The 72,089-nt window shown below is 40.6% G+C and overlaps 1 protein-coding gene and 2 non-coding genes across 3 annotated transcripts; all 3 read left to right on the forward strand.

The window, feature by feature from the left end:
• Positions 1–45,710: 45,710 nt before the first annotated feature.
• On the forward strand, positions 45,711–53,152 carry COX7C (cytochrome c oxidase subunit 7C). Its single transcript, XM_089679627.1, has 3 exons — positions 45,711–45,852; positions 52,011–52,148; positions 53,079–53,152. The coding sequence occupies exons 1-2, from the start codon at positions 45,778–45,780 to the stop codon at positions 52,125–52,127; spliced, it is 192 nt and encodes a 63-aa protein (XP_089535753.1). The 5' UTR covers positions 45,711–45,777; the 3' UTR covers positions 52,128–52,148; positions 53,079–53,152.
• LOC149460462 (small nucleolar RNA Z39) lies at positions 51,855–51,918 on the forward strand. The gene has a single exon (XR_016313071.1). It is a non-coding gene; the product is annotated as a small nucleolar RNA Z39 (small nucleolar RNA).
• Positions 52,899–52,960, forward strand: LOC149460463 (small nucleolar RNA Z39). The gene has a single exon (XR_016313069.1). It is a non-coding gene; the product is annotated as a small nucleolar RNA Z39 (small nucleolar RNA).
• Positions 53,153–72,089: the final 18,937 nt, after the last annotated feature.

The following is a 72,089-nucleotide window of genomic DNA, read 5'->3' on the forward strand; positions in this document are numbered from 1 at the left end:
TGGTATTTGATCATCACTGGGTTTTTTATTTTTTATTATATAAAAGAAATAAGACTGAACATTTTGGAAAAAAAACCCAATGTTTTCTAATTTCTGTTATAAAAATATATCCAATAAAAATTAAAAAAATTAATTTCTTCATAAATTTAGGCCAAAATGTAATCTGCTGCATGTTTTGGGGAAAAAATACTAATAAGTGTTTATTAATTGGTTTGTGTGAAAGTTATAGCATCTGAAAACTATGGTATATATCCTGGAAGTTATGCACCTATGACGCTATACTGGTAATGGAAGTGATCAGTGACCTATTGGGACTGTGATAGTGTGTGGGCAATCTGGCACCAGCTGACACTGGCTGGGAGGTGCACTAACTGACTGACACTGACATCAATAGTGACACTAATACAGTGATCAGTACTAATACTGTACACTGTTACTCTAATAATAACACTGGATGGGAAGGGGTTAACATCCAGGGGCAATCAAAGTGTTAACTGTGGCCTAACAAGTGTAATGTGTGCAATACCTGCTACTTTTAATTAAGGATACAAAAGACAATTCCTTTTGTAGTGACATTCAGCAGCACAAGCAGGTAAAGGTAAATGTTCACTATCTTCTTTTACAGGTAACAGATAATTTGCTTTATTTTTCACAAGGTCACTTTAAAAAAATGTTAGCATTTCCTGTTGAGACTATTATCCCTTTTTGACAGTAGAATTTCAAGACGTCAGTGTCTATTAAAAAATATCTTGAACATTTTAAAAGAGTATAATTCAAAGTGCAAAATTCAATTACCCTGGCATATTGAGCTTGGTAAACATTCTCTACTCCTTTGGTAAATCAACCCACTTACATCTTTCTATTCCGTGATTCAACAACACAGTACAAAGAGTTGTGTTCATTTAAATATTCCCAAAATTGAGGCAAGATATCGCTGTTTGTGGGAAAAAGGACTCATGGGTGATATAGTTGTCAAGTGTAATGCTAATGCTATTGCTATAAAATGTTTGAAATAGTTCTGTAGGGTAAAAAAGCACAACCAATATTAAATATGCTTTTATGTTTGCTGTTTAAATTGTAACTCATTGTTATATTTTACAAGTTTGATCATTTCTCAGCTTTATTGTTTAGTGGCTGCTTAAAATCATTAAACATTTCACATGAAGGCTTTAAAATATTATTTTTCATCATCATAAAAATGCAATTTTTGCAATGCCTATCAAAAGGTCTCATTTACTAAATTGAATTAAAGCAACATGTTAAATGTCAAGCGAGTGTTGCTATGGCAATTTTGTACACAATCTGCCATCTAAATCATTCATTTTTTCTGCTTTCATGAAGCAATATGATTTTAAATTTAGGCCTTACCCCTCAGCTACCTCTATATCACTTCTGACATTCCACAGATTTCATTTTTGTGAGTCCGTGGCAGAGTCATTTTCTAATTTATCACTGTCTGCTCACAAAGCGGCATTCACCTTATTCAGCTCATAAATGTACATTACTCTTTACAATCCTTTATAGCATGTAGGGAGCACTCCAATAAAAACTGGCAAATTTGAGAAACAGTAAAATATGTGTAGGAAGTGTAGATCCACAGACAGGGCCAGTGCTAGAGCAACTACAGGCAAGCGCCCCCCCCCCCCCCAAAAAAAAAACAGCAGAAAATATTAAATCAAGAAAACATGAAACTGATACATTTTTAACCACTTCAAGTCTGGACACTTTTACCCCCTTCCTGTCCAGGCCAATTTTCAGCTTTCAGTACTATCACACTTTGAATGACAATTGCGCGGTCATGCAACACTGTACCCATATGCATTTTTTTGCATTTTTTTGAGACAGATAAAGCTTTATTTTGGGTGTATTTATTCACCACTATGATTTTTTTTTTATTTTGCTATGTAAATGAAAATATCCAAAAAAATTTTAAAAAAGTGTTTTTCTTATAAAATTTTGCAAATAAATAATATTTCATCATAAATCTTGGCCAAAATTTATTCCGTTATCTTTTTAGTAAAAACAATAACCCAAATTAGTTTATAACCAAAAATTATACTTTTTAAACATTTTTTTACATTTTTCTTTTCTTTTTTTATATTATTATTTATGTGTTTTTTTTACATACTGTCACCCTAGCAGTACAGTGTCACCATGATTACACTGTACTACTTGTGGTGGGTGATAAAGATTTTTTTTTTTTTACACTGATTGCTTTTACACCCATAAAGGCTGAAAAAGCAATAATTTCTCCTTCTCTCTGGCTGCATTCTTGCAGCCATTGAGAACTACTGTGTGAGCTGTGATTGGTCACAGCTTGTCACATGGTACAAGGCTGTTGTGAATAGCCTTGTACCATGTGACCTCTGTGATCATTCACAGATTTCACACGTAGTAAGCAATGATGTCAGAAGTGACATCTAGCTTACTACTCTGCATGTGATCACTGATTGGCCAATGAGTGATCACATGATCGGGACCTCGCACAGAGGTCCCGTACGACGGTGTTCCGTTCCACTGTGTCCGGAGGACACAGCGGGCACCAGATCGCGGTGCTGCACGCTCCCTGGGAGTACGCACAAGCTGGGAGCGGGGAGGCCGTTTATAAATGGCCACCCGACCCTGCACTACCACCGTCTGGCCATTTATATACAACGGCCGGACGGGAGGTGGTTAATTTGAAAAAAAGTGCCATAAGATGCAACCAGCACCAATATTAAAGACGAAATCAGTGTCACGGATGGACTGTATCTGTGGCTGGAAGTGACAGGGTGACAGTTGCAATGAATGACAGATCCCTGGCTGGAATTCCCTCCAACAATGGGGGGAGATAAAACACTGTGACAGCAGGCAGCTGAACTAAGCGATCCCACACAGTGACAGATCCGACACAACACACCATCACCAACACTGACAAAGATCAGCAGGCACTAGAAGAGCAGGCTGTGGGATTGTTATGATGTCATCACTCACTGACACATTGCACATGTGATGGGTGTCACATTTCGGGTCACAATCACACCAACATGGGACATCAGGGTCAGACATTCCCTTCCTCCGGAGGTGCAACTCCACCTCTGCTGGTGAATGGGAAGAGAAGGGCTGGAATTCCACAGTAATCAGCAGCGGCCAACCAGCTTGCAGTAAGGGACTGAATCTGAGAGGAACACTGGAAGAAGTGGCAGCTCAGCTGCATTACTGGCCCCACACACCCAGCATCTTCCTCTGTCCTTTTTACCTCCCCTCTGCCATACCTCCTCTCAGCTGAAGAGTCATTCATGACATGGCGGCATCCCACACAGGAAGGATGCTAGCCTGTGCTGTGCCTAGGCACTCCTAGGTGGCAGTGCGCCCTAGGCGGCCACCTAGTTTGCCTAGTGGAAGCACCGGCCCTGTTCACAGAATTAATGAAAAAGAATCAGGAAGACGTATAGGGGACAAATTCCTCTCCAGTAAGCAGCACGATAGTGGCATTACCAAATCTTACAAAATTAGCAGTCAAAGGTAGCAGTGTTTATCACACAGCAGATGTACAGCTATGGGGTCATAAGCACAGGATCGGCCAGGCGCCATCACATGTCAGAAAGTTCACTGCTATTCTCAGGAGAAATACAAGAAAAAAATGTAGATTTTCCATGCTACTGCTTAAGCTTAATTACTTTTTTCTATATCCACTATTTTCACTTGTTAATTTAGTTCCACTTTGAAATGCTAGTAACCTGATTGCTTATTAGTTACTAACCCAGAACAAATTTGCAGATTAAGTTTGTTTATTTAATTTCAACCTAGTCTTTTGCCTGTTTGTTCTAGGCCAGTGACTCAGCCAGTATTACATTCAGAGAAAGCCAATCAACTAGCATTTTAACAATAGCAACCCTAATGGAAAGGGGGTGTGACAATTTATTTGTTCCCACCTTTATCAGCTGGTGTTGGTCCCTTTTTTGTTTCCCTGTTTTTTTCTGTTCTTTCCCTCTCCCCCTTTTTTGTATATGCTGTTCTTCTTATTTCATAGCTCATGCTGTCAGCAAAATAATGAAGAGCCTTGTGCCATTGGCAGGAAGGATAAGGGACTTCTACAACTTGTGCCTCTGCCTATTAAAGGTTGGATTGATGGCTCTGCATCATTTGACTGTACCATACAACCAGTGAGCTGCTCATCTATAATACTAGCTATAATATATTGCTCACTGTGTTCTGAGATTGCCAGTCATGAATATGCTGTTCTGCCAGGATCTGAAGTGGGAAGAGCAACCTAGAGAAAAGCTTGGCTGGGGAAGTGCCTGGAAGCCAGCAACAACACCACAACAGAAGTGTTCCAGCATAGAGAAGAAGACTCATGAAGTGATTTACAAAGCTAAAAGAGGAGTGGCTAGTTGTCTTGTAACACTATCAGTAAGACTGAACCATCCAGAGGACAGAAACAACACCTTCTGTGCTCTAGGACCCAGAGCAAGGCTGGATAGATGGAAAAGGAACTTGTTGAAATTCATCCACCAATGCATAAAGGTTGTGCGGCTTTAAATAAGGCTGGGGAAGCCCAACCAGTACTGCAAAGTGAAACAAAAAGAAAGTGCACCAACCTTGCGCATTACCTCAGTAAACTGTGATTTTATTAAATTGAGATATTTACTCACAAACAAGCATATAGGATCCTCAAAGGAACATTTGTAGTGTAAAACCAGTGCAAGTCACATCATGAGGGTAGACTCTCAAAGTTCGACTGACGTGTTTCAAAGGGGGTTCCTTCTTCATCAGAGCTCTGGGCAACAATGAGATGACCCCCAAAACAGGAATGGTTTTACAAGTGGAGGCCTTTGACAATATTTTCTCTACACATCTTTTCTGACTGTTTTTCACTAGTTTTGCTTTTGGCTAGGGACAGTGTCACTACTGGTAGCATGGGGCAATACCTGGACCTTACAGAGATTCCACAGGCAGTCCAACTCCTCCAGGAAGGCACATCAATACGAGCCATTGCTAGAAGGTTTGCTGTGTCTCCCAGCACAGTATCAAGAGGATGGAGGAGATTCCAGGAGACAAGCAGTTACTCTGGGAGAGCTGTACAGGGCCGTAGAAGGTCCTTAACTCATCAACAGGACCGGTATCTGCTCCTTTCTGCAAGGAGGAACAGGATAAGCACTACCAGAGCCCTACAAAATGACCTCCAGCAGTCCACTGGTGTGAATGTCTCTGACCAAACAATCAGAAACAGACTTCGTGAGGGTGGTCTGAGGGCCCGATGTTCTCTAGCGGGCCCTGTGCTAACTGTCCAGCACCATAGAGTTCTATTGGCATTTGCCATTGAACACCAGAATTGGCAGGTCCACCACTGGCGCCCTGTGCTTTTTACAGATGAGAGCAGGTAAACCCTGAGCACATGTGACAGCCGTGAAAGGGTCTGGAGAAGCCATGGAGAATGTTATACTGCCTGTAACACCATTCAGCATGACCATTTTGGTGGTGGGTCAGTAATGGTCTGGGGAGGCATATCCATGGAGGGACGCACAGACCTCTACAGGCTAGACAATGGCACCCTGACTGCCATTAGCTGTCAGGATGAAATCCTTGGACCCATTGTCATACCGTACACTGGTGCAGTGGGTCCTGGGTTCCTCCTGGTGCACAACAATGCCCGGCCTCATGTGGCGAGTATGCAGGCAATTCCTGGAGGTTGAAGGAATTGGTACAATTGAATGTCCCCCACGCTCGCCTGACCCAAATCAAATAGAACACCTCTGTGATATCATGTTTCGGTCCATCCGACACCACCAGGTTGCACCTCAGACTGTCCAGGAGCTCAGTGATGCCTTGGTCCAGATCTGGGAGGAAATACTCCAGAACACCCTCCGTTGTCCTATTAGGTGCATGCCCTAAAGTTGTCAGGCATGCATATAAGCATGTGGGGCCATACAAACTACTGAGTACCATTTTGAGTTGCTGCAATTAAAATTCAGCAAAATAGACTAGCCTGCTGCATAATTTTTTCACTTTATTGTCAGGGCATCTTTGAATTAAGGCCTCTGTAGGTTGATCATTTTAATTTCCATCAAACATCCTTACATTCCTAACACATTACTCTGTCCATATCAGTATAGATATCCAGCCTGATATTTTTTCCCATTGAGATCTGATTTGTTTTCAAAGTGTTCCTTTAATTTTTTTGAGCAGTGCATGTACCGTATATCAGCAATGGACAGATGAGTGTGACATCCAAATGCACATATTCAATGCATCACAACACACCTGTTTTTTTCGTGCACCACAATTCACAGATGTGAACCATCTGTGCATTGCAGATGCACTGCACTGAAAATGATGGTGCAAGTTTGTTTTTTGCATTAACACAGGGCAGCCCTTTGACATTACATAGACAGTACTTGAGGCCCTTTATATGTAGAGAGATAGATAGATAGATAGATAGATAGATAGATAGATAGATAGATAGATAGATAGATAGATAGATACAGTTTTCTTATACTTTTTTTGTCTTGGGGACAACACTGTTGAGTTTATTTATTCATTCCATTGAGTTTGAAATTAAGTGCTGAATTTCATGGTTTACTGAAGATATCAAATTATGTTGGAAAATACATTTTTAGGATTACATTAGGACCTTGGGCAGATACATGGCAGATGAGGATTAATATTAGGAAATGTAAAGTTATGCACTTGGGTGCCAAAAATACACATGTAAAATGCACATTAGGTGGGGCTATTCTAAGAGAATCTGTGCTGGAAAATGATATGGGAATGCTTGTAGATCACAGAATTATCAATTGCATTCCAAGCCAAGCTGCAGTTAACAAAGCTACGAAAATACTCCCGTGCATTTTAAACATTCATTATTTAAATCAGTACTTAACCCCCTTTACAAAACACTGGCTAAAAATCATCTGGATTACACTGTTGAGTTTTGGTCGCCAATCCTCAGCAAAGACATTGTTGAATTAGTAAGAGTTCAGCAAGGGCAAAAACAAAATTAACAGGGGGTGGAGGCTATGGAGATAGCTTTGAGTGTTTTCAAAGTGTTCCTTCACTTTTTTTGAGCAGTGTGCATGTGTATATATATATATATATATATATATATATATATATATATCATAGTTTTCAGTTGCTATAACTTTCACACAAACCAATTAATATACATGTATTAAGATTTTTTTTTACCAAATGCATGTACCAGAATACATTTTGGTCTAAATGTATGACTAACTTTGAGTTTGCTGGATATTTTTTATACCCGACAGTAGAAATATGTTTGCTTTTTTTTTCAAAACTTTTGGTCTTTCTTTGTTTATATCATAAAAGATAAAACACACAGTGGTGCTCAAATACCACCAAAAGAAAGCACTATTTGTGTGAAAAAAGGACACAAATTGGATCGAGCAATTTCCAGTTGAAATAACATTACCGAATAGCAAAAAATGGACTAGTTATTAAGGGGAGTAAATCTTCTGGAGGGTAAGTGGTTAAATAGTTTAGGTATTTCATTGTCCAAGATTACTGACAGTTTTTTTTTACTCTATTCTCTATTTGTCTGTCTATCAAAGCTAGTATCTGGTCCCATGCTGGTAATATTTTGCTACTCTTGTAGGCAGCATTGCTACTCCTGCTGCTTCATCATTAGTTGGAATAGATTGACATAGATATTACTAGAGCACAAAGCATTTCTGAAACATGCCTTAAAGAAGACCTTGCAACATTTCACTTCCATTGGTATATCTCTTAGAAAGAACTTATATCTCTCTAAAAGAAAAAAACGTATATCTCGTTAAATAAAAGAAAATTGTAATGGAGAGTTCATAGATATCGTATCACTATCATCTCTATCATATTCAAGTGATTTTTCTTTGAAAAGCAATAAAAAGGATAAGGATGTTGATTGGCTTAGACCTGTGGCCAGTTCTTTTAATAATTGGCTACAATCCTTTTGCATTTTTGCTGGTGTCCTTGGTAAAAGGCACCTGGAAAACTACAGCATTTTGAAATAATCATCAAGCCTATAAAAATTTGGATGTTTTAATACGATTAAACATTTAGACAAAAATGACAGTTTATCCTCATCTTAAATGGGATATGAAAGATGTAGGTCTATGGTTGCATTTTATCTTGCCTCACAGATATGTATCTTTAAGGCAATCTCCTGTTCGCACTAAGCCCTCTTTACTTAGAAAAGGCATTTGTTACACTTTTAAAGGAAAAACAGTGCAAATGGGCAACAGCTTGCAAGTATTAGACATTCATTTTATGCTGAAGCCCATCTTTTAAATAGGTGTTTAACCACTTCAATTCCGGGCACTTTTACCCCCTTCCTGCCCAGGCCAATTTTCAGGTTTCAGCGCTCTCACACTTTGAATGACAATTGCGCGGTCATGCAACACTGTACCCAAACTAAAATTTCATCATTTTGTTCACACAACTAGAGCTTCCTTTTGGTGGTATTTAATCCCCACTAGGGTTTTTATTTTTTGCTAACAAAAAAAAGACCGAAAATTTTGAAAAAAAAACACGTTTTTCTTTGTTTCTGTTATAAAGGTTTGCAAATAAATAATTGTTCTTCATAAATTTAGGCCAAGATGTATTCTGCTACATTTCTTTGGTGAAAATAACATAAATCAGTATTTATTATTTAGTCTGTAGAAAAGTTATAGAGTTCACAAACTATGGTATAGATCTGAAAATTGATCAATCCTGAAGTACTGACAGCCAATCTAATTTCTTGAGGCCAAAAAATGTCAGAACAATACAGACACCCCCCAAATGACCCCTTTTTGCAAAGTAGACAGTCCAACGTATTTCATAAGAGGCATGGCAAGTTTTTTGAAGTTGTAATTGTTTTGTCATTTTTCGGAAAATTAAGAAATTAAAAAAAATATTTTTGCAAATTTTTTTACATGCTGTCACCAGTGCAGTAGTGTCACTGACTGGTGACAGTAAGAAAAAAAAACATAATTTTTATTTTCAATTTATTTATTGATTTTATTACATTTTTTCTTTTTTTAAGATTTTTTTTTTCATATTGCACTATGTCCAAATTAGTATAATGTTACCATAGTAACATTGTACTACTTTGGGGAAGTGATCAGTATTTTTTTTTTTTTTTACACAATTTGATTGCTTATAGCAAAGAATTTCTTTACTATAAGCAAGCATTTAACTGAATGAAATTGATTCATTCAGGGTTTTTTTTGTTGTGATTAGCTTTGATTGGCCATGGCTAATTACATGACACAGATAGACTGTGATTTGCCCAGCCTGTGCATGTGATCACTGTGACCATTCACAGCTAGACACAGTTGTATACAATGGATGGCATGAAAGTAAGCCAACCATTGTATACAACTGTCATGTGACCTGCTGTTATTGGTCAGAGCAGGTCACTTGATACTGGCAACGGGGCTGGTACAAAGATCTGTCATCGGCCGTGTCCAAGGTACATGGCCGGCGACCGATCTCGCCAAAGCGCGGCCCTGCGGGCACATGCAAAGTGCAATTCGGAAAGGACGTCATATGATGCCCTCCCGGAGGGATGAGGTGTTCGCCCGGCCGTCTTTTGACTATAGGCTGGGTGGCAAGTGGTTAAAAAAAAGCTAATATTTCTGCTCAATCACAGAAAGGTACTATATTCTTCCAAAAAGCCTGCATACAAGTGAAGGTGAAAAGAGTTGATTGGAGTTGTATCCAGACAAGGACAAATACCAACTTAAGGGTTCAAGTAAGGTTTTAAGATCCCTGTATTTAGTGGTTCATGGTGTAAGGTAGTAAAAAATTTAAAGGCAGTGGGTGAGTTGTAGCTTATTGCTAGGGAAAAAATTATATGAAATGGCTTTAGTTAGAGTTCGAATATGAGGCCATTTATTAACAGTCTGCTGAAAAACTTCCATATTTTCCCAGTTAGGTATTGTTCTTAAAAAGAATATTAATTCCTTTAGGCTCATCCATAATTTGTTTTCACTTAATGATAAGATTGATAATTTGTTAATGCTTCTTTTGATTTATCAATTTCTAAAATCAGACAGTTTGGTAAAAAAAATCACTTTTAGCTAAAGCTGACATTAAATTGACTCTCAGGCTTCTCCCTATTGTTACAGTACCAATTCAATTCTTTACTTTTTTTATTTTGATCAATTCCACATTTTTTGACATGTGCTTACCTATGGGAAGCTCCCTATCTTGCTTTTATTTTAAAACCTTTTCCAGTTTTCTAGAACAGGTAATAATCTAAGAGTCAGGCTTTGATTCAGTAGTCCACTATATGATGATTTTCTTTCCATTGGTTTTTCTAATTCTTCACTCTGTTGTTATACAATAAAGCTTTTTTTCCATAAATGCAAATTTGTGGAATCCCTTTGACATCTAAAAAATTGTTGCTAACAATTTTAGGTTTTAATATAAATACATTAGGTCTGATATGATATTTGAACTTCCTGTTGAAAAAGTACTTTCAATTTCTGCTAAAATAATTGTAGTTTTTATTAGGGTTACTAGCATTTGCATCTAGAATTATGCCCCCATGATAATTATGTTTAGCCATGTCAAGTTTTAAATACCTGTTCTTTCATGGTAAGCCAGGTTAACCAATGAGCTAAAAGATAACCTATTAGTATGGTTTCAATTATTTAATATTTACATTGGTCGGTCTTTCTGGAAAGACAATTTTCTTTCAGGTGATGATTTTCATCTGTTCAAAAACACAGTTGGTTCAAAAGGCTTTGCAGCTGTTTGGTATATCCACTGGCACTGTGGCACTTGGCCAGGTATTTGGATTCAAAAGGGAGTGACAAAAACTATGTTTTATTAGAATTATTTCCAGTTGTACCTACTCTGGAACCATGGAGAGAATTTTTCTCTAATAAACTAATCTTAATTCAATCTTAATCTTAATTTTGACAATAGGGAAATTTTTTACCCCATCAATCAATGTAACATCTGGGTTAAAGCCAAATACATCCCTGGTAAGAGTAATAATATTGTAGTCTCTCTGTCTCTTAGAGTGTTTCAGAGAGTTTTTGCCATGGGCGGATCAGAAGGGCTTTGTCTGTCTGGACTATTTTTGCAGATTAATTTGAACTTCACCCATGAGGCAATGAAAGATTCTTATGCCGTGAGTACTTGGGCTGAACAGCCTGGTATGAATAGATTATGTTCAATAGAGATTTTGGTTCAGTGCAAGACAGGGTGGATTTGATTTAAATCAAACTGATTTAAATCACGATTTAAATCACTAGTCAGTAAGGCTTGATTTAAATCATAGTTTTCTACATAGACTAATTCTTGCTGGTATAACTTTAATATGCAAGTAGATGAAGATTTTTGGAATAACAACTTTTCATATTAGTTTTTTTATCCCCAGTTTAATAGGTTAATAATTCATATTTGGACAACTTTTCTGTTGTACTTAGGAAGGAGAAAAATAATCATTACCTTAATAATAACAATTTAAATAGATTTATTCAACTGAAACAATAACATTACAGCATATGTTATTTGCTTAAACAAACATCCATGTTTGTTAACAAATTTGGCTAAACAAAATATATATATTTTAAGAAACTTAGACTGTCAGCCCCTTCCTCCTCACACTTAGTTTCACTTTCTTCTTGTGCAGATCTATTCCACTCCAAACAATCAGAAAAATATTGTTTCTATTCTATTCACTGAACTTCTTGAAACTTAGCACTGAAGGGGTTGATTCTGTATTCATAGGTTTGTAGAAGTTAGGATTAAGGTCTTTTTCTTAACTCTGTTCATGTTATAACATTTTTGCTGTGAAGAAGAGGCATGTGATCTCCGCTGAGTCAAATTCAGTTTTGAGAACTGCAAAAGTAAACCAAGCATTTGTGATAATATCTTGTAGGCAGAGAAACTGCCCAATAATGTTACAAAAACCTCTGGAAGAGCATGACATTGTGAATGGATTAATGGAATTTATTTACCAAAAAAATTAAAAATATACAGCCTTATTCTACATAATTAAAAAACTAATCTTTATTTCATGATGGAATAACCTTTGGATGGTAATATATTTTCCTCAAAAAGCATTTTATTCCAAAAAATCTGATTTAAATAAAAAAAATCCGATTTAAATAAAAAAAATCCGATTTTTTTAAATCATTGATTTTTATCCACCCTGGTGCAAGATTAGCCACCTGAACAAACTGTGTTGGTGTTTGTTTATGTTCTAATTCAAAATAAGACCTCATACAGCCATTTGGTAAAACCTTTAGTACGAGTTTCTTTTTTCATAAAGCTGTACAGGCTTCTTCCATGCAATAGCTATTTCTCTGTTCAGACAAGCATTAAAGGGCTACAAAAAGTTAATCATATTCCTGACACTGGACACCTGCTTTCTGTAGATTTATGAAACATAATTTCCACAGCAAATTCCAATGTTTGTTTCTCTGGTTATGAAGCCTTGTTATGTAAACGATTGCCGACCAGTGGTGTACCGGTACAGCTGCAACGATGACCAGAATCTCATTTTTTGACAGGCGATTCCCTTCAATGTAAAAGTAATCCTAGCAGCAAAGAATCCATTGGGTTCTGCTGTGATCTCTCCTTGGAAAATCTGAATGTGTCCTATATTAAATACATGTGATAAAAAAACTGTTATATACAAATTAAAAACAGTTGTAAAGTAATAGATTAACAATGTCTAACTTTAAAGCTGAACTCCAGGAAACTTAAAAATTCTCAATTGCAGTGGGGCTGCACCTGCACTGCAAGGGTTAACTGCTCATTTACATCTAGGGGATAGCATCTTCTCACCCATGCTACAGCATTCTAAGGTCTCGACTACATCAAAACTAGTACAGGGTCCATAGCTCTGCATGGAACGTGGTGACGTGAAAGGATAGTTCACCGCTGAAGCAAAGGGGAGTGCCATCTGCCAGGAAGTGGAGGATCAGGAAAGTAAACATGTTTTTAATCTCCCCTAATAAGAAAGCAGTTAACATTAAGCAGTGGGCACACAGATATCAGATTTCCTGGACTTTGGCTTTAAAAACATGCTTTTAATCTCCCCTAATAAGAAAGCAGTTAACATTAAGCAGTGGGCACACAGATATCAGATTTCCTGGACTTGGGCTTTAAAAATGTAAAATAAAACCCAAGCAATTATAGATTAATTTGCAAATGTATTTAAACTATGAAAAGGCATTTGAAAATCCAATATAATTTGTTCTTAAATTTGACATAATACAATATCTTTTTTTCTGATTTCAAGTGTAAATCCGCATCTCGTAAAACAATTTGCTGTTGGAGCAAGTGCACATTTTAGGCCTGAAGATTACCAACCCAATATTACATATCTCCTGAAAGTAGAAGACCTGTAGAAATAAAGATGGTCTCTGTAAAGTTATATGCTGCATAATACAACTTTTTTTTATCAAATAATAGTGCATCGATTTGAAGGAAACTGGAAATAGTGGCCTTAGAATAATTCCTCACTCCAATAAGCATGAAGTTACCAATCATCACCTGCTAGAAATTAGCAAAATGGAACAGACAGATGAATACAATGAAACTGTCTGTAGTACATTGCCTTGCAGAAACAAAAAATAAAAAAATATGACAATTGATTGACAGAGGTGACTGTATTGGCTACAAGGAACACCACCTTGTAGGTGAGCAAAGAAAATAAGGAACGCCTCTAAAAGGGTTACAAAGCTATTTCTGAAGAGCAGAGAGAACCAGATTGCCATTTTTGAATTGGATAGAGGACCCTGCCATTAGATGAATTCCAGGATGGTTATACTTCCCATTCCTGGAACAAAGCAGGCTGTAGCATGGAAGGAGATGCCGCATGCTAGTAGAACCACAAGTAGCAGATCTGTTTTGCTGCTGATCTGTGATACAGGTAAAGATCACAGATCCTGAATTAAAAGCAAGACAGCTTTTTTCTGCTGCCACAGACATGAATACCTATGGAATGTTCTAGTTATCGCACTACATAATATACTAACAAAGACACAAAACCAGATGGAACACCTGTTCTAGAGGATTGATCTGGATGCCAAAGCAAAGGCCCCAGTTAACAGAAAAAGCAGCTAAACTGAAAATTGAAGGGCTAGCTATTAATTTGTTGTGGACAAACATTGGTCTCTAAAGGGATTTTTGGGTGTACATATCTGTGCACACAGGCGTAGCACATAAGACAATGTACCTCAGCACTGCAGTTCAAAAACTCAAGCATAGATTGTTAAAGTAAAGTAGAAACCCAAACACCGAAATGTCATATAAGCTTTAACAGGTGGTGATACTAATAAAAAAGATCCTTGTTTGGGTTCTTTGTGTTATGGGGTGACAATGCTCTACCCTTGTCTCCAATGATCTCCTGCTTGCACATCTCACTTTCACATGATTTTCCAAAGGCAAAATATAAACTTCTATGCTCATGCAGAGTGACCGGGAATATAACATTGTTTTGTTTTAAAAGGCATTTTAAAATGTAGTCAATTAGAAATTATGCACAGTGAAAAAACACATGCAGTGAAGTCTGTGTGTTGACCACATGCGGATTCAGAGACTCAGGGAAAAATTATGAAAAAGAACTGCAGCCAACAAAAAACAGAAAATATGCACTGTAAGAAAACACACGCAGGAAATCTTGCCTTTTTATAGTGAAAAGCTGGCACAAAATACAGTTCCCATTATTGACTATTCTAAGCCACCTGACCTAATTTCGGAGCCCAGAAAGTGCATTATTGCTAATGGCAGTGAGGCTCTTCCGTAGCCTTTACATATGGTATAAATGATTTGCAGCAAAAAGGGTTAAGTAAATCAACAAGGCATAAGAGACAATGTCCCAGTCTCTAACCGTAGCTTATTTCAGCAAATATTTAACACTATAATGTATTTTTCATTATTTAAATGTAATTAAAAGTGGAGATAAATTACTTTACAAATTAATTTCTATTTTATGTAAGGTAAATATGGTAAACATACTTAAACAGTGCAATAAAACCACACTACACATGTAATGCACAAAAATATAATTTACACATTTCAGCTAGTTTACTTAAAGTGAATTATATATGTTTTTAAAAAGAAAATATATGTGATTGCCTCAAAGGTTAACTGAAAAAAGAATGATCTAAAAGCAAATAGCAGTTAAAATTACATGTTGGTCTTTTTGTCATTGCCCAAGGTGTTTTCAAACTGTGACTGATGACAGATGATTAGTCACAGCTCAGAAAAATCTATAACAGAGTAATGGGGTTTTTAGAAGATTGGAGGAGAGAACATTTTACTTCTTTCCTTTGTAGCATAGTAATATTGTTGATAATTACACTGCCCTTAGCACTGTTTATAAAATGCATAAATATTACTTTTTTGAATGACTATCACAAAAGAATCACATATCCATGAAGGAGGAAACAAGATAGCATGAATTATCTTAATGTTAATGCAAATTATAATTGACTGCTTTGTATCCATTATTGTTTTTTTAATGTAGGTGTTTTTGTTTAGTGTTCTATTTTGTTATGCATTGTTATTTATCCAAAGATAAACTGTTCATTCTACAATGGCAAAACATTACTCATTGATATCAAAAAACAAACAGCAAAATAATATCAATATCTACCCTTGCACTGGGAAAAACTAAACAGTGGATACAAAAACATAAAACATAGGGGTTGGTTTACTAAAACTGGGGAGTGCAAAATTTGGTGCAGCTCTGCATAGAAACCAATCAGCTTCCAGATTTTATTTTAGCTTTATTAAAGCTTAATTGAACAAGCTGAAGTTAGAAGCTGATTGGCTACTATGCACACCTGCACCAGATTTTGAATTCTCCAGTTTTAGCAAATCATCCTTATTATCTTTGTAATATAGACAACATTCATAGAAAGTATAAAGTTCAGGATCTATCTCCCTCTAGCTACAAATGGTTATAAAGAGAATAAAAATATTTCCTGACTTATCTAAGTTGTAAATTACCATCATGGAAATAAAACAGATTCATTGATAATGCCTGTTGCTGTTATCTTTTTCTTTAGTTTTTTTGTTGTTTTTTTGTGGGTCTTCTTCAAATTTATGTGTGCTTTTTATTTTCTCCCGGCAAAACACGTTGTCGCCATGCTATTAAGGACAAGAGCCTCTTCCTCACAACATTGGTTTGATGGTTTTGAGGGTCTGTAGGTGGGGGCTTATTGGAATCCCACTTTAAAATATGGGGGGGCACAAGATAACCAGCCCCACGTGAATGAATAAGGGGCACAAAAATGTAATGTATTGTAAATAAACACACAGACACAGAAACATTTAAAAATAAATGCTCCATTATGTAAATCCATCATCAGCCATTTTCTCCAGCAATGTAGATTCATGCCAATAAAAATAAATTATGCTCACTGACCTGCCAAAGGAAAAAAGTGTGCTTGCGCAATCTACTCCCAATGACTGCTTGATGTATATCAAAGCATCCTAGCTGGAAGCTGAATGTAAACAAAGTTGCAGAGTATCCCAGGTGGCATCATTGACCAGATATGGACATAACCAAATTTGGTCAATGACATCATCTGGGATCCCATGACATCATTTACCAAGTATGGCCAAGTCCATATTGGTTAATGTCGTCACCCAAGCTACCCCATCCCTTTATTTACAATCCACTGCAAGGCCCAGGAGCTGTCAGTTGTGATGAGCAGTTATCGACATTGGACTTGTAGTTGGGTTGGAATGTTTTTTTTCTTGAGCAGGTTGGCAGACATCATTCATGGTAATTGATGAGGAGCTGCACCGCTGGCTGGAAAATGCAAATGCTGATAGGTTTCCATCGCAGAACTTTTTTGTTAAAGTGTTTCAGTATGTCTAAATTACTGTATGTTTAATTGCTTTATTTTTTTTTTGTGAATGAGTAGGGGTACTATGTGGGGGTGGTATCTAGGGGGCCATCTTATTTTAAAGGAGGCCTCCAGATTACGATGACCCTCTATAACCACCAACCCAGGGATGTGGGCAAGAGGCCATTATCTTCAATATTATGGGGAAAAGGTGCTTTGCCAGGGGTCATTCCTGGCAAGGTACCCTGCCCATGTTAGTGGCATAGGTCTCTTTCTTGGTCAACCAGGCTGCATGCTCGGATATTGGTCTGATATGGAATTGGGGGGGGGGCTGAGCGGTAAGCTGTCACATTTACCAGTAGTAGTAATACCACTACTAAATATTTACCTTCCTGCTGCAGCCAGACTGAAGGAGGCTGAATGCAGTGTTTGTCAAGAACACAGTATATAAGCAATTGAGAGAGAGATGGAGAATAGCCCAAAGTTTAATTATGACTTATCTGTGCTCAAAGTGAAATGTCAAAAAATAGACACCTGTGGGACTCCTGCTGGCTCCGTTTGTGGACGGTCGGCGGGTGCTCATGCGCGAATGTGCGTGGGTGCACATGAGTGACGGAACCTTGGCACCAGGCAGGCTAATTAAACTGAGATGGGACTCTGCTTCAATGCCGTTTGGTATTTACCCTGTTTTCCTGTGTATTCTGCTATCTGTTTTGCCTTGTTGATCCGACCTGTCAATTGACCTCGCTAGAACGCCGCCTGCCTCGACCTCTGCCTGCCCACCGACTATTCTTCTGCCGGCCGATTCTGCCTGGCCTTGCCCACTTGTTGCTGAACTGGACCGCCTGACCTTGCCTACACTGATCCTGCTTCCTACCAGCTACCCTGCAAGTATCCTGCACCCGCACATCTGCCTGAGCACTGGCTGCCTGACTACTCTGCACCACTGCCAGTGTGCCTTCCCCCAGCCGCTCCTGCCTTTCCTGACGCACATCTGTCCACGGAATTCCCATCAGACACTCGTGCTCCTCTGTGCTCCAGTGCTCCCTGTTACCCTTTCAGGGCCCCTGAGCCAGAGCCGCAAGGTAGGCCCTCCTCTACATTTCAGGTTCCACCATCAGGTACATGACACCTGGGGAAAACGTCTCAGGAAAAAAGGTTGTTTGCTTTAAAACAATGTATTGCGAATTCTTGAATAGCAATGACTCCTTGTTGGAACTGCAGCAGTCTCATCTCAAGCTGAATCACAACTGACTTAAAGGCAGCAGTATATATGGCAGATGATTCAGGAGCGCATATGGTCACCCATACTACAGCGCTCAATGTCAATTACATACAGGGTGATGAAGCCACTGGAACAGCTTGACAGCTAGGCAGCTGGTATTTTGTAGAATGAGAACAACAATGGTGGCATCCATATTGCGCTCAGTACAGGAATCCTTTAATTGCACTATGAATTACTCTCTTTGAAAAAGCATGTTGTTTCCATAGAACACATCCAAACATTGCACTGAATTTTGTAATTACTAGACCTCACAGCAAGTGCTATTTATATTTCCCATACTTTATAGCATTGGGCCAGTCACATAAGTTTCTTGTCTGAACAAATGCTTATGCTGTTATGTGTCTATTCTTGCTCTTAGAGATACAGCACCCCCCTGATCTACAGGAGGCATGACATTACACAAAAAGACATCTTCCTCTCCAGCTCCCTCATCACCTCCAGGACTTCTCCAGAGCCTCTCCCATCCTCTGGAACTCCCTACCACAGTATGTCCGGTCAACCCCCACCTTGTTTGCCTTTAAGCAATCTTTGAAAACTCACTTATTCATGGAAGCCTACCCCACCTGCACCTAAGACCTGTACTTAGCTATCACCTTTTGTATCACCTCCCCCTTCCTTTAGATTGTAAGCTCCACGAGCAGGGCCCTCCTATATCTTCTGTACTAAAATGTATTGTAATTGTACTGTCTCCCTTGTATTGTAAAGTGCTGCGCAAACTGTTGGCGCTATATAAATCCTGTATAATAGTAATATTAAAGACAGTGTGGGCTGACATTTCACCTCAGGGTGTAGATATCTTATGCAACATGGCGATCTCTTAGGTGAAAATAGGTGAAGAGATGCATGCCAGTCAATTTAAGATGCAAACAAAAAGAAGTTTATTAGCTTATACTCATATCTCCAGGGAGAGAGGGCTAGGGAATTCAGAACACCCATTACTGGCCTGCAGACTCAATGGCACAGCAATAGATCATTACAGGAAAATAGCCTTTAAGCTGAATCCAGCAACTTGTACCTTTGTAGTAGCAGTCAACTAAGTTAGCAACCACATCTTCTCCAGCAGCAGCAGCCTTGATGATTGCCCTATGCTTTCCCAACCTCTTCATAAGTTCCTCCTCTATAGAACCTCAAGTGATACAATCAACTAATTCATCTTAGACAACATTTTATCCTCTCCTGTCCTCTGTCAAGCTCCTTGAACTCAGGGCTTAAAACATCGGGAATTCCGCTCCATGAGGACGTCAAATGATGAAATGCGTAGGGCGGGGCTTAATGGATGTGACGTCAGGACGTTCCTCGGGACTGTCGGCTGGACTATGGCAGTGAGCGAGGCTCATCCGTGTTGTTTTGCAGAGGCTGTCATTGCTGGTGTCGCCTCAGACACCTTCCTTGTAAGTGTACATCGGTATATAATAAAGTTTATGTTTTTAAAAAAAAACGAATTGCACCATTATATATCTTCTTGATTTCCCGAGCATTGCCGTTATTTATGGAGAGAGAGAGGATGACCCTTTGACATCAGAGTTTTTTCCATCCATGCTGATTGGCTGTTTGCAGTATATTGCTCCCAAACTTTGGAAACCTCAACAGATCATCGCTCCCAGAGCAATAGCAATTATGCTGATTTATAATTTAATCAGCATATAGCTCTGGTGAGTTTATTTAATATATTCGGTGGTGGATTTTCTTCACGGTGTCAATTGTTTACAAGAGATTTCAGTATTGATTGTCACTTTATGGTGGTTGGACTTTAAAGTTGTGGACATTATTTTTGCACTTATTAAGTTGCATATATTATTGTTTGAGATTATTTGATGCTTTGTTATTAGCGCATTCCTTTATTTAATTTTAATGCTTATACGTGATTTGGGTTAAGGTTTGCAGCTGATTTTAAAAATGTTTTTGGCGCTTTTCTTTTTATTATTACTATATATTAGGGGGAACTGGTCTCTAAGGTCTTACCCATGCATCTACCCCTATTGCCAGTGGGACTCTTGTCCTTGACACAACACGCAGGGACCACTTTCCCAGTGTTAGCCGCTAACCCCTGCAAGTTTTCTATACTTGGAATATGTACTCCTGATAGAGACAACACATGCCAGAAACAACGTTGTTCACCTTTTCCTGAACCGCATGATTCCTGGTGCCGCCCTGGTGGTTGATATACACCACTGCCATGGCATTGTCGGATCAAACCATGACCACAACCTGGGCAACTGGTTCATCCAATAAACCGGAGCAAGGCATACTGCCTGATGTTCCAGGATATTGATGAGCAATATTCTCTCCTGTGGAGACCAAGTCCCATGAACTGGAGCCACCTCCAAACCAGCCCCTCAACCCCATACTGGCACCAGTGGTTACTTTATTCCATATCACTGGTAGGAACATTGCTCCTTCTCCAGGTTGCAAACAAACCACCAATTCAGACTCTGCAATACACCGAGGACCAAGCCCTCCAGAAATCCAATGGTTGGACCTTCACGATATAGAAAAACAGGATGGTCCTCTAAAACCGCTTCAATGTATCATTTCCTTATGCAGAGAAGTATTGAAAGGTACCTTTCACTTCTTATATTCTGCTTTAAACTTGGAACTGATTTCTTCCTGAGGAAAGGATCTGTGAGTTATCCTGAGATTGAAACCCCCCTGTGTCCTCAGCAAGCCCATCACCAGGGTCAGGAGCTAAGATAGACCTTACATCAAACCAGTCAAGCATCTTACAATAATGAGCCCATAACTTCTGCTCCAAGCAAAAATGCAAGGCAAAAGCCAGATAACTCTGTGGCAAACCCAGAAGGTACCAAAAAGGTGTACTTAACCTATTAGGTTTCTTTTGTAAAGAAGGAGTGAACCACCTTAGAGAATGCCCTAGCATCCTCTGGCCCAAGATGCTTCTTAAACACAGCAGCCTCAGACTCTGGAGGGTAAATGCTTACAGCAACTGGTATTAGCAGGCAGTCTCCCATCCAAGTACTAACCAAGCCTGACTCTGCTTAGTTTCCAAGTTCAGACGAAATCAGGTGCATTCAGGGTGATGCAGCCTCAGTCCATTGCAATTCCACTACCAGGAATTCTTTTAATTCCAGACAAACGCAGTGGCCCAGATATAACTGACACTACTGGTCTATCGAGAAATGAGAAACACCACAGATTACCCCCCCCCGAGTCCACTGGACCTGAGGGCAGTGCACCTGCCTCCCAGCTGCCCCCCCTTCTGGGACCCTTTAAATCGTATAACAGGTAAATAATGTAATTTCTAAAATATTAGTGCAGCGCTAAAAAATGCATGTCATAAATTCCATAAACACAGGTGACTTAAATGCATATGTGAGTAAAGTGCTGAAAGTGCAATATTAAAATAACTAGTTCAAGATGACATAAAATGCTATAAAATAAGTTCATCAGAGCATTCGTGAATTTAAAACGTCTCTTGTGCAAAGATATCAGCTGAAGAAATGCCTACGATTGGCACGTGAAGTTATCCATGAAGAGTAACTGTGCAAAAGCTTGTAAAAGGAAATCCACCCTTGGAACGGATGTACACTCACCAGACCATAAATTATAATGCGCATTGATTATAATACATCGCACATCTGGGGGTGCAGCAGTATGCTGACAACTACGAGGTAATCCGTCCATCCATCAGGGTGGGTGCCTGGTGGTCCTGGGGGGAATTAGCTCAGCCACAGGAGCCAGAAAGGTGAAGTTATCCATGAAGAGTAACTGTGCAAAAGCTTGTAAAAGGAAATCCACCCTTGGAACGGATGTACACTCACCAGACCATAAATTATAATGCGCATTGATTATAATACATCGCACATCTGGGGGTGCAGCAGTATGCTGACAACTATGAGGTAATCCGTCCATCCGTCAGGGTGGGTGCCTGGTGGTACTGGGGGGAATTAGCTCAGCCACAGGAGCCAGAAAGGTGCTTATAGTGTAGTATTTTATTTAAGGTAATAATAGCAAGTAACATAAAAACGTATCCACGTGGAGTAATAAAATAAATGAATAAAGTACCAAAATGGCCACCACTCATGTATTATAATCAATGCGCATTATAATTTATGGTCTGGTGAGTGTACATCCGTGTACCTGCGCTATATATGATTTTTTTTTTACAGTGTATGGGTGATGGGTAGACTTCACTTGGTTTTTCATATTGGCTGGCTTTAGCATGACATCATTCTGACAATTATAAGTGATATACATTATTTATTATATCTTTTACAATCTTGGATACACTGTGATTGTATTTGTTTGTTTATATGTATAGATATCTCCTTAATCTCCTGAGGAAGTAGCAATACATGCCTATGAAATACATCAAGAAAAATGCATAACACAGGAGGTCAACTAGGGGGATTTAATATATGAGCAACTCCTTTAAGAAAAGTCTTGATAGGGGCTTGCTAGGCAAGAGGTTTCTGGAAGTGGATGGATACGGCGGAAAACTATTAATTAATGGTAGTCGGGCCAGATGCTGGTCAAAACCAGACCAAAGAAAGGCCAAAATGCACATGTCTTCACATCAGGCAAAGTAAGCCTTCCATGGATTTTCTTGTTCTGAGAAAGGTAGGAATAACAGAGTCAGAAATACCACTTTGCTTTTTATGATTTGGTTTTCAACAGCCATGCCATGCAAGTTACTGAGAAGCAGGATGGACCAGCGGTCTTTGTGCCAGTAAGCCTCTATTTTAAAAAGGCCAAGGCTCAACCACCAGATGTCTGACTATGTACCACTTTCTTCTGGGCCAGTTTGTTGGGATGAGAACAGGGGTGGACTGACAACTCATGGAGCCCCCGGGCAATAGGGGATAATGGGGCCCCTGTATCCTTGCCCAAACTTAAAAAAGCCTATGAAAAGGTACCAGGGGCATCTCATGGGGCCCCTTACTGCCCCCGGGCCCTCGGGCAGTTCCCAAGTTTCCAAATGGTCAGTCCGCCCCTGGATGAGAATCACCAAGACCCTTTCTTTCTTTATCCTGCACAACAGTCAAGGAAGGATCTTCATTGTGAAGACATAAACTAGTTTTAGTTAAAAGAATCACTGGAGTTTCTAGTGAGAATGCTAGAGGATCACTGGTCTTGGCTACAAATTTGTTCATATTATTGTTGAACCTGGAAGCCAGGATGCCCACATCTGATTTTCCCCACCTTTGAAAGAGACTTTGAAAGATTTATGGGTGCCAAGACCACTCCCCTGGGTCTTGGCATTGGCATCTTAGAAAGTCCACCAGCCAATTGTCCACTCCAAGGATGCGAAGAGCTGGAATATAAGTTTCTAGACAGGAAAGAATCAGACTTGTTCTTCTTATGGCAGCTTGACTTCTAGTGCCCCCCTGATCATTTATGTAGGCCACTGATGTGGCATTGTCTGACAGCACCTTGACTGAGTGACCTAGAATGGGAGTCCAGTGTTATAGAGATAATCTGATAACTCTCAGCTCCAAAATGTTTATAGGGAGTTTGGGCTCTTCTGGGGACCAAGTCCCCTGGACAGTCAGGCAGTGGAAACTCCACACCAGCCTGAAAGGTTGGCATCCGTTGTCACCACCTACTAGGGCATGTGAAGGAATGAATTTCCCAATTCCAGGGCATGATAGCAGGGAGAGCTTTGTTTGACTCGATAGAAACATTTGGACAAAGTAAGGATTGAATTTTATTATTCCACATCATGAGAATGTTGGCTTGAAGACGTCTAGAGAGAAACTGGGCAAAGAGACTACTATTAAGCCTAGAAGTTAATTGGGGGGTCCGGTTCTAACCTGGAGGTTAACAAATGGGATCTTCAGGAAACAGTTTTCTCCTTAGGAAATAATATTCTGGCCTGGGCTGTGTCCTAGGTTAAACCCAGGCTGGAGGGCAGACTCTGAAAAGTAGATTATCCATTCAAAAGAGTGAAGAAATGGAATTGTCCTTTGGATGTTGCCATACATGGCTGCAGCTGAGGAGTCCTTAATTTGGAGGTCATCCAGGTAACTTGTGATGTGAATGCCCTAGGTTCACAGAAGAGCCAGAGCAGGACAAGAATTTTTGTTAATAGTTGGGGTGCAGGGGTTAGTTCAAATGATAGTACTACAATGTTGGTCTCTCAATTCAAAACATAGAAAGCATTGAGGCAAAGGGGAAAATGGGGATGTATAGATAAGCATCTTGTATTTCTACTGTTATGGTCTAGGATCAGGTTCAGAGGCCAATGACTGTAGCAGTAAATGGTCATCAGAAAATATACCGACAGATCCTTGTTGCAGATGACGTAAGTTCACCCGAGGCTCAAGTATGAGCCGCTATTAACCAGAGTTCCTGATGGTGAGGATGGGTTTTCTGCATGCTAATACCAGGTTGCAGTCCTCAGGATTGCCCCACCATGAGGTGAGTATGTTAGGGTTCAGGAGCAGATGTGGCAGGTAGGGATCAAGCAGTAGCATAGTCAATAAACAAGCCAAAGGTCGGTGACAAGTAGTAGCTGGATAGATTCAGATGGAAGCGTAGTCGATGGAAGGAGCAAGTCATAGCTGGAGAGAGCACAATAATCTGGCATCACAGGACATGCAGAGACATGGCTTAATGTGTTACTAAACACACAACAGTAAAATCAGTCCATATATGCAGTAAAGCATGCTTGTTATACTCATTGTAGAACTGCTGGACACTGATACAAGTCATAAGACTGCTTTAACTACTGGTGAGAAAAGGTATTTAGCAATTTATATTTACTAAATAATTGCATTTCCATCTTCTGTGTACTATGGGAGACCAGACATAGTGATTGCAAGGTCCTGGATGTAGTAACACTAAATCAGAAAGTGCATGGGAGCAGCAAAGGGTTCAAGTTTCACTAGAAAGAAGACACAAATCAAGTTTGTTCAAGGTATCAGTCACAGTGCCATCTGGTAGCACAGTGAGAAGAAGCACAGCCACACACGGCAGAAGTTGCAGGTTCAGACCTTGATCCTGACATCTACTGATGCCAGGAATTCCCCTTGTCTGAGACAAGCAATGACAGATCTTGTTGATTCCATAAAGAATTTAAGTACATAACGAAATCTGTTTAGGAATTTTAAATTCAGTATGTAGCAGATGCACCCATTTGATTTTGGGATTGAGAACAGGTTTGTATAAAAACCTTGAAACTGTTCATCTGAAGGAATTGGTGGAACCAGTCCTTGTTCCAATGGTTGGTTATTAAATGTGTTTTCCTTTGGTCTGAAGCTGGCATGTACTCTCTCCACTTTGCCATTGTGTTATGTAACATTGTTCAAATTGCTAGGACTTACATTATGTACTTCTGTCTAGCATAGGTTTATGATGATTAGAGAAGTCTGTGCTCCTTTTACTACCTTTTGTTCTGTATCTATAGTGTTTTTCCAAAAACTATTTACATAATTAAATCTGATACAGTATACACATATTTGAACTGAAGCTGTCTAGTGTGCTTATTCTTTATCTATTATAAAACATTCAGATGAAAACAAGAACACAGCATTTATGTGCTGCTTCATTGTGTTTTCCCAATTGTTATACATGTTTCAAAAAGAAAAGTATGTACATGCTTAGCAATGTTAAGTAGCCTCATTTCACCTCCATTCTTCATTCCAATTCCATAAGGTTATAGTTTTCCCAATATTATTTTTTATACAATAAAATGTACTTTATTTTGTATTAGAGTAGTTGTAGTTTTTTGGCTCATGAAATCTCTGCAGAACTGGGGACTAATGTGTATTTCACACATTTAAAATGTTGTAATTTACCAAATTTGTGCTAGGCAGTAATATACAGTTGTGTTCAAAATAATAGCAGTCAGACATCACTAACCTGATCAATCACTGTTTTTGGTAGAAATGACATTTCTAAATGGCAAATAATTTACTAGCAGGCGTAGTAGAGTAATAGAAATTCAACAGACCCAGCAGTCATGACATGCATGCTGCTGATTCTTTGTAACTGAATCACTAATTGAAAGAGGCATGTTAAAAATAATAGCAGTGTGGGGATCTATTAGTGAGGTCATTCATTCTTTGAAAAACAAGTGGCAATTATTGCCCTTATTTAAGGAAGGAAGGCAGCAAATGTTGTACATGCTGGTTACAGTGAATTTGAAATTCTGAGGAAAAATCACTAAATGTTAATTGATTCAAAGGAAAGTAAAATCTTCAAACATTTTTCAGTTTATATAGTGAATGTTTGAGTTTGTAAAGAAGAATACAAACACTGCTATTTTTTTTGAACAGTCTAATACTCACTTTTCTTCAATTTTTTTAGAGGAACAACACAAATTTGATATATTTTTCTTCATGTTTTGATTTTGAATAGAATGTGTAGTGTTCCCAATGCATTTGTGTGTATGGAAATAAAAGCTATTAGAAGGATTTTGAGCTTTATTCACTTTTTTCAACACACTGCTATTATTTTGAACACAACTGTATCTTCAGGCACAATACGTCACAGCACAGGCAAGGCCTACTTTACATGGATTGGACAAAGTGGGTCCCTACACTGAAAACTCACAAAGAGCCATGCCAAACCAACGCAGGGTCCCCTATTTAAAAGGCTGCCCCTACCTAAATGGCTGCGGAAGGTCACCAGGAATTACAGTGTCCAGACAGCTGATCTTCCCATGGCGCCTATGAGGCCCCAAGGGGAAAACATCCCTCTTAGACTCCACTCCATAGACTTAGCAGCAAGATGCCACCTGCTTGAGAGAGCAGGAACTACACCTGCCATCAAGCATATTAAATTTACGGAGTGAAAGTTCCCCAAGCTTAATGAATGAGCTTAAGCTAAAAAGCACAAGGACAAAGATCAAAATAGAATGCTCACAGGCACATGATTACATTTTTTTTGCAGTACATCTAAACCTTATTGTCTAAGGTAATAACTATGTATCGCTCCCCACTTGAGGGCCACTGAGTTTTTTGGTCCCCCTAAGTTCTGCACAGACAGGCAACACTTATTTTTTCACATTTTCTTCAGAGTCTGTAAAGCAATCCTTGAGCTTGTTTTTGTTGTTTTTATTAGGGATTAACAACTTGGATGGGGTCTAGGGGTAAATGGGATACCCAAGGAACTGTAGAACTTGAGGACAACTTCTGTACAAAAATATGCAGACCAAAAATCAGCAACAGCCTTTAGCAGGGAGCACTGAGTCCCTTGTGCACCTCCTCAGACCCCAAATAAACCTTTCCTCATCCACCTGCTGTCCTGTGGGTATCCTTGGCAAAGGGTTTGCAGAATCTACTGCAGGGTAGTCCCAGATGAGAACTAGTTAGGTATTGTACCTGACCACCCTCTCCCATCGGTGGCCCAGGGGGTGTAGAAGTAATCACACTGTCCTTTTTTTGAAGCTTAATGGGTTACAGCTGCTTTTAGGCTGGGCTGGCTCCTTCCTTGCTGACAGGCTGTCCTCCCTAGGAGACAGTAAGGCAGTGGAGATTCTGCTGTGTGCTCCAGCCTGTAGGTAAACCCTCTTCCCAGGGCCCCTCCCAGGCACCACACTCCAGCACCTTCTTTCACTCCATCTTCCACCTGACCCCAACAACTAACTACTGATCAGGCTCTCCAACATTTAAAGGTTGTCTCAGTCACCATACCAGGTCTCCTGCCTGGGGATAGGCTAGGTTCCACTAAACATGCAAATCCAGGCTTCCTCCCCTCCTTCTCTAGAAAGTTCCTGTAGTTCCTTTTTTTTTTTTCTTTTTATGTTGCAATTATTTAATGTCACACAGTATTTGAGCAGTGATTTTTCAAAAACAGATTAAAAAAAACAAACACTTTTTTAACTTTATTGCATATAAACACAATATATTGCCCAATTGTTTGATTAAATAAAAAAGATAGTATTATGCCGAGTAAATAGATACCAAACATGACATGCTGTAAATTTGTGCACGCCAGTGCAACGGCGACAAATTACGGACATTTTTAATATCCATAGGCAAAGCTTTAAAAGCCTTTACAGGTTACCACTTTAGATTTACACAGGAGGTCTAGAATTACTGCCCTCAATCTGACATTCACAGTGATACCTCACATGCATGGTGCAATCTCTGATTACATACCGACAAGGGACCGACGCTTGCATTTGCCTTTGCTCTCGAGCACAGGGGAAGGGTTATTTTTTTACATTTATTTTGCTTTTTTTATTTTTACACTGTCCCTTTCATTTTTGAATAAGCCTACAGCTTCAACATGCTTTTTTTATGTTTTTGATGCTGCCATGATGCTTCAGTGGTGCATTGATGATGCTTCGATGGTGCTTCGATGATGCTTCAGTGGTGCATTTTTGAAGCTTTAATAAAGCTTGGCAGATGCCTTGTGTGTGTGTTGATATCTCATACCTGCAATACCTCCCAAACTAAGCGAAGCTAAAGCTGAATGAAAGTCTCTCAAAAGCTGCAGGTCCTTTAAGTGAGCATTGTCATAGACTTCTATGAAGGTTTTAAAGACGCTTTGAAGCACCACTAAAGAGAAATGGGGTATCATTTTTGAAGCAAAGCAAAACAAGCGCAATGTGTAAACCGGACTGTAAGCTAACCATTTTTTTTAGTGGCAAGGATTTTGATTGATGTTCAGAGTGCTTTAAAAAGTGTTTCCAATGCTATGTTTTGAAGCTAGTGTAAATGAGCTCTTACAACACCTGCAATGTTTGAGAGGCTTTTATTCATCTTTGGCGTTGCTTTGTTTTGGAGGTATAGCAGGTATCAGATATCAACATACACACAGGGCATCAAGCATCATCGAAGCACCACTGAAGCATCATCGAAGCATCATGAAAGCAATCAGTAACAGTGCAGTGTGTTACTCTTCCCATTTAATGTCTTTGGTCCCCAAAGAACTAACAAGTCAAACCAAACCAATCACTTAACTTTATTAATCAGGAGGCAAAAAAATTGGTAGTTTTTTGTTATGAGGCAGGTTTAACAGAAAAATTTCCCACCAGGACTCAAGAGACTATAGTAGCCTCTGGGGAGAGGTTACCATCTCCACATTTACCACATCGGTGGTGTTATCTGAGGAATCCACTGAGGCCCTTTCCTCCTGCTACAACACATTTCCTAGATCGCCCTCATCTAAGGGCTTCATTAGGTCCTCTACTCTGACAGAATCTGGGAGATCTGGCTCAGGTTCAGAGGGGTTAATTATTGAAGCCTAAGTCTAACTGAGGTTTGGTATACTTGAACTGGGAGAAGGTGATAAGATACTGTCCTTAATGTCAGATACAATCTGTCACCAGTTAAGCTCTATTTCCTCTCCCTCTTCCTCTTCTTCTGCAGTTTTAGTAGGGTGAGGATGGGATGGAAAAGGTAGAGGTCAGCGGGCTTCCCCAGCAGGGGGTTCCTCTGTTGGGACCCCTACAGCAGGCGATATGGGCAACAAATGATTTCATTCCATGACTTCACCGGTCCCCTCTTCCTTTCTGGGCAAATCTGAAAGACTGGTAAGCCTGGTAACTTCCTACAGATGACAAGCAAGCTGCTATTTTGTGTTTCCCCAGGATTCACAGGCACCCAGTCTCTTGGATGCAAGTATTTCAATTTCACTCTAGAATCATAGTTCCTTATATTCCTTTGCTCCACCAGTTTGGAGGCCTGACGTGCCTTCTCATACGCAGTTTCTGATGTTTCTACCTCTCACATATCCTTGATGTGATGAAGGAGTAATGAGGTCTGAGACAGTACCAAAGCCTAGGTCCACTGGTAGTTTGGCCTCCCGCCCAAACACTAAGTGGTAGCGTGAATAGCCTGTGGTATCGTTTTCAATGTTGTTGTATGCATGCACCACCGCAGCAATATGCTGACTTCAGCTGCTTCTAATGAGGCAAGGTGTCAAGCATATTCAGAAGGGTCTGTTTGAACTGCTCTGGTTGAGGGTTGCCTTGGGGGTGGTAAGGAGTAGTTCTAGATTTCCTATTACCCAAAAGTGTTAACAGTTCTTTGATCAACTTACTCTCAAAGTATCTGCCCTGATCTGAGTGACTTCTTTGTGGAAGTCCATAATGCACTATGAATTTCTCTACTAGGACTTTGCCATAGAGGCCTGTTGATTCTTTGTGGGAAATGCGTGGGCATATCTTTGAAGTGGTCTGATACCACTAGAACATTTCTCCGTCTGCTGGAGTCTGGCTCCAGACACAAGAAGATGACACACACACCAACTCCATTGGTCTCTGGCTCTAAAGGTGGCCCATTGAGGTGGCCTAAATAAAATGTGTATAAAGTCAGCGCTGAAATAAATATGTGATAAACAAACAAATAAACAAGTAGCTGTTTGCAGTGTAAGTAGATATTATTATTATACAGTATTTATATAGCGCTAAAAGGTTTGCTCAGCGCTGTACATTATAGTGGGGGACAGAACATGAGACAATACAGTGACAAAACAAAACACGAGGGATTCAAGGGCCCTGCTCTTTCGAGCTTACAATCTAAGAGGGAGGGGATAGTGGTACAGGTGGAAGTGGCTGTGGGGGATGGAGTGGTGGGAGGAGTGGAGAAGAGCGGTTGTTAGGTGAGGGTGGGGTAGGCTTCCCTGATGAGATGGGTTTTCAGGGTGCGCCTAAAGGTGAGGAGGGAAGGTGACAGTCTGATGGATTGGGGTAGTGAGTTCCAGAGGATGGAGGAAGTCCTGGAGAAGTCCTGCAGTTGGGTGTGGGAGCTACAAAGTAGGAGGTCTTGTGAGGAGCGAAGATTATGGGTTGGGTGGTATTTGGGTATCAGGTCGGTGAGGTAGTTTGGGACAGCGTTATGAATGGCTTTGTATGTCTGTGTTAGTAGTTTGAATTTAATGCGTTGGGCAATCGGGAGTCAGTGGAGGGAATGACAGAGGGGGGGTGGCAGAAGAGGAGTGTTTGGTAAGGTGGATGAGTCTGGCCGCTGAGTTCCGGATAGACTGAAGCGGGGATAGTCTGCGATGAGGTAGGCCGGTGAGGAGGGAGTTGTAGTAGTCCAGACGTGAGATAATAAGGGAGTGAATGAGTTGTTTAGTAGTGTCTGGGGTTAGGAACAAACGTATTTTGGAGATGTTGCGGAGGTGGAGCCTGCATGAGTTTGCCAACGATTGGACATGGGGTTGGAAGGACAGGTTTGAGTCTAGAGTGACACCTAGGACTTTGGCTTGTGGGGTGGGACTGATGGTGGAGTTGTTGGTCGTGATGGAGAGGGTGGGGGGGCACGGGCTGGGGGGAAAATCAGGAGCTCGGTTTTGGAAAGGTTCAATTTGAGGAAATGGAGTGACATCCAGTCTGATATGTCGTTCAGTAGGTGGGTGATACGGGCAGAGACTGAAGGGGTGAGGCGAGGGGTGGAGAGGTAAATTTGCATGTCATTGGCATAGAGGTGATAGTTGAAGCCGTGGAAGTGTATCAGTTTGCCAAGGGAGGAGGTGTAGATGGAGAAGGGGTCCGAGGACCGAGCCTTGGGGGACCCCAACAGAGAGGGGGAGAGAGGGGAGGTGGTAGCGTTATAGGTAACGCTGAAGGAGCGTTGGGATAGATAGGAGGAGAGACCGGAGTCTCTGATGCCGAGGGAGTGTAGTTTGTTAAGGAGGAGGGGGTGGTCGACTGTGTCGAAGGCCGCGGAAAGGTCGAGGAGTAAGAGGACTGAGTAGTGGCCATTAGCTTTGGTGGTTAGCAGGTCATTAGTGATTTTGAGTAGGGCGGTTTCGGTGGAGTGTAGGGGACGGAAGCCAGACTGTAGTGGATCGAGGAGGTTGTTGTCAGTGAGGTGGGTGCATAGGCGATTGTAGACTAAGCGCTCAAGGAGCTTGGAAGTAAATGGCAGCAGGGAGATGGGTCTAAGGTTGTTCAGGTCGGTGGGGTCCTGGGAGGGTTTTTTTGAGTATGGGGGTGATGTGCGCGTGCTTTAGGGGGGAGGTAAAAGCGCCAGTAGAGAGGGAGAGACTGAAGATGTGGGTGAGGGAGCGTAGGATGGAGGAGGAGGGTGACCGTAGGAGTTGTGTTGGGACTGGGTCAAGGGGGCAAATGGTGAGGCAGGCTTCTGAGAAGACCTTAGTGACCTCCTCAGTGGTAGCAAGGCTGAAGGAGTGGGAGGTTATAGTGTGCGGGACATTAGGTGTGGTGGGGGGTAGGGCGGTTGTGAGGTCAGAGGAGGGGAGAGTTGGTGGGGTTATGGTGGGAGGGAGGCTAGGTGGGGAGGTAGGTTGAGCATTGGCACTGTCCTTACGGATTGCGTTGATCTTATTTTGGAAGTGATTGGCAATCTCGTGGGCGGTGAGTGAGGTACTGGGTGGGGGTTTTGGGGGGGGAGAGAGTAGGGAGTTGAAAGTGGAGAAGAGCCGGCGAGGACAGGTGGAGAGGGTGTTGATGAGGGTTACAAAGTAGGCTTTTTTGGCGGCATGGAGGGAGGAGGTGTAGGTGAGGAAGGCAGATTTGTAGAGGGAGAACGCTCAAGGCGATCTGGTTTATATACCACCATTACTAAAAATTCACATAACAGAACGAAGCGCTACAGTACATAAAGAAAACATACACAAATTACTTCATGCATTAACTAGTGAGCAAAAAGTCCAATATGTGCATAATTGTCCAATCTTCAACAATTATGATGTCGTGATGATGGAAAAAACAGTGTTCAAATAATAAAGAGTTCACCATGTGATCTGTAAGCTCTTGGTGATATTGCCTCCACCTCTAAAGTGCAAGCTCTCCGCAACAATTTGCTGTCTATGAATAGAACAGCAATATGCGCTTATAACATGGTAGCTCTCTCTTCAAAGATGCAAAATGTGGCCAGGGATCAACATCTGTTTTCACCTCCAGCTCTCTTGGGGTCACATGCACTCACACCAGCAAGGATTCACCAATAGGCAAAAAACTTCTCATAGTGTAGTATTTAATATAAACAAGAATAGGTGCAACATAAAAATAAGCAAATACAATGCCGCTGTATGAAACATATAGAGAATGTCTCCAGACCAACAGGAAATGGCAATGCACCTCACCCAACGCTGTTTTGCGCGACCGTGCATCTTCAGGGATATACACACATTGTTTTACAGCAGTCATATTTATGTGACCCATGAGTCCAGTGGTGGAAAGTCACTTCCTGTTCCAGTGCTATTTTGTTGGAGTATACAGGAATTCTAGAAGACTACTTCCGATTCCGGTACCATTTTCCTGTAGTCCAAAAGACCATGGTCGAGGACAGACACCATTTTATTGTAGATTAATTAAATAACAAATGATTTATATCAATTATGTGATTACAAACACACAAACTAATTAGATATGATGCCCTAAATGAAACTAAATTATGACATCAATTATCCCGATGGGCCACATGAACAATATTAAATAAGACAAAAAACGATGTTAATAAAAATAATAAAAAATATAATGCATAAAACAACTAATATATTTTTTTTTATAAATCATCTAAAATAAAGCTAAAATTAAAGGAGAGAGAGTGTACATTCTACCTAACAAGATGTTAAATGGGGTAACCAAAATTCAATAAAGTACTAGCTGGTATCTTTAAAGCAATTTATGTCCCAATCTATATTCAATCCAAAGGGGGCATAAGACCTCAGCTCATATAACCATTTAATTTCCAGCTTCGATACCTCACGTGTCCGATGACAACTCCTCCAATGAGGTTGGTTGTAATTTATCTATAGCTGTAAATTTAAGACCAGTAGAGTCCCTATTATGGCATTGATGGAAATGAGCAGATAAGCTGTGTTTTTAAAAACCTTTTTTTGATATTGTATATATGGTCTCTGAGCTGGTCTCCCAATTTGTCCTCCCCACATACTGCTTTTGGCACGCACATTCTAATAAATAAACTATGTGTTCAGATTCACATGTAATAAACGTGTTTATAGGATACTGTTTATTTGTAACTGTAGAAGAAAAGTTAACAATTTTCTTATTATCCACAGTGCATATCATACACCTTTTGCATGGGTAAAAGCCTTTCAGATGTTTAACCAATTCAATACCGGGCAATTTTACACCTTCCTGCCCAGGCCAGTTTTCAGGTTTCAGCGCTCTCACACTTTGAATGACAATTGCGCGGTACCCAAACTATTGTACCCAAACTAAAATGTTAGCATTTTCTTCACACAACTAGAGCTTTCTTTTGGTGGTATTTAATCACCACTGGGGTTTTTATTTTTTGCTAAATTAACAAAAAAAGACCAAAAATTTTGAAAAAAACACGTTTTTCTTTGTTTCTGTTATAAAAGTTTGCAAATAAATAATTGTTCTTCATAAATTTAGGCCAAGATGTATTCTGCTACATGTCTTTGATGAAAATAACCCAAATTAGGATGTATTTTTTAGTTTATAGGAAAGTTATAGAGTTCACAAACTATGGTATAGATCTGAATATTGATCAATCCCGAAGTACTGACACTGACGGCCAATCTAATTTCTTAAGGTCCAAGAATGTCAGAACAGTACAGATATCCCCCAAAGGTCAGGACAGTACAGATAATCCCCCAAATGACCCCTTTTTGCAAAGTAGACAGTCCGACGTACTTCATAAGACGCATGGCAAGTTTTTTGAAGTTGTATTTTTTTTGTCATAATTTTTCGGAAAATGAAAAAATTAAAAAAATTAGCTTCACTATTTTTTTTTTTACATATTGTCACCAGTGCAGTACAGTGTCATCATATAACTGGCATGGCGGTGATCATGGACACTGACTGGTGACAGTATGAAAAAAAAAATATATATATATATTTTTTTTCTATTATTTTTTATTACATTTTTATTTTTTTAAGTTTTTTTTTTCATATTTCACTATGCCCAAAGTAGTACAATGTTACCATAGTAACATTGTACTACTTTGGGGAAGTGATCAGTATTTTTTTTTTTTCTTTTACACAAGTTGCTTATAGCAAAGAATTACTTTGCTATAAGCAAGCATTTACCTGAATGACATCGATTCATTCAGGTTTTTTTTTTTTTCTTTGTGCTTAGCTGTGATTTGGCCACAGCTAATCACATGACATGTGCATGTGATTAGCTGTGACCATTCACAGCTAGACACTAGTATACAATGGATGGCATGAATGAAGCCATCCATTGTATACAACTGTCATGTGACCTGCTGTGATTGGTCACAGCAGGTCACATGGTACCGGCAACAGGGGCCGATACTCAGATCTGTCATTGGCCATGTCCGAGGTACACGGCCGGTGACAGATCCTGCCGCTGCGCGGCTCCGCAGGAGCGCGATCTGCGCATGTGCGGGAGGACGCCATATGGCGTCCACCCGGAATGCTGATGACATTTGCCGGCCGCCATTCGGCCATAGGGCGGGTGGCAAATGCTTAAAGAAGGAGTGGCTTTAGGGGGTTTACTATATTAGGGGCCATGTGTTCCCTCAGATTGGGAGTCCTTCTAAAAACAACTTCTGGTTTGTCTGGCAAAATATCTCTCAATATAGGGTCAGTTTTAAGTATGCTCCACCTCTTTTTTAAAAATATGCTTAATCTATGACACTCAGTCCGATTTTGATCCATGGTCTACAAGTGTGGGCTGACCTCACTGTCGGGCACTTCCACTTTCCCATATCGGAAATCTGCCTTTGAACAGCTTTGCCAACAGCGTCCGGACACCCTGGGCCTTATTTCCCTTCTTTATGCAGCTTTGAACAGACGCTCGACGCATACTTCTCTCTCATATGTCATTCAATGGGAGTGTGACCTGGGGGCAGTCATGGATCTGGAGGACTGGAATAGGGCCTGGTCATTTATAGCTAAATGTTCCTTTAATACGACCACGCTGGAGGCAGCATACAAAGTATTGTTTCACTGGTATTGGGTTTCTGGCTCGTTTGGCCCAGGCAAACACTGATGCATTGACCGATGCTTTTGGGGTTGTGGCTATCATGGTGATGTATTACATATCTGGTGGTCATGCCCAAGACTGATTGGTTTTTGGTCTCATGTGTTTGGCCTCCTTTTTACCTTGTTCCATCTCCCCATACGCTGGGATACACGGTACGCTTTGCTTCATTGTCCCATACTGGGCCTCTTGGCTCACCAGCAGAAGTTGGCTTCCTATTTGTTTTTGTTGGCCACTAGGACAATTGCTCAGACATGAAAGTGCCCATTTGTCTCTCTTCAGGGGATGCGGGACCGTATGACCACTATGATGCTTAATAAACAGATGTTGAGTATTTGTAACGACTCCCAACAGAAATGTTTGAAACTATGGGAGCCGTGGTTGCAATATGCCCTTCCCATGCTCCCCCTGGGTACGCTGGGGTTGTGATGTTGCTTGGTACTGGTGTTCCCAAACCCCTGCTCATGGTCTTGTCATCTTTTTCCTTTTATACGTCTTCCTTTTCTATTTATGTTTGTTTTTGGTGTGGCAGTGGATAGTTGCCTTTGGTTTGAGTTGCTGTGGATGTTATACCAATATTTTTGTCATTTATGTGCCATTGATAGCCCTGTGGGCGCACCTTTTGCTCTGTTGGTGTTAGAGCACTGTTTTCTTTATTTTTTATGTGCAATTGATGGCCTCTGCATGGGCGTGTCTTGTTGCTCCTGTTTTTTTAAAATGTTTATAAACTAATAAAAATGTGTTTAATCTGATGGTATTACACACTGAAAAGTTTGTAATAAAGGGACAAAATATTTTATTGATTTTTTTCCGCAGGGCGCAACAACAATGCCGTATCCATTGCCATTACTTCCTGTATGGTAGAGTCTAAAGATGATTGGTCATATCCCTTCTCCAAAAATCTACCCTTTAATATATTCACTTGTTCATTGAAATCATTAATATCATTACCTGTGTCATGTTCCTCCAGGGTCCTTCCAAACACAATGATATCATCCAGATATACCAGAACCTTGATCAAGTCCATATCCCCCACCGTGCATTCCAACAATCTCTGGAAAATGGCAGGTATCCCGGACAATCCTTGGGGCATGCGATAAAACTCGAAGAAACCCAGTGTCAGGAATGGACTTGCCAGTAATGGTGGGACTCACCTGCCTTGTGGGCTGCAATACCAGGGCTGGCCAGCGGGTGCTCTCAGGAATCAGAGACTCAACCCTGCAGTCAGCCAAAACACCTGAGGCTGATCACAGGTGTATTTAAGGGATGGCCAGACCTGCAGTCTATGCCTTGGTGTGTGTTTTTCTATGGGTCCCTGTATCTTGTTACCTGCATTCCTGTTCCTGTTCCTGTCTGACTGATTCGTTGCCGACCCTGCCTGATCCGGACCTCTGCTGACTTCTCCTGTTTGATCCCTGGCTTGTGACCCCGACCATTCTCTGCCTGACCCCCTGTACCTACCTGCCCGTTAGTTGCTGTACCCGGCTCGTGACCTGACTACTCTCTGCCTGCTCCTCCTGTTCCTACCTGCCCGATTGTTATTGACCTGGCCTGCCTGATGACGCTTGCATTGTATGTATTGTTATCTGTGGGTGGTTTGGTTTGGTTCGTTTGCACTGTGTTATGTTTTAGTATTGCACTGCGTTTATGTATTGTTAGTATTAATAAATTATATTATTTATAACATATCTGAAGCCTGCATTTCCCTGCATCAGTTCACATACCTCTGGTCATACCCTGGAGCCCTGACACCCAGTGGGTTAATGAAAGTGGTCTTTTCTCTGTCTGCGAGATGTATTGGGATTCAGTAGAACTCACTCTTCAGGTCTAGAACACTGAACCCTTTGGCTCCCAACAGGCATTGTAAAAACATTTTCTGCCAGTTTGACAGCCTATCCTTTGCTCTCTGTTTCCATTCTTTTGGCAAAGTGGAGTCTTAGAGGCTGTAACACTTGCACCAACAGCATCCAGGGTTTCAAGGTGATAGGAGCTGCTGAGTTGTTGCAGACTCTAACAAGTACTCTGCCATTACTGCATTGCAGAGCTCTCATAATAATCACCTCTGGGACTACTTCTTCTCTGTCTGCTCTTCTACTAGGAATCTGTTCCGCGGACAATGAATGGCCCAAGTTGGCCCAAGGTTAGTCTAACTCTGGCTTTCATACAACTGACTTCACCCGACTGAAGTGCTTTCTCTTCAGGCTCACTCTTCCAAATGCTTCCTACTTCCTCCTCAGGAGCCCTCAATTCTCTGATGACCTGCTGATAAACTTGATGGAGCTGTGGATGGATGATCTTGATGGGCACTGCATTCTACTTGGCCAATGGAGTGAGTAACCTGTAGACTAGGTTAGTGATGGTGACAATTAACAGAGAGCACTGTTTTACTCCTGGAGGTCATGGGCAGACTACTGCAAAAGTGTCAAATGTTTCTGCTCTCCCAGTAAGGGATGGGCTGAAAGTCAAGCGAACAGGTATGTACTCATCATATGGACACTTCTGAGTTGATTCCCAAGGTTTCTAACTCTTCTAGTTTCTGCAAACGTATATGACTCAAGTGTTTGTCATAGAAGTCTCTTTATAGTAGCATCATCTGTGCTCTTGTTTACAACAAAGCTCTGGCGTACACTCCCTCCACTTCAATGGAGACGATCGGTGAGGGACCTACCAAGTCTATCTGAGTGAGGCTTTGAATCTGAGCCTTTACTGATTGAGTTGTTTGCTCCTTGGAGAGACTTTTTTCTGGAGTCTACAGAGTGTTATGTATCAGCCCCCTGTGTCCGAGAGCCAGCCAATGGAGTTGGAAAGTGGGCTGGCTCTAGGGGAAAGTTGTGAGGAGATGTCTGAATAGTTTTGTTCTCCTGAGTCTGTGTCCCTTGAGAAGTGGAGCTCACAGTTTCCTCAGTTGGCTCCATCACTGAGGCCCCGTGAAGTTTCCTGCCAGGCTTTTGGAGAAACAGCTTGTTTAGGGCTTGTATTACTTTGGCCATAAGGTTGGCTGAGGGTTTGTTTAGGAGGCATTGTGCCCAAAAGTGTCCTGGCTCTCCACACTGATAGCAACAACACTAATGGGCCCAGCACCAGGTTCCCCTCTATCAGCAGCCAACACCATCACTGTCTGTCCCATCTTTGACATAGCTTTCTGCATGGTGACGTGGGCCTCCTAATACCTGCCCTATTGTCCTTTGAACATCACCAAATAACTATTGAATCGTGGCTTGAGCTTGAGCTTGAGCTAGCTGGGAAAAGGTCTGGACTATGGTTTCTACTAGAAACATAGCCTGGGCTTCAGGGGTCTCCTCCCGACCAAAAGTAGTTTGGGTGACACAGGAGGAGGCCTGTGGTCTGGTTCTTTGCTGGACGTCAGCCTTCCGAGCTTTGGCTGCAATCAGGGCCTCTCCTTCGAGTATAGTCTTTAAAAGTTTTGAATATGTCACAGAGCCATAGGGGTAACTGACCCTGAGCTTTTGCACAATTTGATCAAGTGCCTTGCTGGTGCCTTCCACTCTCACTCCGCCCTGCACAATTACTTGATTAAGGATCTTATCTAGCCTGTGGACATAGAAAACTTCTCGCTCTTGTGTTGGAACGTATGCTCAAACAAGTACATCAGTTTCTTCCAGTTTTTGATCCTACTGAACACTTTTCGTGATGCCTCAAGATACTCGTGGGCTGTAAACCCTGACTTGCCTCACTTCAGGTTCCGCATGATGTCCAAAGAGGGAGTTCGCAAACTCTCCACTACCCTTTGCCTTTTTACAGTGTTGGCTAATTTACATTCTTCTATGGCCTGTATAGCCTTATTGATCCAAGTGTCAAAGTCATCCTCTCCGAGGGGGGTGGGCATCTTGCCAGAAAAGAATCTCAACTTCTTTAAGAGTGACTTTTTGAACTTTCCTAATTCAGCCAGACTGGTGGCAGGTATGCCCCTTGTGACATGAGCTGCAGTAGAGGGTTCAGGGTTGGGTATACCCCTTTTGGTACCCCTGTGTTAGTATCAAGGGGACCAGGCTGCAGAATCTGTTTCAGACAGTTGGATAGTCTCGCCTTCTAGCAGGAGAGGGATTCCTTTCTTCCATTCGATCAGTACAATGGTATTGGACAATTCTGGACCATCTTTCCTGTCCAAGATGCTCATTCTTGTGTCAGTGATTTGATTGGTTAGCATCTGTTTGACCTGCCCTTCAGTCCAGTCTCTGCCTAGTAGGTTCAAAGACACATAAATCTGACTGCCCTCTCTCTTCAAGCCACCATGCGGTGATATCAGAGGGTTCCATGCTCTCTTCTTGAGGACCACAAACTCTCTAACAGGAAAATACTGGACGAGCCCCGACACATACCGTTACCCCCTCAGGAGTCACTGAGTATTTTGGGTCCCCTTTTCACTCTGAGCCTTTGAAGCACAACCCCTGCTGAACCACCATATGACCCTTGACCAGGAGAACACACTGGCTGTGAAACACAAAATAATCACACAGTTTAAAGTGAACCAATGTTCTGTTTGTATTGAAGTTACAGTAAAAGCAATGCAAGCACAAAAGAAACAAGGCTGGGTGTGTACAAAGACAATCACTGTGGAAAACGTAGTCAAAAGGAACATACACGTACCACTTTAAATAGACCAAACTGTCCTGCAGGACCAGAGTTTAAACATTAATTCCAGCACTGTGATGTTTTTTCCCCAAAATGAGCTGAAATAGAGTATAAAGTGAAGTCGGACTAACTCACTTTTGGGTTCTCAATGACTAGAAACAGGGTTTACGTCTCAAGATGAATTTGCATGTAAAAATGTCCCCTTTAGTAACCCTCCCAAGTATAGAAACAGATTCTTCTGACCGTTTGATGGGGCCCTAGTTGGTGCACATTAGAGTTGAAGTTCTTTTGGATGGAAACAAGATCTCATGAAAAGGGTACAGTAGTAAGAAAAGCACCCCCTAGACTGATTATTATTATTATTATTATACAGGTTATATAGCGCCAACAGTTTGCTCAGCGCTTTACAAAATAATGATGAGAAACTGGGGAAGGTCCCTTTAACACAGAAGATGAATGCAGGAATTGTTAAAATTGAGGAAGGGGAAGAAGTAGGCTTCAGTAGAACCCCTGTAGGTGGTAAGTTAGCCTGATGAAACAAGTTCCTTTTGAGCTGGAAGAGGTTAGAGATGAGATACTAACAGTATTCCTGCCTGCAAGGATACACGTACAGTAGCAAAAGTCCTGCGTTCAGAGCAATGGGGAGACACTAAAACAGTAGGCTGCAGTACTGAATGGTCTAGGAAGTCTGTGTCTCAAAATGGCAAACTGTGATGCAAAGTGAACTGAACTGAAGCAACTGAAAACAACAGAATCACTTGTAATTTGTGATAGTCTGGAATATGGAACCCTCTTACCAAGTCTGTAGTCTTAGTAGAGCAAAAGGTTGTATCTCAGTTGGGGAACTCTCTTGGTCCCTCTGAGGAAGAAGCGATGCCCATCATCATACCATGATCTGTCTGCCTGCAGGGTCAACTCTCCTGCTTGTCAGTGATACCTGCAATCTGTAGTCTCTTTCCAGCCCTCTGGAGTGACCCAATCTGGCCTGAGCCCTCTGAGTCCCACACTAGCTTCTCACACACGTCCTCGCCCTCTCACAGTCTCTTTCCTTCCTCCCCAAGAAGTTCCCAGGCTCCTGATTAAATAGGCTCCAGCCCCTTTTGCCAATTCTTCTGGGAAGTGTAGTCTGGAAATGTAGTTTTAACTTGTCCAGGTACAGAATTCCTGCTATCAGCACAAAAGTTCACACAATGCTTTGCTTTGCTATATTAAAGTCTGTAATAACTAAATGCAGAACACTGCCATCTTGTGGACATTAAAATCCTGCAATTAGTAACAGTGCAGTGTGTTACACATACCTACGTATATATACACACACGAACACGCTTACATAAACTCACATACATATATACACACTCACGCATACATAAATACAAACATACATACACGCTCACATACATGCATAGCCTTTTGAAAAAAACAAAGCTTACTGTACCTGGCTGACCAGCATTTGGTACCTACACTACTGAGTAAGATGCCTGTGTACACAGTACTGCATGGCAGAGACGCAGGGTAGGTCGGGACTCAGGAAGCAGCTTTCCATGCGCACAGTTCTGCCCATTACTGCCTGCCCCAGATCTGCAGTTCAGTGTTTAAAAAGAGTTAGATGTCAAGACTATGCTAGAATACTACAAAAAATAGTGGCTGCCTTCCCCTGCCTGGCTGCACTTCAATACTAGGCTACACTGCTGTGCTTCTCCTCCTCCTTGCTGACAGACATAGGGAATGATACTGCTGTCATATCTCCTGTCAGCCTATAGTGGCAGAGCCTAATGCAAGATTATCATGGGGACCCCCAGGGCCTTGGGGCCCCTGGGCAGTGCCTAGAGGGTCTATTCATTAAGATGGCCCTGGTCAAAACACAAAAGTTCAGCGTCTCACTAACATCACATAGTTAGTACGACAACCTCTCAGTTTTTTTTTTTGTTCAGTCTGCTGGGTTGAACAAGAACAAACGTCCCGTGTGTACCCAGCATTAGGCTCTAAATTTTGTGGGCTGGAGGGCAGTGTGGAGGGGGGGATGCGGTGCTTCCCATATAGGCTTCCTCTGGCTTGTGTTGGCTGATCCTCTTCAAAGAAAGAAACAGCCATCTGCTGCCTGACCAACAGCAGCCGTCTTTATGAAGGACCAACTGTGGCTAGGAAAAAAAACCCCAAAATGTTGATATGCAAATTATTTGCTAGGTTATTAGTTAGAGGGAAAAAGACGAGCAGTAAGATGTAGCAAAAGCTATAGGGTGTTGGAGCAGATAGAGAAATAAAGATTCCAACCCCCTGCCCCTATGCCCCTATTCCTGAAAAAGAAAAAAAAATCACTACTACAGGTCTGGTGCGTCCATTCCACTTAGCAAAGGTAAGGGCATTTCCTTTGTTTCACAGGTGCATAGGCATCACGTATCTATTAGAGGTTGAGTTCATGAGAAGGCTTCTCTTACAACTCTTGTCCAATATGCCCTGGAGGTGGTAACAGGGTGTAGCAGGACAAGGAGTGGCATGACTGCCTGTGGTGGGTCCAGATACAGCTGATGATCTGAGGACAGGTTGGATACAACTGGGATCTTGTGGATGTGCAGACTGGATCTGCTGCAGCACAAAAACTCACAGAAACAGGAAGCTAATTGTACTCAACATGAGCTGGAATCAGCAAATCAGAAGAAAGAGATAGGGTCAGAAGCCAGGCTGGAGTCAATATCAGGCAGGCAATTGATTGAGAAGATGAAGTCAGGACAAAAGCCAGAGTCAGCAATGTATCATGTGCACGCAGCCGAAATCCTGTATGTCGAAACATGGTGTGTAATGCCATACAGAATTTTGGCCATGATTTCATATGCAGCCATGATGTTGGTATAGGCCAGTGGTCGGCAAGCCGCGGCTCGCGAGCCACATGCGGCTCTTTGCACACTTTAATGTGGCTCTTCTGTGTGCCGGGCGCCCGCTCCCCTCCCTCCTCTCGGGCGGCCGCCCCAAAAGTCAGGACTCTGCAGCTAGCCCAGCAATGGGCAAACTACGGCCAGGTGGACCTTTTAATCCGGCCCGCGGAGCGTGGCAAACATTGGCTGTCAGGATGTAGGCGGAGCAGCGTGACGAACTCCTCTCCTCTCACAGTCCGCCCTGAAGACCGGAACGGCGCGGGAACACGGCGAGAGGAACGCGCGAAGCAGAGGTAAGTGAATTGACACAATATGGGGAATGAATTACTATAGGGGGGATGAATTACTATAGGGGGGATGAATTACTATATGGGGGATGAATTACTATGGGAGATGAATTACTATATGGGGGATTAATTACTATGGGGGATGAATTACTATATGGGGGACGAATTACTATGGGGGATGAATTACTATGGGGGATGAATTACTATATGGGGGATTAATTACTATGGGGGATGAATTACTATGGGGGATGAATTACTATATGGGGGATGAATTACTATGGGGGATGAATTACTATATGGGGGATAAATTACTATAGGGGAGATGAATTACTATATGGGGGATGAATTACTATATGGGGGATGAATTACTATGGGGGATGAATTACTATGGGGGATGAATTACTATATGGGGGATGAATTACTATGGGGGATGAATTACTATGGGGGATGAATTACTATATGGGGGATGTATTTTCAGTTTTAAAAATGTGGCTCTCAAAATAAATTTCAATCGTGGTTTTGGCGAGATTTGGCTCAGTTGAAAAAAAAGGTTGCCCACCACTGGTATAGGCAATCATTTCTTTTTTTTGTATAATTTTTTTTATCGAAGACATTTTCAAAACAGAATACAAAGAAACACATAGGTTGTGCAGAGAAAATAAAACAAGAACAAGAACAAAATTGTAATCACATAAAAACAGACATGTTGAAACCATTCAACAACATGCCACATAACCCCCCATCCACTGTCAGGGAAGTGGGAATTGGTATAAGCTTACCACCAAGGGGACCACCGGCCACACAGGAGCTATGTCTCTGCACATGGCCAGCAATCTCCAAGGCGACCGGATGGTTGTGTCCCAATAAACCAATAAAATATAACAAAACCATGAGCTAACACTTTGAGCAACGAGAGGTATACTGAGCACAATAAATGAGTCAGGGTACAAACATGATATAGGCAATTGTTTCTGACAGTTCTCAGCTGCATTCCTGCAGCCATTGAGAACCCCTGTGATAAGCTGTGATTGGGTACAGCTATCACATAGTACAGGGAGGCAATGCTTTGCCCTGTACCATGTTATTACTGTGACCAATTACAGAGATCACAGTAGTTCTGAATAGCTATATGAATGGCAGCCTTCTTTACTACTGGACATGTGATCACTGTGATTGGTCATAGCGATCACCTGGTACTAGGACTGAGTAGCACCGATTGGTACAGTATCAGTGATCTGGTGGACACAGCATTCACATTATCACACACTGATGCGTGCCCCAGGGGAATGCTTGAGGAGATCTGGGAGGACATACAGGTACATCCCCCAAATGGACGATTGTCTCACCTGCGCATTTATATGCAGTGGTCGAGCAGGAAGCAGTTAGCATCACCTATAGAGAATTCTAGGTACCATAGTTACTGCTATTTTACTGTCATTGGTATTTATTTTCTCCATGCAACATCATCTTCTATATTTTACAAAACAAAATGGGTATTACAGTATATTGCATTTGTGAGCACTAAAATGCATTTAGGTGTTTGATAAACTGCTGCACAAATATTGTGTGACATAAAATTCAACAATCACCATTTTTTCCCAGGGCCTCTGCTTTCAGAAAATGTATGTTAGGGGTTCTAAGTCATTTACTAGTAAAGACTGTAGAGGTCAACATGTGTGAAAAATGTCAACATTTGCCTGGATGGTAAGTGGTTAAAAAGGTTTTCTAGGCCTCTGTTCCACTTTCAACATGGCAGGATTTTGTAGTTACTTTGTTAACGTGTACTCCTTTCCAATGTACTTATTTATGTATACTGTATCCTAAATAATTGTGCTGTCATTACACATAGCCAGCACCAGTCCTCCTCCAGTCACCTTCTCCACTCCCCTGACCTTGACTAAACACAAGCCTTACACTCTACTATCCGCCTATAGAGGAGGCGGCGCACTGCGCTAAGTCTGCCGGGAGTTGTAGTTCAAGCATGTGACGCCCTCGTTCCGGAAATGGGGCCAGGGAGTTTCCACACTTCAAATCCCGAAATGCATTTCTTTGGAGGTTTCCTGTCTCCTCCCCCTCTCTAGAACGGAAGTAGAAAGGCTCGAGAGGTCACGGTGATAGTGTTTGCTCGTCTTCAATATGTTCGGTCAGGCTGTCCGCCGGTTCGCGACATCCACTGTTCGCCGAGTCCACTATGAGGACGGTCCCGGCAAGGTGAGTTCTGGGGAGGAAGTCTCGGCTCACACGGGTTGTGACTGAGGAAGGAAGACGTGCTGCTCCGTGCGGCCTATATGCGGTGTGGAAGGTTGGGCCTAGTAAGTCATGTTCATTGTGTGACCACTAGCTTCTTTAGGCTATGTGTGATGCAAAGCAGAAATGAAGTTGGCTTTCTGCAGTTTTGCTTGTATTAGTCCCTGGTCACACTGGGTGCGACCTTTTATGCGATTTTCGTGTCATATGACTTGCAAATCACATGGCAAGTGGCACCCTATTGTCTGTGATTATAGCGATCATATTGGTGTGGTTCTGACGTGGTCGGATCCTCACCGATATCTAAAGTAATGCATGGACATCTTCTGGTGCGATTTGTGTACACATTTGTGTCCGATGTCTTGCAAATCTCCCCCCAGATTGCCATTTCATCCGACTATGAAATCATGCAAGTTCACTGTAAGTCACACGATTTCAAAGTTGGGATCGGTGTGCCGGGGGGGGGGGGGGGGGGGTTAGGGCTTAGTTAGATCTGGATTTGATATAGTATGTTGGCTTCTTTCATACCTATGCAGTTTGCTTTTGATTCGGTTCTGCTGTACTTTTTGCTGTGCATTAACACATTTTTTAATGCATTTTGCGTTCTTTATATGTGTTTTTTTTTGTTTTGTTTTGTTTGCCACCTTGCTAGGCAGATTAAAAAAAAACACAAAATGCGTCAAATATGGCTTTTCTGCAGTGTCTTCATTGAAGTCTATTGAACCAAAAACGCACTGTTTTTTTGTTTAACGGTTGTGGAAATTTTTGAAAAAACTACTTGCCCAGGGACTAAATTGGGGCCCCAATCTACTTGTCCTTCATGACAATCTACTTGTCCAGATTAAAAAAAAAAAAATGTAACCAAAACTGTTATAAACGGAGGTGATTTTTAGGAATGTCTGGGGCTTGTAAAAACAAAAGAGATGTTATGGCTACTTAAACATGTAATATTTTTAACATTGTGCTGTTTATCTCCTCCACCCCTCCCTGCCTGTCTCCAGCACCGCACCCGGGGACTAGCAGGGAGGAGAGAGACCTTGCAGTGTAATGAGCACAGATTGGCTGCTCATCAGGAAAGGGTGGATCGGGGCTCATACTTTCTCCCTTTTGCTGCCAGAGCGTTTTTTATTTGCGTATTCGCCGCCAGGGCATTTTTTTGCCTGTTCGCTGCCAGAGCGTTTTTTTTTCGTTTTCTGCACACGTTTAAAAAAAAATCATTTTAGGCCTAAATTTTACATAAAAACCCCAAACATGATATATTTTCTGAAAGCAGAGACCCTAGAGAATAAAATAGTGATAGTTCCATTTTTTTAATGTCACATGATATTATTGCAAAAGTTCAGTAAATCCTACAAGTAAGTTAAATTTAGGGCGCAAAAAGCAATAAATTGCTTTATTGTTTTGTAAAATATAAAAGATGAGGTTGCAGCGAGTAATTAGATATTCAACTTGTCAAACCTTAAATTTGTGTGCGACGAACTTCAGTACCCTATATTTTCTATAGATCGACACTTTTAAAGCTCCTTACAGGTCACCAGTTTAGCATTACAGAGGAGGTCTGGTGCTAGAATTATTACTCTCATTCTGGCATGTGCGGCGATATGTAACGTGTATCGCAATCGCCGGTTTCATGCATAGGCGCCCTAGTGTGTGCTTTTACATTTGTACGTGTGTATATGTGGGGGCCTCAATATTTTTTTTTTTTGGGGGGGGGGGGGGGAAGGTATGTGCTTGGGTGTAACTTTAATTGTTTACAAAAAAAAACATTTTCAGTCATGTGAGTTCTGGTGTCAGGTTCTCTTTGAGACATCTAAGGTCTAAAAGACCCTGGATGTCTCCCCTCTGCTCCACTAGGGATTGCTGTTTACCGGGAATTGCATTACAATCTCTCAACTGGTACCCGGAAGTGACATCATAACATCACTTCCGGGTCAGCACAAGCTGGGGAGCGGACTTGTCTACTCTTCTCCCTCCCCTCTAGCTGACGAAAAGCCAGGGCTGCATGTGAATGGAGCCTTAAAGTCCCTGACCCTTTCCAAAAATGCAGCGGCTGAAAAAAAGCATGGAAGTGAATGTGTCCCATAGGAAACCATGTTAAATGGACTGTAATGTATTTCTGCTAAACACATAGGCTTAAAGACTTCCTTTTTATCCTATTTATTTTGTGTGGGTTTTTTTTGTTTTGTTTTATTTTTCTGGTGAGTACGAGTACCGATACTTTGGATCAAGTACTCTCCTATAGCAAGTGCTGATACTTTGCAGTGCAATTTGCACAAATTGCACTGTAAAGAATGGCATGCGTTTTGAATAGGAATGTGGTGCGATTCCTGTCTGAATCGCATACGGTTTTCCCCAGCGCTCCTGTGTGAACTCAGGCTTGTCATAGTGCTTTCAGCCTAGGTTCATACAGGAATGGTGCAGGAAACCGCATGCAGTTTGGACAGGAATTGCACCGCATTCCTGTTCAAATCACATGCCATTCTTTGCAGTGTGATTTGCGCCCATTTGTTTTGTATGGACACAGATTGCAAAGTATCGGTTTCAGGTATCGGGAGCATTTTCACAATTACTCGTGAGAACATTCGGTATCAGTGCATCTCTAATTTCCAGTCTCTGGCCTTCTCTCTCACATGGACCTAGATGTTGTGAGCAGTGGCTGGCACTTGGATAGCAGGTGATCAGGAGGGAGAGGACATGTTGTCTCCTGCATGCTTGTCTAAAGAGACATCTTGTGCTGACTAAATGCCTCTACACCCCAGGTACCCAACCTGCAGCCCATGGTATATGATGTGTGGCCCTTGCACCTCAGAAGTCTGTAGTGGGAACAATGATTAGGGTAATAGCATTGATCTCTACTAGCCTCATGTAACATTTTCCCAGATTCACATTGTCTTCCGAAGCATATCCTCAGCCATAAATGTATCATGAGGCCCCCTTTAGCTCATAAGTTGACAATCACTGCTCTACATTGTGCTCGCTCCATTCACCTCTATGGGGCACAGTTTCAGGGGTATTGCCTGCATAATGTGGCATGTTCTATTTTCCCAAATTGTCTTTCAGGACGGCACCTCGAGAGAGATAGTGTAGCTTCACCCACTTTCCCAGGAAACACTGCGGTGTCAGTCTTTATTAGGTAGGACATTTCCACCGTGGTCTCAGCTGTAGTATTTCCTCCACCATGGTGGAGGCCCTACAGGAACCATGGGCATGCTACACTTTCTTCAGGTGTAGGGAAGTTTTAACTTTTTGTATTTTTTTTTCTTCTTTTGGGGGGCTGACCCAGCACCCCCCTGAGGGCTAAGGTGTGTTCCAGACTTTTTTACCCAGCCCGTCTGAGATTCCTGCCTCAAGACTCTGGGGAATGGAGCTGAGGACTGCTTTTTGTCGTGTCTTGAAGCACAGCAGTGTATATGGGATTGTCTGACAATCATTTCCTGCTTGACAAGTGAGCTAAAAATGCGCCTCAATCACTTGAGTTTGCCACACCAATGTTGCTGTGTGAATGGGGACTACAGGCCCCTGCACTAGTGTTGTGTGCACTTCATTACTCTGCACCATCTTGCTAATTGTTGATGAAGCGCACCATGCCTACACTGGGACTGTTTACTCTCCATGAAGGGTGCATGTGACAGGGGCAACACAGGAGTGTTACAGTTGTCACCCTGTAGCAGAAAGTGCCTGAACAAGGGCATGTTTTGGTAGGATCACTGGATGGTGCTTTAATCTGTTCGCAGACAGTACACAAATGCGGCTAACAGCTGCTGATCTCTACATGTGACAGCCAGTCACAATGGTCATCTCAGAAGCCCCTTAAAAGGGCAGGAGGTGCCAACGCTAAGGGGTTAATGAAATATATAGTATGTAAAACACAGAAAATGACATTTGAAATTCTGTTAGACGCCAGCAGTCTCTTAAAAATAATCCAGTTTTATGCCAGAGAAAATAATTAATCATACTCTCTAGCAGCCTGTGTCTCCTACCTACCATAATGTGTCATGCAGTGTACCCCCGGTGTGCCAAACTTACAACTGGGTGCCAGGAACAATGCAGTGCCTGTCTGCACGTACAAGAGTTACATCATCTATGGCTGAAGGATCTCTGTATGACCTAGAAAAAATGGCAGCGGTTGTTGGTGTCAGATGGAGCAGTGTTTCCAGAGGAAGGCTTGCAGGGGTCAGTGTGCCATAATGTGCAAGTATGCTTTGCATATTATGGCAAGTGCCCACTCCAATGCTGAATTAAAGTGGAATTATACTCCTTTGGCAAGTCAGCTTCCCAATACCGAGCTTCAGGCATTTTCATTGGCTGGGTGAAGATGACATCTCTCTGGTGCATGCGCGGTAGTTTCCAAGCATTGCCGAAATTGTGCACTGAGCAGTGCATACAGGAACGTAATTGCAGAAGAGACATAGTTCCACTCTAACTTCCTCTTTAATGTGCAGTCCAGAGATTTTTTCTTTTTGCCCATGCAGCTTTTTTTTTTTTTTTTTGTGGGGGGGGTGGAGAGTTTGAGTTGGGGTGCCAACAACTTTTAATTTGGTGTTGGTTCAGCACTGCAGTTTATAATTATTTAAGATATGGTTAAAGAGAGACAGTTGCTGTACTTGCTTTGCTTGATGAATGAACCTCTATCAAGCAATGTACTGCGTTTTTGCAAGAAAAGTGACATGTTTTGTCAATTGAAATGTAGCCTTAACACCTAACATTTTCAGTCATGCTAGGAAATCTGATCTATTCATGTGATAGACAATATGTCTGTATGGTGGGTAATGTTCATTTATTATATAACATCTCTATTATGTATGAAGTACTACCCAAGTGCTATACCCCAACCCAGTAACTAAATTTATAATGCTACTACTTGGCAGTAATTCATCCAACATCAGTAAAACCCCCTTGATGGAAAATCATACAAAAATTATCACTCCAAAAAATAGTAAATAAATAAATGTAATCGTACCCAATGTCACTAAAAGTCCAATTTACATTAAAAAATATATTATAAGTGTCCACACTCCAACTTGATATTTCTTTAAATGTTGAGCCCTTCCCCTGGCTCCCACGAAGATAGAGAGTACCTCCAAAAAGAAGCTCAAAATAGTGTATTACCTTAATAAACCTATAAATCATAGCAATACCACTATTTAATGTGCAAAATGCATATAGTGCCAAAATAGTGAAAACATAAATCAACACTGTGCAAAAAATCAGTGATATGCTTTACTCTGTGCATACATCTCCAGTGATCCCACCAGTGTCACTTCTACTGTACAAGGCAAATATACCCTTACCAGAAAGAATAAGATAACATGCCTTCTCAAAAATAGAAGGAATCGGCAGAACCACGCTTCCTCTCTTCTCCACTCCTGAAGCGTATCAATCATAATACCATCCCATCATGGTTATACATGAGTCTTCTCAGGAACTCTCAGGTATCCATCCAAATAATATATGAATAAGTATATAGTGTATTTCCGTTTAGCAGTTATAAATATAACTCTTAATAAATCTACTTACATAATACACAAATAAAAACAAGCATTTTTCTTATGTCCAAAGCTCTGAGGGTTACCAAGCAGCTTCCAGGTGGATATCCATGCGGTTCCAGTCTCAAAAATGGCCGCCACACCACTTCCAGTCCCTGCTCTCATGCTTCCGACGTCACTTCCCTTGACGAGTTTCGTCACATCTGGGACTTAGTCATAAGGGATAGATACATCGGAACACCCAGCCGCTCTAGTTACTGGGTTGCGTTATAGCACTTGGTGGGTAGTACTTCATACATAATAGAGATGTTATATGATTATTGGCACTTTCAAGGTGAAAGTTTTTTCTATTTATGTCATAAGTTATTTAATTTTAGTGAGTTAGGGTTAGGAGATACCGTATTTATATAATAATGTTCATTTATTGTTTGCTTCATGCGAACACATTACTTATTTGAATGTTAAAACCTTGATAAAGTGGTACAGATGATGATAACATACCAGTATGAGATAACCTGTGATACTGTAAACGCTTTCTGATGTACCAATTATAACTTGTTTACTATTACTTGAGGTCCACTAAAAGTTTGCTTAATTTTCTAGTTTGTTTCAATTTTTCCTTCTTGTGTCTTGTAGAACCTGCCCTTTTCTGTGGAAAACAAATGGAGGCTACTAGTTGTAATGAGTTTGTTCTTCGGTAGTGGGTTTACTGCCCCCTTCCTGATCGTCAGGCATCAGCTTCTGAAAAAATAAACCATGAGAAGAAAACCTAAGGTAGGCATCTAATGTAAGGGTCCCCAAAACAATTTTTATTGCCAGTCAGGCATTGTAATTCTGTTGGAATAGTTTCATCTGTCTGCATTGGCTGCATATATAGGACACAAGCTGGTGAATTTCATGCAGGAAAGCCAGTTGCCTGGGAATAAGCATGTAAAAGATACAGTGCAAACTGGTCACTGTATATTGTACTTGACACTTCTAATTTGTCTGCAAGGCAAAGGAGGTCTTGGAATTCATCTGTATCTATATCCATAAGTGCACTATGTGTATAGGTTTGGGTTGCCAGTGTTAGTAGGTGCTCTTTGAAATCCAGCCCTTAATTTTGTTTTTTGTGGCTGACTACTGTGATTTACTTCACACTAGCCTCATATGCTGTTCTTTTGAAGGAAATGTACTAAGAAATGCACATAGGCTGCCACTATTGATTAATCTGAAAATGAAAGGTGACTGGCTGTCTTTTTTACTTTGGTCATTTGAGTACTACTGTGCATCTAGTGAAGCCAGAACAACAGGAGATCTGTCGGTTGTCTGTTAATTGGTTTCTCTAAAGAAATCAGTATTGTGTTCTGTAGACCACAGTAAAAAGACCTGATTGTATTGAAAGGTTTGGTGGTTCACAATTGTGAACTTTAGGAACACAACTTTAGGAAATTATGAGAAATGAATATTTGCATATGAGCTTTGTTAATTTTACAAAACTTGTAATAATTAAAAAAAAAAATCTGAATCATGAAAACAATTATTGTGCATGTGATGATTAAGTAACAGTATGAAAAACCGTGATACTGTAAACGCTTTCTGATGCACCAGTTTTTATATATATATATATATATATATATATATATATATATAGTATGTGTGTGTGCATATATGTATTGTTGTTCTCATTATGGATTTTTTTTTTTTTTTTAAACTCCATTTTAGGTTCAGTGGACCGTCTTGACAAAGAATTTCCTAGCCACGAGTGACATGGATTGTAAATAAATAAGTACATATGATATCTGACTCTGTTTATGTGTTTCAATCATCCAATATAAATATATGATTCTAACTTAACCGAGTTACTGTAGTGTTTGTGGAGAGAACACAACCACAACAAATGGTGCATTTTTTTTCCCCCCCATTAAAATATTGTACTCTCTGTAGAAGACTTTTCACCTTTTAAGAAAAAAAAGCACTTTTTTTGCAGGATAAAAAAAAAGTACATTAATAAATTATTTTATTAGAAGCTTTGCACCCACAATCAGCAGATTGTGAGTGCAATCTCAGGTTCCTGCAGACAGGCAGGTAGCTACTTAATGACCGGAAGCATCAATGAACTACCTAGAGTGCTTATCCACTCCTTGGTAGTTCATTGAGAACTGCAAGAAATCGTCCACAATGGCTGACTAGTTGTAGTTCTCTTGCGTCTGAATGAATGATGTGGCTGGGTGGGCGGAGCCCCACACAGCCGTGGGTTTTTTTTTTTTTTTAAATTAAATCGTGACAGCGTGTGCGGGGAGAAGATCCCTGGCGCGCTGTCACCAGGGCAACGGGGGGGGGGTGTTGTGGGTGCTGCTCATTAGTAACATTTTTACACCCTGGATACAGATGTAATGTTATCAAAACTGAACTTTTTCTTTTTCTTGCAGTTCTTCAATACAAAGTCCATTTACTGCCTTTCTAGGTGGTGTATCGGCTTCCATTGAAATGTTTAACTGTGAGCATGAGTGAAAACCACACTGGCTGACAGATTTTCAGCAGATGTTGTGCAGCAGTAATGCTACACAGCACAGATCTCAGCGGAGTAGTCTTACAAGTGTAATCACAAACTGCTAGAAGAGGGAAGGTCACAGGGACAGATGTGTAGTTTTCAATGGAACATAGATACAGAAATCAACACTTTTAGTTCATTGACCCTTCATCCGGCTCTTTAACTGAAAACCCATACAGAGCTACAGGAGAGAGCTGGAGGAAAAGTTTTCCGGAGCCTGATGTTGCACCTGTGATCCACTGGTCTCCGGTGCAGTGCTTTGCAGGCTCCTGTGGAAAAAGTAACTGCATGTTTTTTCAAGAGACAAAATGTGCATTTTATATATCCTTTCCCACTTTTTTTTTTTTTTTTTTTTCTCTTTAAAAAGTGAGCTTAGTTTAGTTTTAGTTAAAGAGTGCTAAGGGTGTAGCTATAGGATTTGCAAAAAACATTAGATTTGAATTGGAAGATAGAAAGACGGACCCGGAGGGGAGGTTTTTGTTCTTGAAAGGTAAACTACAGGACATAGAATGTACGCTTGTAAACATATATTGCCCCAATAGGAAGCCAGAGATGTTTTTGAAAGGGGTTATGAGAAGATTGATGGACTTTGGAAAGGGATATCTAATGGTGGCGGGAGACTTTAACATATGTATGGATCCACAAATAGATACAACATCTGTAGTACAGAGAGGGGGAAATAGGTCCATGGGATTATTGAAAACGGTGATGAAAGAGTGCCAACTGGTGGATAGCTGGAGAATTGTCAACATGAGAGATAGAGATTACACTTTCTTCTCTAGTGTACATAGGACATACTCTAGATTGGACTATATTTTGGTGGACCATCGACTCGTTGAGGATTTGGTTAAAGTAAAAATAGAAGCAATAACTTTCTCGGACCATGCACCTGTAGTAATGGAATTAAGATGGGGAGGGAAGTTGTCAGGAGGCCTATCATGGAGGTTGAATGAGACACTCCTCATGGATCCAGATACTGACCGGAAGATCAGGGAGGAGATAGAGAGGTTCTTTGAGGAAAATGAAACAGGGGATGTATCACTAGCTACTTTGTGGGAGGCACATAAAGCATATGTAAGAGGAATCCTTATTGCGATTGGGGCAAAGAAAAAAAGGGAAAGACGAGAGAAGATTAGTGGGCTTTTGAAGGAAATAGCTGAGATGGAACTCCTACATAAAAATAACATAAGGAAAGAGAGCAAAGAGTGATAAAAAAGAGGGAAGAACTAGAGAAAGTAATGGAGGAAGAAAAAATGAGAACTTTTAATAAGATCATTGGTGAAAGATATAGATGGGGAGATAGATCAGGAAAATATCTGATGAGAGCCTTGAGGAGAAAGAAGAATAGGAACTATATAGATAAAATAAACTCCAAGGGAGAGTTAGTCCATTCAACCAAAGACATTGCAAAGGTATTTAAAGATTACTACAGTAAATTATATAATATTGCCCCCAAGGATGTTATAAATAAAGATAAAATGATAAATATTGAAAAAAGAAGGGATTATTTAAGAAATGCAGGATTACCAAAATTAAGTGAAGAATTATTAAACTCCTTAGAATCTGAAATCACACAGGAAGAACTAAAAATAGCATTAAAAAGATTTAAGACGGGAAAAAGCCCAGGCCCAGACGGGTATACCGTGAAGTATTATAAAAAATATAGTGATTTACTGTTACCTAAGTTAAAGAGATATATGGAGGCGTTGGGGGGAGAGATGGAGATAAGACAGGAATCCCTTCTGGCACAGGTGGTTTTAATACATAAGGAAGGTAAAGATATCACCCACTGCTCAAGTTATAGACCGATATCGCTATTGAACGTAGACACAAAGTTGTATGCAAAAGTATTGGCGAATAGGTTAAGAGATCTGATGCCAGATTGGATACATGGAGACCAGGTGGGCTTTGTTAGAGGAAGAGAGGGTCGAGATAATGGGTTGAGATCCCTGATGCTTATACAGAAAAGTAAAATGGAAAAAAATCCAGTAGTGCTGCTCTCGATAGATGCGGAGAAGGCGTTCGACAGGGTTAACTGGAGTTTTATGATGGACACACTGGAGGTCCTGGGATTGGGTGGTAGGATGAGAAAGTGGATTGGAAAGTTGTATGAAGGATCGTCCGCGATGGTAATGGTAAATGGAGAGAGATCAGAGACTTTTTCTATGTCAAATGGAACCAGACAGGGATGCCCACTTTCCCCACTGTTGTTTGTTCTATCATTGGAACCCCTGTTATCAACAATTAGGAAAAATATAGATATAAGGGGAATAAATGTTGGAAAGACAGAACATAAGATAGCCGCTTTTGCGGACGATTTATTATTCTATGTTGGAAACCCGAGGATAACACTTCCTAACCTAATGAAAACACTGAAGGAATATGGGGAAATGTCAAATCTAAAAATTAACCCGAGCAAAACCGATATTAAATATAAATCTTCCAAAGAGCGAAAAAGAAAATATACAGAGAGAGTTTCCCTTTATATGGAAAGATAGAGAAATAAAGTACCTGGGAGTAAAACTTACTCCCTCACAGAAAAATCTTTATAAAGCTAATTATATCCCAATGTTAAACGAAATCGGAGAGGAATTGAGGAAAATGGGTGGAGGAAATCCTTCCTGACTGGGCCGTATTAACCTGATAAATGGTAATTCTCCCGAAGATACTGTATAAATTCCAGATGATTCCCATTAATCTTCCAGAGGTGTATTTTAGGACAATTAAGAGAATGGTAACTAAATATATATGGAAAAATAAAAAACCTAGGATATCATATGAAGTGCTAAGCAGAAATAAAGAAAAAGGGGGGTTGGGAGTACCGGACTTTAAAAGATACCATAGGGCAGTAATTTTAGCAAGAATTTTTGACTGGACACATAACTCAGAGTAAACACTGGGTCACAATTGAAAATACACTTAGTAGAAAGGCTCTGGGTAGGAGTGTATGGGTGCCACCACAGTTCAGAGAATTAGAGGAGAGCACGAGTATATACACGAGGATTGTAATAAGGGAGTGGGATAAAATGCACAAACAGGAAATGGGATTTTAATTCACTATTAATGTCACTAAGAAATTCAGAGTTTTTCCCCCCAGGTAAAGAGGAAATTTCAGGTAGATGGATTATGAAGGAAGATGCTCAGCTGAGAGATGTAATGGAGGGGGTAAACTTAAGAACACTGGAGGATTTGAAAAGGGAAGAGGGAAGGATTTTCACTAGGATAGATATATGGAGATATAATCAATTGAAACAATTTGTGGAGAAATTGACGAAGCCCCTTAGAACTAGGAAAGAGTGGAATAAATTTGAGAAATACTTAGAAGACCGAGGGGATGGGAAACACAGCACTGCTAAAGCATATAAAGCTCTCACGGATTTAGATAGTAAGTTTAAATTAAAGTATATAGAAAAATGGGAAAAGGATTTAGGAGTGGAGTGGGAAGAGCACACACAGAGGAAAATATATAGAATGGTACACGAAAATATTAGCATGCGTGAGGTGGAAATGAATTTTAAATGTTTGACAAGGTGGTATGTTACACCGGTGATAGAGCACAAGATGAGTGAGGAGAAGCAACCTTGGTGTTGGCGAGGGTGTGGAGGGTTGGGCACGATGTATCACATATGGTGGGAATGTTCAAAAATACAAGTATATTGGGAAAAAGTTATAAATCAAATCACAATTATCACCGGAATGGAGATAGGACTGGACCCTGAAACCTGTCTTTTTCATAACTAAATATTATCTTGAAATAAATATAAAGAACTGGGTATACTGTGCTACCTAAATGCAGCAAAAAGTCTGATTCCTAGGTTTTGGCGTAAAGTTGAGGCACCGAGGGAAGAGGATTGGATGAATAGAGTGGACCAGATTGCTAGATTGGAAAAACTTTATTATATTCAGGAAGATAGGATGGTGACATATCATATGAAATGGGAGGAGTTCAAAGTAAAGGTAAAGGAAGGTACTGAGTAAGTAAGCGTAAAGAAAAGGGAAAGAGAGGACAAGAAGAAAGAAAGGGGAAAGGATAAGGAAAAGGAGAAAATATAGTAATTAGCCTTTCTTTCTTTTCCTTCTTCAAACCTCGGTATCCAGAGGATGTGAGATGCAAGTCGATCAGATAGATGTCGAGTATATTGAAGCGGGGTGGGAGGGTTGAAAGGAAGGGAGTTATGGGGAGAAAATGATACGAAAGTAGTGTTTTATGAGATATTGTTATGTTATATTTCCCATTATGGAAATGTGTATTGTTTTACTTGAAAAATGAATAAATATTTAAATTAAAAAAAAAAAAAAAGGCAAGAGGAAAAGAGGAGGGGAGATGGAGGAAAGGAAGAGGTTTAAGAATAATGGATGAAATACAGTTCATAACCTATAATGTTAATGGGTTGAATTGTCCTGGGAAAAGATTTAGGCTATTTCAAGAGTTACAACATAGAGCAGCTTCAGTGGTTTTTCTGCAAGAGACACATTTTGTGATAGTCAAATGTCAAGTTAAAATCTAGATATTATCCAACATGGTACTATGCAGATTCCCCGATTATGAGACCAAAAGGAGTAGCAATAGGGTTTGCAAAAAAATATAAGGTTCGAGCTGGAGGATAGTAACATAGATCCGGAAGGGAGACATTTGTTTTTAAGAGGTAAACTACAAGAACTGGAGTGTACAGTGGCTAATATATATTGTCCAAATAGGAAACCAGAGAAATATTTGGGAAGTGTGTTGAGGAAATTGAAGGACTTTGGAAAGAGTTGTGTGATATTAGCTGGAGATTTCAACTTCTGTATGGATCCACAAAAAGATGCAACCTCTTCTGTGCATAGAGAGGGGGGTAGGTCTCCGAGACTATTGAAAGTGATGCACGAGTGTCAGTTAGTAGACACTTGGAGAATTATGCATATGAAGGATAGCGACTATACCTTCTTCTCAAATGCACATGAGATGTATTCAAGGATAGAATATATATTGATCGATCATCAACTCATCAAGTTCTTGGTTAAAGTAGAAATAGAAGCAATGTCTTTCTTGGATCATGCCCCAATTATAATGAAAATGGAATGGGGAAGGGGGAGGACAGGAGGTATAGGTTGGAAATGGAATGAAGCACTTCTCCTGGATAAGGATACCGCTCAGAAGATAGAAGAAATTAGGAGATGTTTTGGGGAAAATGAGACCGGTGATGTGTCGATAGCTACAGTATGGGAGGCCCATAAGGCATATATAAGAGGAATTCTGATTACGATTGGGGCAAAAAAGAGAAGAGAGAAAATTAGCTCCTAAAAGAAATATTTGACCTGGAACAGTTACACAAAAATAAAATATTAAAATAAGGTGGAAAATAAGAAGGAAGAACTAGAGACGTTATTGGAGGAGGAAAGGAGAAGAGTATATAGTAAAGTGGCAAGTGAGAGGTATAGAAGGGGTGATAGACCAGGCAAATATTTGAGAGCACTGAGGAAAAAAAAAATAGGAACTATATAGAAAAAATAAAAGGCCCCAAGGGAGAATTGGTTCATTCAGCTAGGGAGATTGTTAGTGTTTATGGAATATTATAGGAAGTTATATAATATTAATCCCCAAGATCCTTTAAATACCAAAATTGAAAAAAAAGAAAAATATATCTAAAAAATGCGGGCCTACCAAAATTAAGTGAAGCACAATTGAATTCCCTGGATGCAGAAATTACACAGGAAGAAATAAAAGTAGCATTAAAAAGTACAGAAACGGGGAAAAGTCCAGGACCAGATGGATATTCTGCTAAGTACTATAGAAAATACAGTGAATTATTATTATTACCTAAGTTGGAAAAATATATGAATGCTTTGGGAGGAGAGATGGAGATGAGAAGAGAATCTTTACAGGCTCATGTTGTGCTTATACATAAAGAAGGAAAAGATGCTTTGCAGTGCTCTAGTTATAGACCTATTTCATTATTGAACATAGACACTAAGTTATATGCAAACGTTTTAGCTAACAGGTTGAAAGAACTAATGTCCGAGTGGATACATGGGGATCAAGTGGGTTTTGTGCCAGGGAGGGAGGGCAGAGACAATGGGTTGAGATCCCTGATGCTCATCCAGAAAAGTAGAAAAGGAAAAACTCCGGTTCTGGTGCTTTCAATCAATGCTGAAAAAGCATTTAATAGAGTTGACTAGGGCTTCATGATGGACATTCTGGAAGCCCTAGGGATCGGAGTTAGAATGAGGGAGTGGATAGGAAAATTGTATAGGGAGCCCTCCTATTGAGATGTCAAATGGAACAAGACAGGGCTGCCCCTTGTCCCCATTGTTGTATGTTATGTCATTAGAACCCTTGCTATCAACGATAAGGAAGTGTAGAGATGTAAAGGGAATCCAGATAGAAACTATAGAACACAAAATGGCTGCCTTTGCTGATGATTTGTTTTATGTGGGGAAACCCCAGGATAACACTCCCAAACTTAATGAAGGAATATGGGGAACTATCAAACTTAAAAATCAATCCAACAAAAACTGAAATTTTAAATATAAATATCTTAAAAAGCGAAAAAGAAAAGATACAAAAGGAATTCCCCTTTATATAGAAAGAGATATGAAATATTTAGGAATAAGACTCACTGCTTCATATAAGGACATGTATAAATTAAACTATTTCACTGTTAAACGAGATCAAGGAGGAATTGAAGAGATTAGAAGGAGGAAACCCGTCATGGATAGGACGCATAAACCTAGTAAAAATGGTTATAGCACCCAATATCTTATATAAATTTCAAATGATCCCAATTAAACTCCCAGAAGCTTTCTTTAAGGTAATGAAAGGTATGATAAGATATATATGGAGGAATAAAAAAACCAAGATTATCCTATGAAATATTAGGTAGAAATAAAGAGAAGGGTGGATTGGGATTACCAGATTTTAAAAGATAATATAAAGCAGTAAGTTTATTGAGACTTTTTGACTGGACGCATAATCTAAAAGAGAAAAGTTGGGTTAGAATTGAAAATCAATTGAGTGGAACTAACTTGAGTAAAATTATATGGGTACCAGCACCATATAGAGGATTAAAAGATGGATCAAGCGTATATACTTTAAATGTTTTAAGAGTGTGGGATAATTTGCACAAACATATGAAGTGGGATTTTAATTCGATATTAATGCCACTAAGAAACACAGAATTTTTCCCTCCAGGTAGAGAGGAGATAACAGGTAGATGGTTTAAAAAAGAGGATGTTCAATTGAGAGATAATGGTGGAGGGTGTATTGAGGCCATTCAAGGATTTAGAAAAGGAAAAAGGTGAGATCTTTATTAGGTTAGATGAGTGGCATTCTCATCAATTGAAGTGTTTTGTTGGGAGTCTTCCGAAGCCACTGAGACCTAGAAAGGATTGGAACTTTTTTGAAAAGTTGTTGGAATCACGAGGGGATGGGAAACACGGTATTGCAAAAGTTTATAAAATTATCACCGAACTAGACACAAGTCTTAAGCCAATGTATATAGAAAAGTGGGAAAGAGATATGAGGATGGTTTTTGATGAGGATAAACGGAAGAAAATATATAGGTTAATTCATGAGTGTAAGTATGAAAGAGGTAGAAACGAATTATAAGTGTTTGATAAGATGGCACATCACACCGAATGTTGAGCACAAGATGAGTGGGGAAAATTCACAGTGGTGCTGGAGGGGATGTAGTGAGATTGGCACAGTATATCACATATGGTGGGAATGCCCAAAAATTCAAGTATTTTGGAAGTCAATAGTTCATTTAATTGGGTTGATAACAGAGATCGATATTTGGGGTAAAACCAGAGATTTGTCTCCTACACAACACAAAGTTATCAGTGAGTAAATATAAGAAATCAGGTATAGGGGGCTATCTCAATTCTGCAAAAGGTCTGATACCCAGGTTCTGGAGGAAAACAGAGGTGCCGAAGGAGGAAGACTGGGTAGAGAGAGTGAACCAGATTACTAAGATGGAAAAACTCTATTATATGCAGGAAAACAAGATGGGGATATACTATGTGATATGGGAAAAATGGGAAAAATCTGGACTAAATGTGAAATATAGGAAGGTATAGTGTGGTTTGATGTGCTGGATTTTCTTGCCTTGATAAAGAAAAATAGGGGAGAATGCAGAGTGGGTAGATGGGGGTAGGGAGGGGGAGAGGGAAAATAGGGGGGGGGGGGGGTAGCTGGGATGGGTGGGCATGGGGAATTGTTTTAGAAAAGTAATATAGAAATGATTTTTTTATATTTAAAGTGAATATGTTGGAAAGTGTATTTATTTGAAAAATTAATAAAAATTAAATAAAAAAAAAAGAAAGCTGTTAGAATTTTTGACAATTGAGAAAATTATTGAGCCTATAGTTTGGGCTAGGATTAACAATAGCTTACAAACTCATGTAATTGGTATACATTTTTGACAGAAGTAAAGTGACACTTTTTAGACCTCGTTCACATTGGGCATACTACAGTGTACGTCCATGCAAGGGCCATCTACCCATACAGGGATGCACAGGTGTTCTGTTTAACCCTGTGCAGGTAGTCTTGATACATGTTATCTGGGAAGCAGGGGCTGCACTGAAACTGATGCTGCTTCCCAATTTGACAATGCAGGTGCACAGCCCTGAATGCACACTCTCTGTTCAAGGCTGTGAACCTTACAACAGCATCTGTCCATGCAGCTGCTGCTGCATTCCAGTTGACATCAATGGGGCTGTATGGAACACCTGTGCATCCTTGTGCAGGTAGATATGGCTCACCACAGGTAGGTGTATGGTACATACCATGAAAACAAGGCCTTAAGGTAGATCTGATGATTAAATTCTTAATTTGCATGATTTAGGATACCTTTTTATCACTAAAACACCATATTTTGTGTTTAAAAAGAATAGCGTTTCTTGACACATTAAAAAAAAAAAACAACTTACCTCCCTTATGTAATGTAAAGCCTAGTCCACCCAAATAATGGAAAGGGATACTGTCATAGCATACACTTTTTCAATTTAGAACTTCAGAATTGTAATAAAACAAACAAAAGTTCCTTTAGACAATCCAGTGTAAACTTACCATAAAAGTCTCCTTTCATGTTGTGATAGCTGCCTGTCTTTTGTCTTTCTGAATCACCTGTATGCTTTGCAGCTTCTCCTCTGTGGTTTACCTCAAATTTCTAAGCACTACATAACCCTTGGTGCCTGCAAGCAGTGATTCCTGTACTTCCTCTGCCTCCTGAAACTCCTCTACTCAGCTTTTCGTAGTTAATTACATACTGAGAATGCATACCAAGCTGCCCATGTGCAGGTCTGTCTACATTTGGAACAAACATTGCTGTCGGGCAAAAGAGGAGCCTTTGTAGCAGAAGAAACCGTCTCTTCTGCAAATAAAGCCTCCCTTTTTCCAATGCATTGTGATGACATTCCTAGCATAGATGAAGAGAAAGTTAACCAGGGTTCTCCCAGCTATTGTGGGGGATTACATTCTGTACCAGTCATAATATGCAGAGTGCCGTACTGGGGCTCAGATGACTGCAACCATATTATCATCCAGCACCCAGTGATGGCAGGACAAATCCAGAAAATATGGGAGAAACCCCAAGGGAAGCAACCACATCGACAAACATTCCTGCGAATGTGAAGAACCAATCTTGTGAAGTCTACAAGGAGTGTATTAACCTCCCTGGTGGTATTCCCGAGTACAGCTCGGGGTAAACTTTCAGTACCAAAAGTGGTAACCCTGAGCTACACTCGGGCTTACCATGCAGCGTTGCACAGGGATTCACTGCAGCGCTTACCTTGTCTTTCTCTCCCGCGATGTGTCCCCTGCAGCGTCCCCGGCCATCACCTCCAGCCGTTGCCGGCTTCCGTGTTCATGTCCCTGTGACATTGGGACGTACGGGCGCCGGAACCGGCGGCAAATTTGAAAATGTAAAAAAATGACATGGTTTTGAAAACTATTATACATAGTAAAACATTGCTGTTTCAAAGCATTTCACATACATTTTGTCCCTAGTGCTTTGTCCTGTCCCCTGCCTGCATTTTGACTGTTCTTTCTGCCTGGAAACTTAGAAAAGTCCATGGCGCCCAAAAAGTGTCCCTTTAGGTCAAAATCGGTTTTAGACCAGCTAGAGGATAGCGTTCGTAAATCAGAACCACTTGCAGAATTGAGTGATAATGATTTGTGGAGAAATTCGTCATCAGACACTGAAAACGATTCTGCGACTTTGGTCAGCGAACTGGGTGCTATATTTCAAATTTCAGTGTTTTCGGGGTTTGATTATATTATTGAATTAAATTTATTATATTTTTTATGATTATTTATTAAATTATTTATGATTTTGTGTTTTATCATATCCGGAATGTTTACTAGACTCTTGTTCGGACAGATTTCAGTGAGTTATTCCTAAAAATTACAGGCCTACAATAAAAAAAACTACATATTTCCATGCAAAATAATGGTAGCGCTTTCAGCACCAAAAATCTGAAATAATCATACCGCTAGGGAGGTTAGGCTCTGTGGGTTATTTTGATTTGTAGAAGTTGATCTTGTAAGGAGACCAAGTTGCAAAAAGGCCCAATTGTTTTGCAACTGTTTCAAAGTGGACTCTACAACCATAGGAGGAGCTTAAGGAAATTGATTATGGAAATCATGGGAGATCAACATATAAAGAAGGTAAGTGATTGGGACATTGAATTCTGAAGAGATCTGTGGTAGGGAAATTAAATAGGCATGCTGCACTACCTGAGAGTGGTTTACTTTTGTACTTGGCCCAGGCTCCTGGATCAGGGATCATATTTAAATGGGGCAAAGAGGGATTGAACCATAGGGAGGCGTTTGGGGACACAGCTAGCTTGGGGTAATTTTCACATACTAGACCCGCTTTCCATACCCAGATAGTGGTAATCATGGAAGGGGTCAAGAGATATGGAGCTGTAGGACCCCTAAACAGCAGAAACTGGAGAGCCACCATTGAACAAACTCCCAAGGTCTCCAGCATTGTAGAGGAGTTAGACTTAAACAGGTTTAACTACCATGCAGCTGTGACTTTGTAGCTAGGAAGTATTTTATAGCAATCCAGAAGAGCCAGTCCCCCTTGAGAGGTAAGGCACATCAGTAGACAATTTATATCTTGGAGATTTAGAGCCCCACAGGAAGGAGTAAATAAGGCTGTGAAAAAAGGACTTGGGTTTCCATTGTGGGGAGGTATGAAATAAATATGTAAATTTTGGAAGAATATTCATTTTGATCAAATTTATCTGACCACATAAGGACATTGGCAAGGTCTTCCACGCTTTCAGTTGTATCCTAATCTGCAAGCCTGGGGTCAAGTTGAGTGAAAGATTCAGAAACTCAGTAAGTATTTGAATTGGTCAACCCATTGTAACTGCAGATCAGGAGAAGCTGTAGCACAAGCATTGGGATATACTGGGAATAGTAGAAATTTGGACCAGTTTACCTTGAGTCCTATAACCACAGAATGAGTTTAATACCCGAAAAGCCCCTTGTAGGGATGGGCCCATGTGATTTAAGCATCTCTTCTTCAGACACCTAATACGAGAACCCTTGATTTAGGGAGAAGTACGAAAAGCCTCAGCCACTGGCAAAAAGGGCAAGAGAAAGAGGGTAACCCTGTTGGGTACCCCTATGTAGCTGGAAAGGAGTTGATATAATCTTCCCAATCTTAGAGGATGTAGGGTTTCTGTAAAGTGTTTTTAACCAGTTAAGGAATGAGCAGTTTTGGAACTGTACCTGAACCCTGTGATGTAGGGATGGCCTACAATGTTGCTTCGGCTCTGGATTGTACTTGGGCACTCATCTCAGCTTTTGGTGCAATTTGTTCAATTAACTGCAGGGTCCTAGACATGTCAAGGGCCATGGACCATTCCCATGGGTCCCAGACCCTTCCAGGGGTATACCCACTTTAACGGACAAATCCTGGACCCAAACAGGAATCAGTGACATAGAAAGGTAAGACAGGTTTGTCCTGTTTTTTGAATGGTACTGTAGCCCTATAGAAAGTACGAAACTTGATATAGTCGCTATTTATAGTATACTTTTTACAATTAAAACTATCAGGAAATCGGCAATTGTGTTTTGACTGTTACCGCTTATGGAGTATTTAAACTTTCAAAAGTGATAGTAACATTTCCACCAAGTGTTAACATCACAGCACAGGTCCTACTCTTAGCACAGTTTCTGGCCAAAGCCCTTATCAAATACCTGGGTACTTCTACTGCCCCATTTTGCCACAAAAACTTCACTACACAATGGCTGACACCTGGGATGATGTGTAAAACCATTCACAGCATCCAATTCTTGCTCTATTTCATGCATGCAAGTGACCTATCTGACTAAGGCAGATTTCTTTGCAATTACTGTATGTCAGAATTTCTCAAAGCACTAACAGCATTAATTCAGATATTGCTGTTTAGAGCCTAAAAATACCAGGCTGTTTCTCTACCATCTGGAGTGGAACCATCTTCCTTAGAACAGGTAATCATGCAAAACTCTGTAGAAGACCAGGAGGTGGTGTTAGAGGATGGAGCAAAAGCTTTCATATCCCCAGGCTTCCATATACCTGATCAAACAAAGAAAAATTGCCAGCTCAACTTACCAACAAGCCTGCTAACCGAATAGTCTTGTCTAACAGTTCACATTAAAAATGGTTTTTGTTTGCACACACTTGCATAAGCTGTAGCGGCCACATCATGGCACCCCAGTATCTGCAATCCTAACTACACATTTTGAGAGCGTCCATAAGAGCACATACACCTGACACTATGGCTTCATGTTGTAGGCTTGCTAATGTAGGTATGTTCACTTCTGCTGTGCACAAAAGACTCAGTATAGTCCAGCTTGATACTCGTCAGTCTCACCAGTCTGCTCTGGGTATGAGGAGACATGCAAAGTATAAAAATACATTTCCCGTTCATGAACTAATTAAATAGACAATTGAGCTTCCCTTAAAATGTTCTCTCTAGAGAAACAAAGCTGTATCCCACTGCAAAAAAGAATTCACTAAAAAGTGGTCCATTCTAGTAGTAGACCATGCTGTCTTAGTCCTAAACAAACTCTTACTGTGCCCAAAGATGTTCCTTCATCTAAGAATTCTGCATACAGAAAACTTTCCATGTTAGCTGATGTGTCCATGCACACATAGGTATTTAGAGAGAGGAAAAAAAAATCATTACTTCTGCAGCTGAGAGTGAAAAAAAATGTGCCTAACTGCTAGGTGCATTTAGCACTTGCATGTTTATTCATTTCAATGGCCAGAATAATTTAATATTGTAGCCAATTAAATGAATGAACACCCTAGCATTTGATGCGCCTAAACAAGTTTGCAAAAACGCAGCTTAGGCATGTTTTTGAAGTGGCTTTTTTCCTGCCAGGAAAAAAGCATTTAGAAGTGCCACAGTGTGCATGGGGCCTTAAAGGCTGTCTTTACCATTGCAAGTCCAGCCCTTCAACCAGCTAGTGCTGCAATTTCTGTTTGTCAAACTGCAATTAAGTGGACTAGGGTAATTAACAATCAACAGGATCCTGTCTTTCAGGGCCGAACTCTGGCAGAACACTCCTATCCACACTGCATTTCTTCTTACTTTTTTGAGTTGATACTCTAGAACGAGTCATGACACAAATTTCCAGAATGACTCTTATTTCTGTTCATATGCACAGAATCATATGGTTGAAAGCCTGGTGAGTTGAAGGTGCCTGTACAAAGACAGCACTCATGCCTTTTTAATGAGAATTCCTCTTTGGTGTGGTACTTAAAAATTCATAACGGATATCACAGGAGGAAAGGTTCTTCTCCCACAGCTTCAAAACCTCCTTCTTCAAGGGTTTCTATCTTCTACAAACAGCGCCACACTTCTCTTTTCATGCCTCATCTTCAAAGCCAAAATTCAGCCCTTTTGCAGGAATTTGAACAGAACGCCTTCTCCACAATGTGGGAGGGAAGTCTTACAATTTGTATTTGTCTGTGTCACAGACGTCCGAGAATTATGGGTTCAATCAATTTTAGAGAGGTATGAAATAGAGTTCAAAAATCTACCCTACCCTGCCCTGAACCATCTCTTGTCCCTGGATTTCCTGGTCCTTCGAGAGGACAGTTTGAAAGCATTCTATTTCAACCTGTGCATGGTACCAAACCCCAACAGGGGTATTCATTCTATCCTGGACCTAAAATCCTTAAACAAGTACATTTGCATTCACATGCTCCAGTTATTGTTTCTCTGAGACAAGGGGAATACTTGACATTAGTAGACATTCAAGATGCTTGCCTCCCATAGTTCCATTTACCCACCTTTTCAATGATTTATACTCTTCAGTAAGTGACTAACATTTTCCATTTGTTGCATTGCTGTTTGGCCTTTACTCTGCACCCAGAGTATTCACAAAGGCACTTGAATCTTCTCTCTATTTAAAGTGGTTGTAAACCCTTACATACTGTATACCTAGTGAAGTGACAATCCTCAGTTGATACATAGCTGAAACAAATCCTTCTACATAAGTTGTACCTCCTTTGTATTCAGTTTTCTCTTCTCTACATCCACTCAAAGTGCATCATTTAAACAGCGTGTCTTGAGTTTTAAGAAAGCAGGGAGTGGGAGCTGAAGTTACATTCTGTAGAGCTCAGTGAGAGCTGATTGGAGGGAACAGAGATAAGGCGGTCAATCACAGGCTATTTACTGGAGTTTCCTCTCCTGTCTCCTTTTTACCTCTTAATGTCAGTAAAACTTGTCAGAACTGACTCATGCAGATAGCAGAGGAACAAGGCGGCAAGCAGAGATGACCGTGCTCTGGATTGAGACAAGTGCACACTATAGAGAGATATGCTTTGTTCATATGTTGTCTAAGTTTTAGAACAGTAACTAGGTAACTGGTTACCTAGACGACCTTCATTAAAGGATTAATCTCCCTCACCACTGTCTGCAAACATCCAAATAACTATCCAATATTTTAGGCTTTTGGTTAATCAAATTCCAAAAGTCTGCCTTCCAGCCTTCCCTGAACTTAGACTATCTAGGCTTCATCCTAGACACAGTCCAAGGGAGTGCAATGAGGGGTTTAGTTAGCATGTAGATGGGGGGTCATTAAGATTAAGTTATTTGAACATATAGTTAGCCTTTAGCTCCCCTTCAAACCAATGCATTGCAATAATGTGCATTTTTCTGCAACAGTAGCAAAATGTAGTCTGTAGCGCATTATGGAGCCATTCACTTAAATTGGCACCCCAATGCACAAGTACAGTAGGTGTCAATGGACTCACTTTGCAGTGCACCACAATGTGCATACCTTCTGTTGTAGTGACCTGCATTAAATAAAATGGTGCAGGTCTGGGTTTTTTTTTTCTCAATGGCCATACATTGGCAGACTATTCTTTGTGAAATGGCTATTGTAATGCAACACGTTAAGTTGTATGTAATAGTGCATGGCAGTGGAACAACGTAGTGTGAAGGGGGCCTTAATATTTTAATCTGCACCTCTGGCTATGTGTGTGGACTATGCATTTGAATCACTTTTTCTGATCCCCATTCTAGTCTCACCACCTCTCCCACATGCCCCAAACCAATTCCTGCCTCTGTGCTCACTGCTGTTGGGCCAGTGCTTTTCTCTGGGCTCACCACCTCTGTACAATAAAATATACAGTTGTGTTCAAATTAATAGCAGTGTGTTGAAAAAAGTGAATAAAGCTCAAAATCCTTCTAATAGCTTTTATTTCCATACACACAAATGCATTGGGAACACTACACATTCTATTCCAAATCAAAACATGAAGAAAAATATATCAAATTTGTGTTGTTCCACTAAAAAATTGAAGAAAAGTGAATATTAGACTGTTCAAAAAAATTGCAGTGTTTGTATTCTTCTTTACAAACTCAAACATTCACTATATAAACTGAAAAATGTTTGAAGATTTTGCTTTACTTTGAATCACTTAGTTAATATTTAGTTGTATAACCACTGTTTCTGAGAACTGCTGTACATCTGTGTTGCACGGAGTCAACCAACTTCTGGCACCTGTGAACAGGTATTCCAGCCCAGGATGATTGGACTACATTCCACAGTTCTTCTCTATTTCTTGGTTTTGCCTCAGAAACTGCATTTTTGATGTCACCCCACAGGTTTTCTATTGGATTAAGATCCGGGGATTGGGTTGGCCACTCCATAACGTCAATCTTGTTGGTCTGGAACCAAGATGTTGCACGTTTACTGGTGTGTTTGGGGTCGTTGTCTTGTTGGAACACCCATGTCAAGGGCATTTCCTCTTCAGCATAAGGCAGCATGACCTCTTCAAGTATTCTGATGTATTCAAACTGATCCATGATCCCTGGTATGCGATAAATAGGCCCAACACCGTAGTATGAGAAACTTCTCCATATCATGATGCTTGCGCAACCATGCTTCACTGTCTTCACAGTGTACTGTGGCTTGAATTCAGTGTTTGGGGGTCGTCTGACAAACTCTCCGGCCACTAGACCCAAAAAGAACAATCTTTCATCAGTCCACAAAATGTTGCGCCATTTATCTTTAGGCCACTCAATGTGCTCTCTGGCAAATTGTAACCTCTTCAGCACATGTCTTTTTTTTCAACAGTGGGACTTTGCGGGGGCTTCTTGCAGATAGCTTGGCTTCACATAGGCGTCTTCTAATTGTAACAATACTCACAGGTAACTTTACACCTTCTTTGATCTTCCTGGAGCTGATTGTTGGCTGAGTCCTTGCCATTTTGGCTATTCTTCTATCCATTCGAATGGTAGTTTTTCACTTTCTTCCACGTCTTTCAGGTTTTGGTTGCCATTTTAAAGCATTTGCGATCATTTTAGCTGAGCAGCCTATCGTTTTCTGCACTTCTTTATTTGTTTCCCCTCTCCAATCAACTTTTTAATCAAGGTACACTGTTCTTCTGAACAATGTCTGGAACAAACCATTTTCCTCATAATTTCAAAGAGAAATGCACTGCAACCAGCATGTACAACATTTGCTGCCTTCCTTCCTTAAATAAGGGCAATAATTGCCACCTGTTTTTCAAAGGATGAATGACCTCACTAATAGAACTCCACACTGCTATTATTTTGAACATGCCCCTTTCAATTAGTGATTCAATTACACAGAATCAGCAGCATGCATGTCATGACTGTTGAGTCTGCTGGATTTCTATTACTCTACTACACCTGCTAGTAATTATTTGCCATGTAGAAATATCATTTCTACCAAAAACAGTGATTGATCAGGTTAGTGATGTCTGACTGCTATTATTTTAAACACAACTGTATATTATAATATACAGTGCCTTGAAAAAGTATTCATACTCCTTGAAATTTTCCACATTTTGTCATGTTACTAACAAAAATGTAAATGTATTTTTGGGGGATTTTGATAGACCAACACAAAGTGGCACATAATTGAGAAGTGGAAGGAAAATGATAAATGGTTTTCAAAATTGTTTTTACAAATAAATATCTGAAAAGTGTGTGTGCATACTGTATGTATTCAGCCTCCTTTACTCAGATACCCCTAACTAAAATATAGTGGAACCAATTGCCTTCAGAAGTCACCTAATTATTAATAGAGTCCACCTGTGTATAATTTAATCTCAGTATAAATACAGCTGTTCTGTGAAGCCCTAAGAGGTTTGTTAGAGAACATTAGTGAACAAACAGCATCATGAAGGCCAAGGAACACACCAGACAGGTCAGGGATAGAGTTGTGGAGAAGTTTAAAGCAAGGTTAGGTTATATAAATAATCCCAAGCTTTAAACATCTCACGGAGTACTGTTTAATCCATCATGCAAAAATGGAAAGAGTACGGCACAACTGCAAACCTACCAAGACATGGCCGTCCACCTAAACTGACAAGCTGGTAAGGAGAGCATTAATCAGAGAAGCAGCCAAGAGGCTCATGGAAACTCGGGAGGAGCTGCAGAGATCCACAGCTCAGCTGGGTGATTCTGTCCATAGTACAACTATTAATCGTGCACTCCACAAATCTGGTCTTTATGGAAGAGTGGCAAGAAGAAAGCCATTGTTGCAAACAAAAAGCCATAAGAAGTCCCGTTTGCAGTTTGTGATAAGGTATGTGGGGGACACAGCAAACGTGGAAGAAGGTGCTCTGGTTAGATGAGACCAAAATTGAACTTTTTGGCTTAAAGCAAAATGCTGTGTATGGAGGAAAAACTAACACTGCACATCACCTTGAACACAC

Source organism: Staurois parvus, unplaced genomic scaffold, assembly GCF_062004578.1.
Source record: "Staurois parvus isolate SC_StPar_1 unplaced genomic scaffold, SC_StPar_1.0 ptg000229l, whole genome shotgun sequence".
Lineage (NCBI taxonomy): Eukaryota > Metazoa > Chordata > Amphibia > Anura > Ranidae > Staurois > Staurois parvus.

Bases quoted from the DNA above. Each gene is read 5' to 3' on its own strand.
- COX7C (XM_089679627.1), top strand. From the start codon at position 45,778: ATGTTCGGTCAGGCTGTCCGCCGGTTCGCGACATCCACTGTTCGCCGA. The intron at 45,853-52,010 runs GTGAGTTCTGGG...TGTGTCTTGTAG, and splicing joins ATGAGGACGGTCCCGGCAAG to AACCTGCCCTTTTCTGTGGA.